This window comes from Myripristis murdjan, chromosome 20, assembly GCF_902150065.1.
Source record: "Myripristis murdjan chromosome 20, fMyrMur1.1, whole genome shotgun sequence".
Taxonomy (NCBI): domain Eukaryota; kingdom Metazoa; phylum Chordata; class Actinopteri; order Holocentriformes; family Holocentridae; genus Myripristis; species Myripristis murdjan.
Window position 1 is genome coordinate 18,119,592 of NC_043999.1, and position 53,404 is coordinate 18,172,995.

General features: G+C 42.1%; 2 protein-coding genes across 4 annotated transcripts; one reads left to right on the plus strand and one right to left on the minus strand.

The window, feature by feature from the left end:
• The first annotated feature begins 1,870 nt into the window (after nucleotides 1-1,870).
• ankrd33ba (ankyrin repeat domain 33ba) lies at nucleotides 1,871-22,026 on the plus strand. Of its 3 annotated transcripts, XM_030079249.1 has the most exons (8): nucleotides 1,871-2,144; nucleotides 2,256-2,793; nucleotides 15,274-15,403; nucleotides 16,588-16,728; nucleotides 18,020-18,161; nucleotides 18,292-18,297; nucleotides 19,218-19,416; nucleotides 20,356-22,026. In XM_030079249.1, exons 2-8 carry the CDS (start codon nucleotides 2,356-2,358, stop codon nucleotides 20,896-20,898), a joined length of 1,599 nt encoding a protein of 532 aa, XP_029935109.1. In that variant the 5' UTR covers nucleotides 1,871-2,144; nucleotides 2,256-2,355; the 3' UTR covers nucleotides 20,899-22,026. The 3 variants fall into 3 exon arrangements, with proteins under 3 accessions (XP_029935109.1, XP_029935108.1, XP_029935110.1); XM_030079248.1 differs by having other exon boundaries at nucleotides 1,871-2,793; XM_030079250.1 differs by lacking the exon at nucleotides 18,292-18,297 and having other exon boundaries at nucleotides 1,871-2,793.
• A 4,581-nt stretch (nucleotides 22,027-26,607) lies between these two features.
• Nucleotides 26,608-42,557, minus strand: dap (death-associated protein). The gene is made up of 4 exons (XM_030079253.1): nucleotides 42,342-42,557; nucleotides 40,672-40,771; nucleotides 32,961-33,003; nucleotides 26,608-27,879 (listed from the first exon to the last, which is right to left on the minus strand). Exons 1-4 carry the CDS (start codon nucleotides 42,394-42,396, stop codon nucleotides 27,760-27,762), a joined length of 318 nt encoding a protein of 105 aa, XP_029935113.1. The 5' UTR covers nucleotides 42,397-42,557; the 3' UTR covers nucleotides 26,608-27,759.
• Nucleotides 42,558-53,404: the final 10,847 nt, after the last annotated feature.

Consider the following 53,404-nt stretch of genomic DNA (forward strand, 5'->3'; position numbering starts at 1 on the left):
GCCATTTGATATTATTAATTAATGAAAGCAACAGGGTCATCTCAGTAAGACGGGCTCTGTCCTATTCATGCAAGGAGCTGCACATTGTAGTTCACAAGTATTGAAGACTGCCAGAGAAAGTGTTACAAAAAATGAACTAAAGCCCCCAGAGGCCATATATTTTGCCCTATTTCAGAATAGACAGACATGGGCCATCCGGCTACAGCCAACCACCATCCTTTCCTCTCCCACTTTACAACCTGAGAGCAGTACAATGTTATTCTTACTATTTTACAGGCTGTGGATAGTGGGGACAGCCAAATATGTGAAAGCCACTATAAATATATTCAAGTCAGGGTGATAAAAATCTAGAAAAATAAATGTTTTGGATGTGAATATACAGGCATATGACAAGTGTGCTCCATGCCAGCATGTTTTATCTATATCGCCCTGCCTTGCTACACGCATTTATTGTCATCATACAGATGGGGACCTCACTCACATGTGAATCAGAGAGCAAGTCACCAAATGCTACACTTGTGAGGGCCCTCTCTTGGCTTGGTGGACATGGGCACATAATTGTAGCATTAATAGCTTGATATCTCAGTCTGCATCATATGCCCACCTCTTAAAACAGACACACACAAAACCACCACATCTCTCTCTTTCCACGGTTCACTGTCAAATAATGAGGGAGAATCTATGTTTATTATGACCATAGGCCACTGGCTGTTTTCCAAGACAGTGAGGAGGAGAGATACTGAGACGGAGAGAGAATTTGTGCTGGCTGAGCAGCGTTACTCTGGGTGAACAGCACATACTGAGGCCATGTGTAAAAAGAATGATTTCATAAACCTCTTGCACTTAACACATTGGTGGAAAATCTCACATCTCTGCCACCACAATCATTTCAATTATGCTAATCGCTTAATTTACACCTAATCTGCCTTATTAGCCTGCAAGTTAGGATGCCTCTATGGATTTGCTGTGAAATGATGCCCTATAAATATTCAAATCAAATGGCTGACTCACCATAGGCCATCACTTTACTGCTGAATTTCCCAGTGTGAGTTTTCATGAGTCAGATATAAGCAGCAAAGTCATGCACATAGGGGAATTTTAAAAAGAGAGGAGGAGGGGAACTTGGTTTTGTTTTGAATATTGCATAACCACATTTCCTATCAAAAACACATAGGTCTTGGCAGAGATTAAACACTATAATATCCCTAAAATATTCCTATAGGGACATATGGTGTGCCTGTAGTACTCTGTAGTGACTTTATAGAATACTTTATGGTATGGCACAGTATTCTAGTAAAATGTATTATACGACTGCATTAGGTATTTTGGACAAGGGTGTGATAAGTATTTGGGTCTGGCAATGGCATTTGTTACCAGCCAAAGGCTTTTCCCATCTGACAATCTGATTCCCGTTCTCCTTATAGGAAAAAAGTAATATACTGTATAGTAAGCGGATCCTTGAATGAATCTTTGAAAGACAGGTTATAATAAAAAATAGGGCTATAATATTTATGTAAATCGCTTTTTGGAATATTAAATGGACATTAGGCTATATTAGCATAGTAGGTGATATAATGCCATTAACTGTGATAAAATCACAATAAAAATGGTACTGAGGCAATAAAAGTGGCATTTAGAGTCTCAGGCATAATTCGCTATAGGAATATTGTAGGAATACTATAATGATTTTTCATTAGGGTCGTGCCCAACATTGCCAGAGAGTAGAATTAATCTCTTATGAGAGAGAGAGAGAGAGAGAGAGAGAGAGAGAGAGAGAGAGAGAGAGAGAGAGAGAGAGAGGAGTCCCATCTAATCGGATTAGGCGACTAGGCAGTTTAACAAACTGCTGTCTCTCCGCCTTGCATGGGACGGCCGTGCGTGGGTGTGTGTGTGTGTGTGTGTGCGGACCGCACTTTTCCTTTCCACTGTAGCTTCACTTTATTATCAAGAACCCTAGAGGCATTTCGATCAATCTGTGCTAAAGTGGGATTACGGGAATTGTAACCCGCGTTTCGTTTTCACTTTGGCGTTACAACGAAAGAGAAAATTTCACTCTACAGCCTCACTTCACGGGACGTTTTTAGCTCGGATGGGCTTGACTCACCAACTTTCAACTGATGGGTGATGCTGGCGCCGGTCGCACAGTTCGTATATGCCGATTATAACTTCTCAAATACAGGCTCAGTTGGGAGATATGATAGGGATTTATTTAGGCTCCCGGTTTTAACTGTCCTTTTTTATTTGGCGCGATTCAGCGGTGGTCCTGGCCACACAGCCCGCGGAGTCCCATGCCCACGTCCCCCGTCCCAGGTTCCTCTCTCCCCCCGAGGACAGTGCCCTAGGCCCGGGGGTTAGATGGTGCTGATCACGGACGACAGGGATGGAGGAGGCTCCTCGTTGGTCCGAGTCAAGATCCAGCAGCAGAAAGCCGGGGGTAGCATCGGCCAGGTCCACCCGGTTATAACAGAGCAGCCGCCGTCCACCTCTGACGACGACTACCTGGGCTCCTGCGAGGACGAGGATGATGATGATGAGGAGGAGGACGAGGATGATGATGAGTTCGAGGAAGTTGATTTCGAGGATTTGGATGATACGCGGAGCATCGCGTCCGACGACTCCTTCTACCCGCCGGATGATGTGTTCGCGGACTCGGAGCGCAGCCTGTCCCCGGACAGCCCGGAGCCCCTGTCCTTTTTCCAGGCGTGCTGCACCAACAACGCGACCATCGTCCGGATCATGATACGGCAGGGGGTGAGAGCGGAGGACGTCGAGGAGGCCGACAGGAATAACAGGGTATGTATATATGGGCGAGACTGAGACTAACTTCAGAGTAGCACACACTCTGATAAAAGTTTTCCACCAAGTTTACTTTTCACTGTGCGCAGCCTTGACTTGAGAGCTGGACTAATGCATTTGCATTTCAGAAAACGACGGTGGTAGAAAAGAATACAAATGTGCAAGAAATAGGTTTAAATACATACTAAATTTGCCTTAGCACTATAGCATTTTAACAGTAGTCATAATAGTTGCTAACAGATGAGTAGCCTACTGGAATGACAGGTGATTCCCGCTCACCGTATGACTAACTATTATTATTGTAGGGACTATTTACATGATAAAAGTCCCAAAAAAGTCCCAAGAGCAAGTGATCCCAAATGGTGGATCACTTGGTCCACCCCACCCCGGGTCCTTTTTCTCTCTCTCTCTCTCTGTCTGTATCTCTCTCTCTCTCTTTCTCTCTCTCTCTCTCACACACACACACACACACACACACAGAGAGAGAGAGAGAGAGAGAGAGAGAAAGAGAGAGAGAGAGAGAGAGAGAGAGAGAGAGAGAGAGTACAAAAACACACTTAATGAAAGCATTGTAATGTCCTTCTGTGTTAGGACTGGTCAAACCAGTCTTAAGAAAATGTAATTCATGGAAGTAACAGTATTGGTACAAATTGCAAATATAGTTGTTGTACGCATCTATGGAGCTGATATTACACTTTTATTAATAGCCTATCTGGACCAGTCGTGGTCATCCAGAATGATGGAGATTCCCACATTACTTTATATTTTCCTAAATGTGACAGTCTTTCTATAGGAAAGGATAAAGTTCTTCAGGATATTGAACAGGATATTGCACCAAGTGTGTCCTGTTTTAACAAGCACTCACGCGGTTGTATTAAAACCGGTTTGATCATGTCAACAAGTTGTTGAAAAGCGAGTGGCTATGTCACCATGTGTAATGTAAACATACTGGTGTATCAGCTGACATGAGGCTGAGTAAATATGAAGATTGCTTATCTTTAAGTGGCCTTGATCAGGGACATTTTGTTTACAGAGGGTCTCAGATATTGAATAAGCAGTCTTTCAACGACTGGGGAGCCTCCATTAGTATCCTGCCACTCTTTGCCAGAGAATGCAGCTCAGATTGAGTAGGTATTGAAGTGAATGAGCCTGAGCTCATTGTGGTGGCTTAATGCTTTCCAGGCTTTGGGCTGATCTCTGTTTAATACCTTTATGTCATGGAAGACATTGTGATTTACAGCGTTTGAATGCATGGCTCACCTCGGTGAGAGTCAAAGCCGCTACAACAATGTTTCTACAACTGTCTTAATTGCACCAATTATACCTCTTCATTCTAACATTATGGTTCAGGTAGAAGAAGGAGGTTGCTCGGAGGTGTATCACTTTTGAAGACAGTGGGTTTTTTCTTCAGTTTACAAGTTTAATAAAGTATTCTAAGTTTGACTGTGATGCAAATGGGCTTGAAAATGGTTCACTTTAAACTCCCTTCCCATGTGATTTAATCCAAGAAACACTTAATTCAGTATAGTTTTATAATAATCTCCAATTTTGTGTTGAATCCTTTTTCACGTTTCACTCCCCATCTTGTACACATACATCTATGTTTATGCATGTGTTTGTATGTGTGTGTGTGTGTGTGTGTGAGTGAGTAGCCAGACGTCAGTTTATGAGTCTAGAGAGAGCAACCTCGAGCGCTTAATTACGTTGTGAAAAACACTGAAGTCTCTTACAGTCAGCAAAACACACGGTCCCCTGAGTATATTTGTGTGTGTGTGCGCGCATGCATTTTCCTACTGTTGAATGAATTTGGCTATGAGAGTCAGTGGGTAAACATGTTAACCGCTGTGCTTAAGATGATGGTACAGTATTAGTGTATAAGTATACAGCCGAGAGCAGTTTGAACAGTTGGTTGATGACTGACGAGTATTTTGAAAACAGAAATTCCAGATACGGCAGCACTTATCAGGATAGGTAGTGAATTTGTATTAGAGCATTGTCCTGATATCAGCAGCCGTATGTAATTCATTAGAAATAAGAAAGGGAACCACTTTGATCTTTGCTTTGATACAAAGAAAAAACTAATTATATTTCAGTCCTTTATGTCCATGACCTCAAACTATTAGTCTAAATGGGTTTTGTTCAGTAAAAGTTATTTATCAAATCAGTCACTGGCCAATAGCAAGAGCTCTGATCTGAATTTCTATTGGCATTGCATTCCCAAGTGTTTCCACAGTATCTACCCTTGCGGATCATTTCTCCCCTGCCAAAGAAGTGCAGCCCAGGGCGAAGAGCTGCATCCATAATAATTGAAAGCTAGACCTCATTCATTTGGACATTTAGCTAATAGTAATTGAATAAGCTGGCAATGAACAACACTAAGCTAAGCTGGCGCCATCTCTCTATTAACGTGGATCACGGTGTCTCAGTCCATTTGTGGAAGGTTCATGTTTTTTTTTTTTTTACCTCTAGTCTCATATCTTCACCAGTGAAATTAGAAGCTCCTTTGGAACAGTTGAGGGTTAGGTGTCTTGATCAAAGGCATCTTTATTATAGTTGTTTGGGGAAAGGGCGCTTCTCTAACCACAAAACTGCCCCTCTCTCTCCCTCTTTCTCAGAAAAGTATCTGTTATCAGTGATGAAGTAATGGGAAGGAAGAGGAGAAATTACATCACCGGCATGCCAGAACTCCTACCGAATACCTAACCCTCTTCTCTTCTCTTCCCTTCTCTTCTCTTCTCTTCTCTTCTCTTCTCTTGGACATTTATTAGCAGCACACCTATTCTGAGTGTGCATGTGTGAGTGTTTGTCTTTTATTAAGTTTTCGTGTGAGCATGACATGAAAGAGAATGACACACACACACACACTGTCCCAAACAGAGTAAGGGTAAAGGTGCCTGAGGACAGTGGGATTAAATAGTGTACCACAAAACACATGCCCCTGTCTGTGTGGGGGGTGTAAGTGAGTGGCTTAGTGAGCTTACCAAGACAGAGGAGAATAGGTTTGCTGAGTTGCGTGTTTGCCAGTCAACACTTTACAAGCAGGATGTGTGCTTGTGCATAGTGCATTCACCATCCACATTTATGCTGTGTGACCCCGGGGAAGGATGTGATGCTGTGTGTGCATGCACCCCGAGAGAGATTAGATGAGAGAGAGCACACAGATTGGAAACACGTGTTCATATGAATCTGTTACACTCATCAGCGTGTGCGTGTGTGTGAGTTCAACATCCTGACACAGATGTCAACATCCTCATGTAAACATACAGCTTGACAATGTGGATGGATTCGGTCATATGTACACCACTGCCCCTTCCTGTCATGTACAGTTTATAGGGAGAAGTTAAATGCTGTAACCTCATCATGACCCAGGAGAGCAAGAGGATTAGAGGTTGGGGCTAAATTTATACTCAGTGTATAGAAATGTAGGTTTAACAGAGTTTCACCCTCTTCATCCAAATTGATCTAAAGCACTGGAAATGAACCCTTCATTTGAATCAGCTGCTCTACGATTTCTATAAATCAGGGGGGAAAAAACTATCACAGTACATACTCAACATCCTGTGTGTGGGTCAAACAAGTGAGTGCTGTGATAAATTGTGAAAACAAACAGCAGCTGTCTCTAAGTCTCCACAAGACTCTGTTTTATGATTTATAGTCAACGCTTCATCACATCACATCAGTGTGGCCCAGGAACAGGTTGCATTAGAGAAAGTTAGGTAAACATCAGTGATCCCTCATATAGATATAATATCTGCGTCAGAGTTCAGACTAAGGTGCAGACACGCAGAGGAAAAGAAGCCAGTCAGCCTGAAGCAACAGTTGTAACACAAATGCTGTTTGATATATAACAGGAAATACAGAAGAACAAAGATTTCAGATGGAAAATGGGTGTTTATCAGTGCAGAACAAACGGTTAAAAACAACCTGATGACCCTGCTGATGAGCAGGAAACTAGAAGCAGTTGTGTTCAAAGCCCACATTTTCAAATGACAAATTCCTGTGACTCAAGGTTGATTTTGTGGGCTTCTGGGCAGGCTTATCTCACAAAATGTATTTTTTTAGGCATAAAGATTAGTGGCTTAAGGTGAAGCTGATAACTTTTGCCATTACTGTAATTTGTCCATCGTGATTTACAGTCCTCTTTTGAATCTTCATGTAGCCTAAATCTACCTTTCAGTATCAACACAACCTTTGAAAAATATTAACTGTGGTCAGATCAAAATTATCTTAATTTCTAAGTGCATTATGTGTTGAAACTTCACTGGAATAGACCTTTAAAGTGATCTATCCCATTTCTAGTCCAATGCAAAAATCAATAGATCTAAAGCACTAGTGACTTGTCACTTTTGACGGTTGCTTTCTTATTAATCTCTACACTAGCTTAAGTGGATTTTGATCAGTTTTGAAGCTGTTCAAAAAGACTACGCACTATAGCATAAGTGCTGTTTACCACTGATGTGGAAAGGGGGATTCACAACCTTAGTAATGTTAACCTACTGACCATGATCACTCTTTTTAACATAGTGAAATTAGTGCACTGGAGACTAAACGTATACCATAAGCCACCACAAGACTAACAACAAAGATCATCTCTGCTAATAACGCTGATGCAACGCCAACACATTATTTGTTAGTAAAATATTTTTTATAGATTCATTAACACACTATAGGCAGATTATGTATTATTAATCTTCAGTATATTTAAAAAGCAGCGTCATCTGCTTACATGATCTAAAAACCCTGTTCCTTTTTATCATAGGTAAAAAAAAAAAAAAAAAAAAAAAGATCTGTGATTGGTACAAAGAGCCACAAAATGTTGTGCTCACAACTGATCACACAAGGAGCCAGGACAGGCTTCACAGTGTTCATATAAACAGAGTTAATGTCCTGTAGCCTCAGAAGCAAAGGGTGACACCGAGCATGTTTCAGCTAAACACAGATAAAATGCTTCATTTAGCAAGAAACCACCATGGGGGCTATGTACAAAACCGTACATCCAGTTTTCTCAACATATGACAACATCATATTTGTAAGTGACATCACTGTGACAATCTATGTGTTCTCATTGTTGACACTGTGACAGCTGGCGTAATGGAGTTTGAGAAACTGCTGACATCACTATATGTTGTAAAATCATCAAAGTGGGAACATCGATCAGTTCATCTCCACCCCTGTAAGTTTGACTTTTTGGAAATGCATTTGCCACAGTTTTTGATGTTATCTTTTATACTAATACTGGTATCGTCAGGAACCTCTGACTTTACCCTGTTTGGGAGGGTGTGTGTGTGTGTATACCACTGTCTAAGTGAAGTGGATATGCTGTCTGTCATGCTCACATGAAAACTCAATATAACACAGATGCACACACACACACACACACACACACACACAGAATCCAATCAACTCAAATGAGGCCATCCTGTTCCTAACTCTGTTACCTCATCCCTCTCTTTCTCTCTCTCTCTCTCTCTCTCTCTCTCTCTCTCTCTCACCCTCTATCTCTCTCTCACACACTCTGTCTTTCTCTCACTCTCTCTCTCTCTCAGAGCAGAATGACAAGGTGGGCTCAGGCCACTGATCGAGACAAATACAATATGTTGCAGCAACACCAGCTGAGGCAGCAGGCAACCAAGTCGACCCACAGACTGTCAGACAGACAGAATGACTGGCCAACAGACAGATGGACCTCTAGACTGAGAGGCATGTTAAACTGACTGAGAGAGGCAGACATTTAGCAAGGCAGATGGTAGCAAGGATGCTGCTGCTGCTGCTAGAAAGTACAGAGAGGTGGAAAAATCAAACAGACAGTCATACAGATCTGATTTGATACAGCCATGCGAATATAGAACTGCAGACAGACAGACAGGCCTATAGGCCAGCAGGAAGGCTATTGACAGAAACATAGCTTAGTGTGTGTATTAGAAACACAGCCTGGAGTGTGTTTGCGTGTGTGTATGCATGCTTGTCCTTGAATAAAGAGGCATACTGTACAATGTAAACAAATGAGACATTCTGTGCTTTGCTCATACGGGATGCAGTGATACAAGGTTTCTGCATGACTCTGATCTGAGCATCACATCCCAAGCGTGTTTCTACAAATTGTTAAATAGGACAATAATTGTTTAACAGGACATGCATTTTCAGTAGATCTGGTAAATCGTCGAGTTAGAAATGGAGTTGTAGAATCTTGAGGGGAACCAGCGTTGTGGTCAGTCTAAGGTGGAAACACAGCACTGGACATTATTGGGAAATCCAACCCACAACGATGACCTGGGTGCTTGTTATTTGATTATGTTGTGGGCCGAGGTATTCCATATTAGATGCTTTTTATCAGCCTGCACTCAGCCACCATCAATAAGGGCCACAATGGATATAGAGTTTCATTGTGTTATTCTTGAATGTCTTTTAGCAGTTTTTTTTTTCCATTTCTTTCAGACTCAGACATCTTATCTTATTCTTTATGATAGTCAAGTAAATATTACTCACTTTGATGGAGAAACTCTTTAAGAATTCTCCTGGCATTTTGATAATGTGCTTTGAAAATGCACATTAGATGTTCATCTAGGCTAGGATTGAATGCTGGAATTCAGTGGTGCGATGGATCATTTCAGGTTTAGCCAAAAAGATGATCAGTGGCATCTGAGATAGTTGCCATGTGACACATGAATTAGTGAACAAACATTGTAATGCCCCCTTTAGCTGGTTAGTGTAATTTTGAAAATGTGAAAACACAATTGTGAGGTGCATCATCCCCCCAAGTTTTTGGCAAAATTGGACAAGTAAGCAAACACTCTAGCATCGCTCAGGGGCCAATCAATGTAATTAAAAAAAAAAAAAAAAAAAAAGCCAGATTGGGGCAATGAGATACTTCATTTCCCAACATTTCATAAAAATCCTATCAGTGGCTCCTAAAATATTGCGTTTTACATACAGACATGAATAGGCAGACGGGATGGGCCAGCAGCCTCACCCTCCTGACAGATAGGCCCAGCTCAAGTTCGAGTTTATCCATTTCTCTATCAATGAAATATGATTTACCAACTTTGTCAGCAGCAGTGGGATGAGGAAGATCACGGGCTGCAATCAGCTCAGTGGACCTGCATCACAGAGTAACTGGGACAAAGCTAATGAAATGACTTTAAGATCAGTTGCATCCATTATTATACCTGATATCGAGACTGAAAATTGAGCATTGATGTTGCGGGCTCCCTCTCTTGTGCTCCAAGTCCCAGCATTTCCATTGCACTTTGTGTAATGTCTACTGTTCTCTTTTCATTTTCAAATAAAATCAACCAGTTCATCATCATGGTTTCTAACTTTGAGATGCTTGAAAATAGTGATGTGGCAGTACAGCTAACTTGTTCATGATGCATTACTGTAGGGTAGCGATTGTTAATTCTCACGGTTCCACATAGTTTTGCACTGACAATTGACAAATATGTACATGTTAGCATGGCTGCCATCATTTAAGGCCAACAATATTGTGCTGTACATGTTTAGAGCAAATGTGTAGAATTTAGGAAAAGGGGAATAGCAGCCGGCCTTCAGCCCAACAACGACAACTACCTGAGTGACAGACTGTGCCTCTCATTTGGCCAGAACTTTAATCACACTCAAGAGCATCAAATAAAAGAACATTAAAAAAGGTGGACAGATCAATAACTGTCATTTTATTTCTCATTCAGCGACTGGATCTATCACTTCACCTCTATCTTTGCACACACACACATACACACACACACACACACACCCTCTCTCTCTCCCTCTCTCAGGGGGTGACTGATAAGGCTTAGCCTTTCTATTTCAGGCTCTGGATATCCCCTAGATTACTTAGTGTGTGTGTGTGTGTGTGTGTGTGTGTGTGTGTGTGTGTGTGTGTGTGTGTGTGTGTGTGTGTGTGTGTGTGTGTGTGCGTGTGCGTGTGTGCATGTTTGCGTGTTTAGGGCCAAATAATAAGCCGACCAGATGTCAGGTGTGTGTGTGTGTGTGTGTATTTATACAGCAAATGAATATGCATCAGAACCCACTGACCTTCAGCTGAACCAAAGTCAAACTGGTAAGAGCCTCATCGTACAAGCAATTTAGGAATCCTATAAATTCAACTCAATAATTTCAATCATTTTTAGGAATTCTGTAATTTCAATTAGGGACCAGTTGACCATATGAGATTTTCACACTTACTGTACAACACCTTTCAGAAAAAAATGTGTAAATAAAATTTAAACATTTGTATCTCTTGGATTTAAGCTTATATCAAGTGAGTGTGTTTCCACATGCACAGTATAAAGAGGCATTATTAGATCAGGCCATCTGCACTGAAAAATAACCTGACACACCACAGGGCAGTTTGGGTTGGGGTCAAACACAGTACATCCCACATGCTTTGCGTGCTATTCAGGATGTATTATGAAAGAGAATGCAGAGAGACGAAAAATGCACTTCCATGAAAGGCAAATTTGAAATCTGCTTTCTTCAACTTGTGGGGTGAAAACCTCAGAGCATTTTGTGAGGGCAGCTGAAATCCACTGTAACAGGACAGAACAGATTACGGTCAGGGAGGACATATGTCTATGTCTGTCAGCATAAAATAATTAAAGCTTTAAAACTGCCCTGGTCTGCATCTTCATTTGGCCTACATACAAAACACATAATCCCCCCGAAAACTGTTGGTGAGGTCGTGTGTGTGTGTGTGTCTCTGTTGTTTACAGACTCTGTTCTGTTCTGTAACTCTCTCTCTCTCTCTCTCTCTCTCTCTCTCTCTCTCTCTCTCTCTCTCTCTCTCTCTCTCTCGCTCTCTCTCTCTCTCTCTCTCTCTCTCTCTCTCTCTCTCTCCCTCTCTCTCTCTCTCACACACACACACACACACACACACATTGACTTCATCCCTGGAAGTAGCTCTCTTGATTGTTTTAGTGTTGTTGCACTGCCAGGAACTCCTGTTATTTTTATCCTTTTAGCCTTGGACTCAGTCGATAGGTGGCTAATATTCTGTTGTATACAACTGCCTTTTTGGCCATTCTTTGTGTCTATGCACATGCATGCCACGGGGTGCGTGTGTGTTGCTGCTTTTTCCCCCGATTTTGGGCATTTAGCTGTTGCTCCCAGCACCAATTAATTAATTTGATTACCAACATCACCAGCAGTGATGGAGTGAGGAGTTCAAGGATCAGAGCCACAGCGCCCAGATAATAGATGTGAAAAAATATCTCTGTGTATGATAGAGAGAGGAGAGTGTGGGAGAACAGATAGAAAAGTTTGTGCTTGCATGTGTGTGTATGTAAAGTTGTTCACAGAGAAAATAGGACATTGTCTGACGAGGGAGATTGCTCCAGACATGCTGCAGGGCATGTTGCTAAAGTACATCACAGTAAGGCTGGAAGGTTGCCAGCAGCTTGTGTGCGTGCATGTGTGTTAGAAAGAGTGTGTGCATGTGTGTGTGTGTGTGTGCATGTGCCCAACCAGACAGAGATATGTGGACCACTGCCAAGGTTAGTGAACTTATTCCAACGGATCCACAGGTCATGCCCCAGACCCTTCTCCGCCTCCTCCCCTTAAACCTCTCACGCCTGACAACATCAATATGACAACATGTTCCTCTGCTTGGCAAACTGACGTGTTTTTAGCCACAGCCTAAACCCAGGTGTGTTTATCTGGCAGGGGAAGCCACCATTTCCTGTAAATGATGTAGGGCCTTGACTCTCAGACACCCAGACCAACCAAAAGGGTCCTCTCTACAGTTGAGACAGTTCATTCAGTTTGATAAAATTAGCACAAATAAAAGCTTTAGCTGGGACTGATAAGACCATCTTATGTTTTGTTTAACCTTAGCAAGTGATCTTGTAAACATCTAGACAAATTGAGTCCAATAATACAATACAAGGTGCATGATGCAAAATGACCAAGTTTTGATTGAAGTGAGGATCCTTTAGACCCAACTGACAAAAAATGTGGCATAAGCACAAAATCTTTTCTTTTTGTGTCACTCCAACGATGAGAGCAGCACAGATTCAGCCATCAAATTATTCCATGTTTTTTGTCAGAGAATCAACCCTCAGTAATTTAGCATACTGCATCTTTAACTTGCTTTAGGTTCAGTGTCGGTGGAGGGCTAGTGTTTCAACAGAGGGCGCCTTGACCATTTGTAAACTCACTGAGGTTCACATTTTAGCATTAGCTGATGCAGAGGCAGTTTCAGTTCTGCTGAAATTCAACAAATCTAATTTACGTGTTATGCAAATTTCCAGCTTTCCATCTCGCTTCTTAGCTGATGCTGGCGTAGCAGTGATCCTAGTTAAAACCAACAACAACATCCAGCTGCTGTGCAGTGCAAATGTTTCGCTTCCTGTCAGGAATTGCGTGGCTGAAACTTGCTTAGTGAGATGCGGACGTTTTTCATCAGGTTCTGCAACTTGTGTGTTCATGAATGATGATATTGTTTATAACTGTGAGCATTCATGCATGGATGCAACCTTCTCCTTGCATGCACACTGTCAGTATATATTAAATGTGTGTGCATGCCTGTGTGTGTGTTTGTGTGGGAGGTAGATAATGGAGGTGGTTGGCACAAACTTTGTAAACTTCTTAAAACCTTGAGGCATCCTCTCTGCTACTTTAGTCATTATTTTATTTATTCATTCCAGTGAAGCAGAACGACTGACAACAGACCAAGTTTTAGAAGAATAATATACTGGAGTAACACAATGTGCGCTGAGGCCAAGACTATAAAAAACTCATTGTGCTTGAAGGAGCACAGTGTCAAACAGAAGAGTTTATGAGCTCTGTTATGAAGAGAACATATCATGTCAGAGAGGCAGGCTCACAAATTACAACAGCTCACAGAGAATCAAATATGGAACAAACTGTACCCACTTATGTTAACACCATCACTGTGTTAACTAACTTAATTCACCTAACTTAATTCCTTGTGGTAAAAATCTGGCTCATAGCTAAAGAAAAAAAAACACACACACACAAATGTTAAGTACCTTATGGCTTATTCACTTGATTTCATAGGTATCCTAACTGTGACACCCTCACAAAACTGTTTTAATGTGATTGTCCAAACAATGTCCACTTAACTAATGAAATGACATGAAATACCACTTTATTGTCTACCGTGGTGGCCACACCAGGACAGAGTGGACATACACTGACATGAACATGTAGTGTAATAAAAACAAACAAACAGACAGACAAACAAACAAACAAAAAACAAAAAACAGTTGAATGCACGTAAAAAAGGGAAGAAGCAAGAGTTCAGGAGCACTGAAGAGTTAAAGAGCTGTCGAGCATATCAAAAATGAGCTCTTTAGAATGGAATGTGTAAAAGAAATAGCTTTACATTTTTTAATATATGGTTCATATAAAAATAATAATAATAATAAAAAAGTTTTTCAAGTGACAAAAGTCTATATTTGTATGCCACAGTGAGTTTAGGGCTGTATGCCTTTTCCAGGCTATTTGGGCCAAAATAGAATGATAAGAATGATAGAGTGGGTTAAAATAGATCTCTAAGTAACGGTTTTTAAATTTGTCAGCTTGTGATTAGTGTTTGGAGAATGAGTCTGGATTTACATATTTTCTGACTTTTTTAATGTATGACTATGAGCTATTGATGATCTCAGTTAGAATACAGCAGCCTTTGTGCATCCACGTGTTATTGTTTTGCAGACTGTCAAAAAGGAGGAAACGATAAAGGGCAAGACTGTCCAAGATTCCCATGTATATTTTTTTCTGAGAGAGAAATCTGAAAAAAATTCAGAAGCAGGCTCCATTTGTAAAATGTCGTTTGGGAGCTTGTAGTTCCCCTCACAGCTCCCTCCCTCCCTCTGCCTCTCCTTTCCCTCCTTTCTCACCTTCCTCCCCCCACAGCTTTCTCCTCTCTTCTCTCTGCAGTGGTAAACTTGTTTGTTTTGGCTGATAAAGTGCGTGCCTTCCGGAAAGTACCCAACTTTTACAGGAGTTTCCAGGCGCACACTTCTAAAAACCCCTCACAACACAAGCACACATACACCGGCATTCACAGAGGAAAAGCGCTGCACGTACCTACACTCATAAAAAGGGCACCCATGCTCACACAGACACACCCGGGCGCACAAAGACATAATCCAAAGCCCTGAACATCAGAGGTGGAGATGACTTATTTTTCCACCCAGTTCAAGACGGTTCAGTTCTCTGTGAAAACACAACAGATGTCATATTTATTCGCTGATATTAGTTTTGGAAGATTCACAAAGGACCCCTGGCCTTGTGGGATTCTAGTGACACTGCCCCTGATCGCATTTCTCTTCATGATAGTTCCCATCTGTCAGCACTTTAAATGTGCAGCCCTGCTTCACCTCCATCAGCAAGTGCTTTTCCCAGCATTTCTTTATTTATTTTTTTGCTGACACTTAACTCAGGACCCCCTTCTCTTCTTTTTTTATCCATCTCTGCTCTCTCTCTTTCTCTCTCTCTCTCTCTCTCTCTCTCTCTCAGACAGGGCTGTTGGTGGCATGTTACCAAGGTTTCGTAGACGTCGTCATAGCGCTGTCCCAGTGTCCGTATCTGGATGTCAATTGGCAGGACAGCGAGGGTAACACCGCCCTCATCACTGCTGCGCAGGCAGGTAGGGCACACGCACGCCTGCACACACACACACACACTCATGCACACACACACACTCATGCACACACAACACACACACACACATGCAAGTTGATTCACAGTGTGAATGCAGGCATGCAGGGATACAAATCGTCTCACACGCGCAGCTTGGCCCTCATATCAACACAGATGAACACATACCCCATTCATGCATGCGATTAAAAAACATATGCTGGTGCACATGCATGCAGCTGTGCACACTTCGGGGAAAAAGCCGGTATTGTCTGTGTAAAGGCAAATGGAGAACCTTCAGTACTGCATCTCTGCTCTCAGATTTCACTTTTCCCTCTCTTTATCTCTGTCCATCCCTTCTCTGTGTGTGTTCTTTCACTCTTTGCCCCCTTTCTTCCTTTCTTCATATCTTTGCTCATTTTTAGGTGTACTCACTCTTATGAACCACAGTTGCATTAGTTCAATCACATATTTGAGTGTGAAACAATGCAGATTGATCGGGTGGCACACCATCCGCATGAATTCATATTCCTACAGCAGATATGAAGAACAAACACAAACACTATTGTCAACCTTTTTTATCTACAAAATTCAAAAGCAGCTGAGAGTTGAATGAATAAAATTGGAATTTATTATAAATAATCTGGGCCAGGACTGAGATTTCTTGGTTGAAGTGATGAGCATGTAGTTCCAACTAAGGTTATTATCGTTAATTAAAACTAAACTAAAAACTAAAATTAGGTGTGAGAAAAACATTTTAGTTAACTGAAATAAAAAATAAAAGCTATACTGTAGAAAAAAATGAAAACTAAAATAAACTGAAACAATATTGTGCATTTACAAAACTAACTAAAACTCAATGAAAACATACAGAAAATGTATTCAGTTTTTGGCTTTGTGAGTTTGGCCCAATTTATTGACACATGAGTGGGCGTTGATGCTGATGTTTGTTGATTTATTATAATAAATGTATTTATTTAGATTTATTTTAATTTTAAAAATAACTAAAACTGATACTGAAACTAATAAAAATGAAACTGAAATGACAAAACCCACTGTGGAAACTAAACTGAATTCGAAAAAAAAAAAAGAAAAAGAAAAAAAAAGAAAAAAGAAAAATACAAGTTCCAACATGATTATAATTATGATTGCAGGCTGTGCACTCTGAACATACCACTTTTTCTCTTCTCCAAGGCCACATAACGATCACCAACTATCTGCTCAATTACTACTCGGCGCTGGACGTAGAGAAGAGGAACTGCCACGGCTTCACCGCCCTGATGAAGGCAGCCATGCAGGGCCGCATAGAGTGTGTGCGCTCGCTCATGATGGCAGGTGAGGCAAGCAAGTAGAAGACACTTTGATGAAATACACTAAAGAGGTAAATCCAGGCGCTTACTTTCTTGATCTCCCCCATTAAATCTGTACAAAGACACAAAGGAGGAAATGAAGAACTAGAGGAGCAGAGGAGTTAGAGAGCTGAGGTGATTCCACAAAAGGGGCTGGAAATCAATATCAGATAGATTCACCTAATATTTTCTATATTTAGTGAAAGTGTCCACATCACTGGCACAAATACTCTGGCTTTTTTCAGAGACTTAGGACTGCCGTTGTGATGAAACCAAGAGGCTCTGGTCCTGATTCAGCTTCAGAGTCTAAGATCAAAGTCTAATTCTGAGCTCTACAAATCACTAGTGTTGTTTAATTGATGCTACTTTCAATCTCGGCCAAGGAAGTCATGTTTTCACTTGGTATTTAGACCAAAAGCACTCCAGACCAAAGCACCACATCTTTCTTCCTCTTCCACACCTACATTTCTCATCTGAAAACTTTGGATCCTGTCATCTATAAATGTCAGTGTTACTCCGTGTTCCAGAATGAATGATACTCCAGGTATTTACATCGCAAGCATTTCCGGATTTAACACTATAACAGCGCTGTCATATTTAACACATTTCCAACCTGCAAAAAGTGGTGCTGCTTCTTTGAGAGATTCGCTAATATGCCAATTTCCTGCGGTGGAGCAGTGAGTTGATAGGTAGCTGTTGTTCTGTTGTAGTGTGTGCTGCGTAGGGAATGAGTGATATCACATATCAGGAACATAGCAGCAGATTTTCATGATAAGCCTTGGGCCAAAGAACAGCTGAATATTATGAAACCAGGAACAGACGGGATTCCAAATCCTTAGAGTAATGTTTGCAGTGTCAAGACCTCAGTTCAACTAATAAACTAATTGAAGTAATAGGAATGATGTGTTTAGAGTTAACAGTAAGTCGGAAAATTGCTCAGTGTTGGTGCAGGTTGTTTTTTTTTGTGGTGGTTTTGCCCTTAAATAAGTCTACTTGCTGTTCCTGCCTGACTGATATTATTATTTTTTTGCTGCATTTGGTGATGATGGAGAAAATATATGAATACTTGATGTTCTGCCTGATGTCCTGAGCTCACTGAGATGAATTCCTAGCAACCATTCTAGCAACCTTTGTTGACTTTGAATCTTTTTCCCTTTTTGAGTAACTCCTCATTCCCTTGTTTTCCACATCCTTATCTTTTGTCTGGTTCCCTGTCTCTACTTGACTTTTGCTGTGCCCTTTTAATTACATCTTGTGCATCTATCTTTCTCCAAAAGGAGCTGATCTAAATGCGAGGGACTTCGGGCGTCACCTGACCCCAAGGGAGTGGGCCTTATTTACAGGCCGTTATGAAACTGCCTGGATGATGTCCCGCCTCATGTCCCGGCCTTGCCCCCATCAGATCTGTGATGCATACAGGTAAAAAAAAAAACACAGCTTAGTCACACATGCTGAATTTCCCATGATGGAATCAGTTGTTTGGGCGAGGCCTATCAGTCGATCTCCTCCTTTTTGTTTTCTTTCCTTCCTGCAATGCACAACATCTCAGAAACAGGTCAGACAAAACTTTTGTTTACTTCAGACGGCTTGAGCAAGGAAATGTTTTGCTGCATACGCTGCATATGGCTGCTTCAACTGTCAAGTGGCCATGGATTTATCTGTGTGGGAGAAGGGAGCAATGGAAAGAAGCTGAAAGAAGAGACTCTCAAGGGACTAGTTTTGTCTCAAGTTGGGACATCAAACATATTTTAGTCTTATCTACTAATAGTCTTGTATCTCATCTTCAAACACTCAACCAGAATGTTTCTCTGGGTTACTTGACATCTTGGATGTCCCACAGGGTCCTAGTCGGCAAATGTTGCCCCCCACCCAGAATTCATGGTCAGTTATATACTGAGTTAGTACTCAAAATGGTCTGAAATTAAGACCCACAAATACATAGTTAAACTGTTTGGTAAGTAGATCTGAGGCTGAATGCTTAATAGAATTTTATTGTTATCCCTAAATGAAAGCAATATGACATGTGAACCCTTAAAGTGGTTTAATTCTTATTAAAAATGTTTGCTGAGTCTGCACTAACTGTCATTACTCTGTACATCTGAGTACATGGTCCTCTATACAAGTTTACAAAAATAATTTACTTTGGCTGTTAAAATATCTCAAGTTACATCAGTTGAATTTCATATTTACTTCTGCCTGTGTCATCTGAGCTGAAAAAGTTTTCAACCTTAATCGTAAAGCTGCAATGTACACACCCTGAGTGCATAACACAGAATTACAGCCATGCCTTGAGCAGCACAACAACATGGCATTAAAGCATAAACATAGCCTGTCAGGGCATTATAAATATTGCATGACTGTGAAATGTAAAACCCTCCGCTTGTATTAATGTTGAAAATAAAACAAAAAGATAACCACAACATTCAAAGTCATCCATGCAGTGCATTTATACCCGACCTGACGTTGCTCTTGCAGTCTCGAGTGGCCTCAGCTGGCGTCCCTGGTGGCCAAAGCGCAGGAGCCGCGCGGCTGCCTGAAGCGTGTGTCGGACACCGTGCGGAACGTCTTTAACATCGCAAATGTCACCAACCCCGAGGATGACGGTGCTATCGACCACATGGTTTCTGTGACAACCGCCCTGGGGAGCCCCTTTATTGCTATGGCATGTCGTACGGTGAGATTGGACAGGACAATTCTTGTGTTGTTTTTTATTTATTTATTTATTTATTAGGTTGGTGTCAATCTTCTCCCTTCATGATCTTATTGCTGGTGGTGTCTGCAGGATCCCAGCAACAGAGCACATATCAGAGCTACTTTCCATTCCACCAAAAGAAGCCATTTATTGATTGATTTTTGTACATTAATTTGCTTTTGTTTGTTTTTTTCAAAGTTTTGGTGTGATCTTTATTTCATTGTGCCCGTGTTGAGCGTTTTTATGTCCATACACACATTATTACATTATGCCCTGGCTTGCCGACAGTCACCTGACTCCCACAGGAAGAAATGGAAGTCTCTGCCAGGAAATAATCCCTGAAAGACATGTCACCTTACAGATTTTATTGTATCATCAGTGTCTGCTTACTTGGCATTTTGCATAACAGGGACAGTGGCTTGGAATGACATGAGACGTCTGTATTACATGAAAATGATTAAATGTAAAATAAATAAATAAATGAATGAATAAATAACGATCACAAAATGACTAGAGGTAACTAGAGGTAAGACATTGACAGTAGAGAAGTGGTTTTAAATGACACTGATCTGCTTTAATTCATCATGTTCATGTCATTTTAGTCCATTTAAATCACTTCTTTACTTCTCTGATAATAGTCCAGTACTAGAGATCTGGTACAAAGTGTGAGGGCACGGTGTGCTTTGATTGTTGTAGTCGTAGAAGTGATATTCCTGCATAATACTAATAATGGCAATACTGATTGCTATTTCTTTTATTAAACAAGGTATTCACGCAAAAGAATCATTACTGCAAACAAAAGTCAGACTCAGACTATTTAATTTATTGTTACGACTAAAACTATTAATAATATTAGTAAACTATTACTAAACTTCCAGAGCTAATAGTAATAATAATGTTATCGTGTGCTGATGCTTTCAGGTGTGTCCAGAGAGCCCTCCATGTGTGGGTAAACGGCGCTACGCTGTTCCCGAGATCATTCGTCAGCAGCTTGCCAAGGAGCTCAGCTCCAAGACCGCTGACAGGGCCGAAAACAACCACAAACTCTTCCAGAGCTCTCGAGTGGAGCCGGTGACCAAGGGCTCAGAGGAGCACAGGATGAGCCTGCAGCAGCAGAACTTGCTTTCCCAGCCAGGAGGCTCCAGCCTGAGCCTGGTGGCCTACAGCAGCGCCGTGGAGCTGCGGAGAACCAGCCTGCTACCCATCCACTATGTGATGAGAAGGACCAGCGTCAGGCCAGGGCTGGCCATCCCAAAGGTGAGGGTGTCCAAGGCCCCCGCGCCCACCTATCAGCCGGAGAAGGTGCGAAGGAAGAGCAGCGCTAAAGACGGAGGGAACCTGCTACAGATCCCAAAGTGGCGGTACAAGGAGCTGAAAGAGGAACGGAGGAAAGCTGAGGAGGCTGAGAGGAGGAGGCTGGAGGCTGCAACCAAGAGACACCTCGCTTCTGGGAGGAAAAAATAACATCACATTGTGGGACATAGTATCAGGAAGTGGTGTAACAGGGGCAGGAAGACACAGAGGGAAGTGGGCGTATGCTGGGCCAGTCATGAAGCTGGATAGATCAGGCACTAATGGAGCCAGAGTGAGCCTAGAAATATCAGAACTGTTACTGAAATGGAAAGAAGACGATAGGCTGCTTTTGCCTGGCTCAGTTTGCATCCAGTTGAATCAATGTGAATGTTAAGAGGAGGGATGTAGAATGGCCTCTTCATAATGACAAAGAGGAGCTGCGACATCAGAGAAAGATAGCAGGTGGTGCTCAGCGTCTGTCCTGATCATGGACAGTGCACGATGGGGGGATTCAATACTTGAAATGTTTCTAGCTAACTTATTTTTCATATTTATTGCTTTTTAATGGAGGCAAGATGGCCAATTCTCTATTTTGTTACGCTCTGGGTGCTCAGTACCAGCAGTATTTTCCTAGTGTGTTAAGACTGTATGGGACCACAAAACACTTCAACCCACATGATTTCATCTATTACCCACAACAGAAATGTATTCATCTTCCTGCCTAAAAGCGGGGAGTAATTTATCAAAGATATTATGGAATAAAGTCTTTAAAATGTTCCATTGAGAAAATGAATGGGCACGTCATATTGACTGAGAAACCTAAACAATAAGCTTTGTATAATATCTAATGTCATTTGACAGAGCAATATTTTCTTTTCTTAGATGCTAATTTTGTTTTGCTTTTTGATGACAAAACCCATGAATTTAATGAATGTATTTTGCATTATATTTTATATTAGATATTTTAATGCTTTTTGGGGACAAATGTTTTATTTTTTATCCAATAAGGACTTTTTTTTGACATACTGATATATAAACAACTATGTTTTCTAGTCTTACTATTGAGACCAATACTAAAATGTAAAACACTGCTGGTGATGTTACACTTAAAGTTGTACTTTTTTGGGAAGAAAGTAATGTTTACATTAGAAATCCATGTTAACACTGGTTTTATGAATGATAGGATATCATGCAGTGAGTGATAAGACATTAAGGTTTATGAGACTTTGCACGCCGTACGGGTACATGGAGAATACAGGTTATGGGTGATGTGAAAGAAATAAATAGATCTTAAGTTACCACCTGACTTTGACTTTGGATTTGCTTGCAAATGAACCACATACTGATCCTCTTTTCTTTACCATTACAATTTCCAATAACCCTAGTAGTGTGGAAGTAAACCAAAGTTAATAAGTAAATGATTGGATTTCTTTCCCCTTTCTCATTCCATTTGAAGGCAAATGTTGCCAACTGGATTTCCATTAATCATGTTTCATTCACTAACAATGGAAGGGAAAAATTAACTTCATATTAATGTGAGTTTGGAGAAAACCAGGGTGACGCTCGGTCAACATGACAGTAAAACTATACCACAGAAGTGAAGAGCTAATCCCAAACATATGGACCCTCTGATAAAAACAGACAGCCCATTATAAAGCAAGAGGTCAGTTCCCCATTTTAACATTAGAACAGTGAAAATAATGGGGCGAGAAATAGCCGTGAGGTTAAACACACAGAGCCACGGGGAGAGCAGTGATATAACATTGTCGGGATTTTTGAGAGCACAATTTCACGGTCCTAACCCCTCTTGGCAATTGCGGCTTAAGTGCCATCCAAGAGTGTGTGTCTAATATACATGGTGATGAGTTGCTATGGGGTTACAAAGGGCACTGCTCAGCCAAATCATTTCTTCAAATAAACTTCATTGACTTCAGAGTGGCATTCTGCTTACACGCTGCCCAGGGGAAGTAATTTGAACCCCGGCAAAAGATGAGCAAACTGCACATTTCCTTAACTCTGCACCTAACACGCCCTGAGCCAGCGCAGGATTAACTATTACTGTGTCTGTCTGTTGAGCTGGCTTTATGTTTGGTAATGTAGTCAGGATCAACAATATCTGGGGCGTGTGCAATGTGCTCTGTGGCATTCTGGGATGGTTGACCATGAATAAAAGCTCGACTCATTTGCAATTGGCGTCTGTTTTGTCAGTCAGCGTGGCACAAATATGCAAGGCAGCCATTTTCAATGGAACAGCATTTTTCTCACTCAAGGTTTCTTCATCTTCGCTGCATTCTGGGCAGAAGCTCTATTGGACCGCATTAACTTGACGTGCCTTGAGATACAATGCACACTAATTGTACTTGTGACAGACGATTAATTCTGCTCTGGAGTACCTTGAGGCAGGTAGGATTGTGTTTTGACAATTATGCTGCCATCATATATCCAAAATCAGCTCAAACAAGAGCATGGAGAGAGAGAGAGAGAGAGAGAGAGAGAGAGAGAGAGAGAGAGAGAGAGGACCTATTTGCCCTGAATGCATCAGATGATATTTAGGTCATCGTGGTGGCTGAAACAGCTGCTGGCTCAGATTGTAACATGAGATTATAAAGCGCTACAGGGCTTGGTCAGCGATCCCCCCCGCCCTCCATCCCAGCCTAAATCCCCCACGCAAAAACCTGGAGGAAACTGTCCCCCGAACCAGTAACGCTGTGGCAGCTGTTATGTCACTTGTCACTGTCTGGTGCGTCAGGTTAGGATTTAGATAGTGTGCTGGTTGCAGACTGGTGCTGAATGAGTGCTCGAGTCAAACCCGTAAACTTCAGGGGAAATCCTTGGTTGTCGCCCTCTGCTGGTTGGTTTTGGCACCACACTCCAAGAGCATAGTGGAGTTTTTGTTTTCTGTCAAGTGTGCGCTTGTGAAGCCTTTTGAGATCGGGCTCTAAATAAACTTGCAGTGGTATGCAGGAGGGGACCGACCCTAAGCAAAACTGTTCTCCCTGATGTGCTCTTAATCATTTCTTTGTCTAAAAAAGCACTAGCATGAAACCACTAAGTTTTATTTCTGCATTCAGTGTAAGTCCACTGCAGATATATGTAAGGAATGCGTCCACAGCCACATACATCTCCTACATGAATATGCCAAACGAATAAGCTCTGAGCTGGTTGAAGACGAGGCACTTCAATAAGATATTCATGATAAAATGACACTCCCATTATACGCTGTTCTTCTGTAGTTAATATTGCAATAACTGCTTGGAAACACAATAACCTGCCAAATTCCACTAAAATGTACTTCTAATGTACACTGACTATGATGAATAAGAAGGCAGTGATACTACACCCCTTTTATGTTGTATTATGCAGGATTTTATCATATTACCAGGTTTCATTACATTATAAAGGAACCTAGGGAGATATTTTTTACCTTGACAAGTTATTACTTCATCCATCAGTCTATATTTTCCATTTCCTAGCCAATATGTGCCAGTAAATGAAAACAAATGACAGCAGAGATGTGATGTGAAGTGCAGAGGTGTACGGCTGTATGTACTGTACAATGGTTGCTCAAAACAGCATTTAATTCTCTTATTTTGCTCTGTTTTGCACTTTTTATGACTGATACTCAACTACAAACATTACGCACGTGAACAAGTCCAAGACAAACCTGTGACTTATGAACTAAGCTGCAGCTGGTTGGCAATTAACTTTCTCCATATTTTCTGATAGGCCTCTATCAAAAAAACTAAAATTAATTGCTCTCATTGCTCAAGCAATGAATACCACCAACGCCATTTTAATTTATATTTTCATATTCTTTTGAAATGAAACTATGAGGAAATCAAGGATAAAGTAGGTCCTACTTAATGGATTCCACTTTTGAAAAGCTGAAACGTATGAATTAATGATCACCTCTCACACAATTAACTCGGCATCACAATTTCTTGAATGTTTGAACTAAAAATGAACTGAAAGCAGCCGTGGCCTCACAGATAACAAGTGAAGGGAACTTTGCAGTGAGCAGCACTCTTACACAACTCTTCTCCCAAGACTCCTGATAACAGAAAAGTTGATAAAAAAAAAAAAAAAAAAAAAAAGCATGGCATGATACTTTTTAGTTAGCATTTCAAACAGCCACACAACAAAGGATAAGTTAGTTTCACATAAATGCTGACAATACTTTGTTGGATATTTTCAGGAGCTGCAAGGACAATATCGTATGTATTTCTGGAAGTCACACTTTGAAAAAAAAGTAGCAAGATGCAAGAGTAAGGACTTTGGTTTTGACAAACTTAGAGCCAGCGTGTCATTCTAACTTTGTCATCTCAGCCCATGCCCGGCTGCCTTATCGGATATGACTGTGACCAAATACAGCAAGGTCCTGACCTAAGTGACTGAAGTATTTTTCCTCCCACTGTCCACTGTTTGCTGAGCAAACTGCAGCATGTGAAGGCAGATAATGGTGGGTTTTCAGCCAGGACGATCACTGAAATGACCGGTCTCAACTAGATGAAGCTGGTTCAAACGTTCCTGAGGACCGCAAGACCAGCAGCTGTTTTTTTTTCCAGCCAGGCATCCCCTGCACAACTCACAGCAGCAGGGCAGTGTTAATAAAAACCAAACCAGAGTGACTGCTTGACGCTGTTGCAAGAAAAGATAGATTTAAAAAAAGGATGTTTCAATGCACACTTTGCATTACTAGACAGCTTGTTTGGCCAGTTGACACAGGGTTGCACTGGCCTTTGTGCAAGCCCGTCACATATAAAGGGGCAGAGAGCAATTTAAGGTGCAGTGCTCAAGGACTCAAAATCGTTAGGGCTTTGTTGGTCAGCCAATCAACCTAAGAAAATGGGAACAAAAATATTGAGATAATAATATGTTCACTGCTTGAGAGGTAACATTTGATGAAGACAATGCAGTGATAGAACTGGAAAATGTGGGGAACAGGGCCAATTATTATACATAAACCCTGTGATAATAAAGCCATTAAGTGGTTGCATTAATTCAAAGTTCATCTGCACTATCTTGAGAGATGTTTAGGCTGGGGGTTTGCAGCTGGAAGTGGACCCTTTGGCACTATTCAGACCTGACACATCACAGTAACCTTTTGTTTACTTGCCATTGGCTAGTGGTGTGGTGAAATGTCATCCTCACCCATATTCATAGCGTTTCACAGCATCAGTCTCAACTAGCTTACATTGTTTATTGTAGAATTAACAGTCATGTGTCCAGGTGTCCAGAACTAAGCAATATAATCTGTTTCTCAGAAGCATCTCTTTCACTTTTCTTTTTGCAAGCGGTCTAGTAAGGCGAGGCAGAGGATGAAACAACAGACAATGTCAGTGCCACACTGAGAGCACAGCACTCTTCAGACTCCAAGGACGCTGAGTTTTAACAGGGAGTTTCAGCTTGCTGATAGAGGCTCGCGCCAAACTGAGGCTGCAGCTGCTGGTTTATTGGGCTAACATAAACTGACACAACACCTGGTTGCAGATGCTTGTGCAAAGATGGATTACATGCGCTAACACCTGGCGCAGTCTGTGTATGTGTGTGTGTGTGGGGATATATGGAGGGGGGTCGCAGAGGGCAAAGCGGTGGACAGCTCTGGGAGAGACGGTTCTGTTTCATTTCAAAACACCACCTGAGCCTTTGCCTCTCACCCCGTGGAGCAGAGTAGGGATTCAAAATGTACCACTCATATACTGTGAGTGATTCACAGGGCATGCTGCATCAAGAAGAGCTCGTGTTAACTTTTCTTAAATATTCCACTCTATATCACATCATCACTTATCCCCTAAGTGAAAGAACTTGGTGAAATTGCCCTGATACAGGCATTTTTACCCAGTTGGTCCTGAATTCATCCAAATAAAAACAAATCAAAACCAAGGCTTCACGATAAATCTTTATTTAGTATGACAACCACACCTAATACCTAAGTCCACTCACTGACTAAAGATTTGTACAATTGAACAATTTACTCAAGAAAAAGAACTGAGCAAAGCAAAAATAAAACTCTTCTTTTAAACATAATTAAATAAGAATAGGAAATTACTCCTTCTTGGCAAGATAATTTTTCTCTCTTTCTTGGGAACCTGAACATTAGTGTTGCAATTAAGGACCCTTCACTGTAAGGGGGTGGGTGATTAAGGAAAGAGGGCGACGTGTGTGTATGTGCATGGGTGTGTGTTTGTGTTAGAGTGGGTGTACACTTGTGGTGGAAATCTCTGTCAGTAAAGTAGGGGACAGGGTCAAATGGAATGCTTGTCGTCTAGTCAGAGTCAACCTGGTAAACTCAGCACTTGGGTAATGGGTTGGTTCTTGCTGTTGTGTAAATTGCTAGTTTTGGTTTCTCTGGTCCACACTGTTCCCGAGTGATTTGGCAACAGTCTCGGCAACGCACTCACATCACGCAGATTGCAGCCTGACAGCAAGAGAGAAGAAGAAGCTGCTATCTGTGTCCTCATTGGGTTTTGGTGATGCTAAAACATCCTCATGATTGATTGATTAGCTCTTTTGGTCGGTGAGGATAGTCATGGGTAGAAGGCTGGAGCCTGGGTTCTTCACTTTCAGGTGACTGGTTGGTTGCTGTGATTGGCTGGTTGCAGGGATCCGATTTGGTCAGCACACTGATGGGGTCAACTTCCCCCCAACAGACTCAGATCTCAGATCAATTTCTCCATGAATTTTTAATCCTGTATTGGTAGCTATTTTAGAAGTCCCTCTGACAGTCGGTGCTAACTTAAGACAACAACACAGAACCTTCAAAATGATTCTCCTCAACTCTTTGGGGTGCAGCACCACCGCAGCAAGAACGTACAGAGCGGGACTTCTATAATGGTCACAGTGGCATTGTGATTTCAACACCATGCTGCTGATAAATTCTTTGTACATGTAATGGAACTGGTTAAGAACAAAATACTCTGATTATCTGTAGGAGATCTGTGCCTGGAGGGGGAAACATCTTCGTCCTCTGTGCTCCATTGGAAAGGCCGGCTGGTGGAGTTTGTGTCGCCGCTGAAGCCGAGTGTGGTGGGCTCACTTGCGTGGCTGGTGGATGTGCTGGTTGATATGCTGGGTGGGGGGCAGCTTGGGGACAGAGGGCTGAGGTTTCTGGTGGGCCACCTGGGCAGCTGCAGGGGTGAAGTCCTTATCACCCTGAACAGAACATGGCCAGAGACAACAGATAATGAACAGAAAACCAATCTGAAGGGATTTTGTCGCTGTAACTACAACAGAGCAAAACAGGCAAGGATCTTATGATCTCTTCTTTTCATTTGGACAAAAAGGCAAGGACCTTGAGCCTAGAATCTGAGGCCGGCTTTGAGCCTCCGTACCAGTACTAAAGATTTCATTTTGATACCACTGTGACATCTAATGTAACTGTGCATTCACGACATAAGAAAGCCAGTTGCTACAAGTCATTCATTCATTTTCTATGATACATGCAAGCAGAGAAAAAGTGGCTGGAGGTGAAGCTTAGTATTGCCTATTAACATTGTTGCATGTCTTGCCTATTGCAGATTTAGCACAGCAAAAGTTCAGCTCAAGCCAACTATCAAATGGTTCTGATGTAACAATTAGCAGTAATATTGGTGTAGCAAAAACTGTGATTCTGCAGTCTTCAGTTCACCAAATGGCACCATGGCTGGTGAACTTCACATGCTGGGAAACACGGTTCTTGCAAGTCTTTTTTGTTTTCTTTTGAGCACGAGGTGAAATTACAGTGAACACATTTGTTTGATTAATAATAACAACATCAGGCCTGATTGGTTTGTTGGCTGTTGCCCTCTTTGTTGTCCTTGCTTGTAACTTTGATGTATTTGTGTTTTATGCTGCCTTCATAACCAGATCTCAGAGTATTTTAAACTCAATGACTTTACCTGGTTATATAAAGGTTATTATAAATCACTGACTTTTCTACTACTTCTCTACTGGCCATATACAAAGGCATTCTGCTGCTAAGTTGCACAATCTTTACAAAACCTTGGCAAATGCCCCATTCAACCTTTTGTGTTGAAATGTTTTATGTTTCTATTAAAATGAATTGCTTTGATTTCTAAGTCAATTCATTTTTCCAGCTAAACAGTGACCTAAAAACCGAGTTACAAAATGAACTGTGAAAATATTGAACCGCTACACTGTTAAATAGTAGTATACTGATGTGGATACATCAATACACTGCATAAAATGCTCATCGTAACAATCACCAAGGCCACACAGATGTACATATTTATATACACAGGTATATATATCTGGACTTAGGCACAAATTATCTGAGCAATATAACAAAGAACACACCTGAGCAGTAAACACAAAAGACGTGTTTCATTTATAGAGCTTTTTTTGAGGCCTTTGGCTTTCTGCATGTGTGTGTGTTTTATACGTAATTTCATGTTTTAACCCCATTATGAAGAGTGTGTGTGCATGTGTACAGTATGTGCACTGTATGCTCCAGTTTTAAATCCGTGGCCTGTGATAAATAATCACAATAACAATCAGGAAATCCCCAAAGTGGGTAAAGAGTACAGTATGGAGCAGTCATCTGTCCCTGTTCATCTGCTCTGCAACCTCAATCTCTTATTCAAAGAAAATCGCCTGCAAACAGATTTTTTTTTTTTTTTTTTTTTTAAATCGGCTCCAAGCAGGAATCTGATCATTCACAGAAGTGCAACATTTGAGTCATCTGCTTATTTACAATCATGACTTGTTTCTCTTGCTACCTGTCTGTCTTCCTCTTTCAACATTTTCCTCTTTCCTTTCTTTCCTCCCTCTTCTTTACTTTTCCCCTCAAGATTTTTTTCCTCTGACCCTTTCCTTAATTCCTTTCTTTATGTCAGACTGTTTTCTTGTCCATTTCCTATAATTAACCAGGTTTTGTCGGGTAAAAAAAATATGTTTTCTCTCCAATCCTTCTTGTCTTCTTCAGCCTCATCTTCCTCTCCCGGTGATCACGTGTAAACTCAATCTCATACACCACGTATTGGACGCCTGTGTTTGGGGTTATGGGGTCAGATCATATTGCAGTATGCATGATTGCAGATTAATGGTGATTTAATTTGTTCAACTAAAATATTTTCATTTTAATATCCTGTACAATGTAATGTTTTCTGTAAACACCGCTGTGTGTGGATGTTACTGCCCCATGCTAAATGTAATAAGGAAACGCCTGGTCCTTTTAACATTTTGATTTCTTTGGATGTCCAGATGGAAAACATGATGAATCTAATCAACACTGTACACACACACACACACACACACACACACACACACACACACAACCCTCGCTGAACTTCAAACGCCCACCCTATCCTTCCATGACCCTAATCCGCTTGCCATATTCGTGTTGTTTTGATATTATGCATGTCTGTGCACTAGTTACAATGTGTGTGTGTGTGTGTCTGTACATATCTGGGTATAAAACACCTAGAGAGGGAGAAAGAGTGTGTGTGTGTGTGTGTGTGTGTGTATGTGTGTGCATGCCTTCCTTTCATTTGAGGCCAATTCTCCTGCTATCTGTGTGGATTGTGGATAGATTTTGACCTCTAGTGGCACTTTTCTCTCTTCTGAAGCTCAAAGCGTCTCTCCTCCATCCCTGTGTGACTGATGTGGAGGTTTGGGAAGGAATGCAACATATTACTGCATTCCTGCAATACGCTGTGAATAGAAGTCACTGTGAGTGGAGCAGCACTTTCTTACCTCCTGTTCTTTTATTTCATTTTATTTTAGCATTTTAGTCCGCTGAAAGAAATTGAATATACTGCATTCTATACATTAAAAAAGAAAGACTTTAAAAAAATTCTGCCAGTGGCATGCAAATATTTAATTTCCTTTATCAAGTGCAATTTACTTTACCTGACTTGATACTACTGTTTCAAGATAATGAAACCTGATGCTAGAAAATTCCAGAAATGAATAAACTTAACATGGAAACTGAGTCTGAGAGTTAAGCAAATTTAAACTGGAAAGTGGGTTTATCGAACCAAATGGGCAGAATTACTTCGCTGTTGCAAGAAAAATCCTGTTTTAAAAATGTAAATATGACTAAATGACTTGTTAAACAGACTTTTTTTATTATTATTATTATTTTTATAATGTTTTACCTTTGGGATTTGTTTTGCTAAGAGCTGGTTATGAACTGAGTTATAGAAATCATCAAAACAATTAACAATTAGCAATATCTTCCTCTGATGCCCTGTTGGGGCTCATTTAGCTGAGGAACAATGGTCTTCATTTTTTTAGTCGGGGGATTCAGAGCGGATTTTAAAACGTGGAATGCATCTTTTTTTTTTTGTTTTCCCTTCTTACAGAGACAGAGAAAACCTGCGAGCGGTCAGAAAACGGCAGTGACTCGGGAGATGACGTTCTGGTGAGATGTGGCACGAGCCCAGCGGGGATGGGTGAGATCTTAACCCCTAAACTAACAGTGGAGTCCAGGATGGAAGAAGTTAATTAGCTGGACTGTGACTCTGCATCAAAGTCTTTGAGCTGGCTGAGCTTTAGATCCTCTCTCAGATAAAAAAAAAAAAAAAAAAAAATCTCTACCCAACAAAAATCATCTAAGAAAACCCATTCTCACATTTAAACCGTCTGACTGGCTCTGTCTTTTGTTAAAAAATAAAAAATAAATAAATAAAAACACCTGCCAACCATAACAACACCCCACACATGGACACTCACAGACTCTCTCACTCACACACACACACACACACATACACACGTAAGTGTTTCACTTAGGTCCTAAAAGGTTTTTCTGAGGCTTTGTGCAGTGCTAGCCTGTGGGTTTGATGGCAGTGATAGGGAGGAAATGGGAAGGCTGTAGCAGGATAGGGGGATAAATGGGATGCCTGCCACCATGTTGATATCGCCCCAATCTCCCTCAAACAATCTGCCTGGCTTGACACACACACGCACCCACACACACACACACGGACACACACAGGGTGACCCTCTCAAGGACACTTTTCCACTCATACACACACACACAAACACAATCCAAGACGTACATTCAAGCCAAATTAAACGAACCATGCTGTTCATATGTTTCATATGTCAAGGTTGTTGAAATCACTTCTGGAATTATTACAAACACACATTAACAAATGCCAACACAGTCAATGTGCAATACTGGTATGAACCATGCAATACCTGCATGTGAAACTTTTGTGTGTGGAGTGTGTTTTTTAACTTTCTTTTAGAAGCTGCTAAATTATTTATTTCATCATTTATAGATAGTTTTTTTTAATTGCACATCAAGGATTGCATTTCAATTTTGTTGTACAATGACAATAAAGACATACTCTATATTCTTCTATTCTACATACAAATAGTGTGTCTGTATTTCTGAATTTACAGCTCTTTCTCCCATTGATTTTCTAGGGTCCCATCATTTAGAACTAAATAAATGTGCTTGATTGTTGCATGATTTACTAAAGTATAAAGTTACTGTCCGCTGAATAAACAATGCAGCTGTGCGCGTGCTACAGCTGTCCAACAGCTCACGCTCCAAAGCTAAAAACATGACAGGTTCTCGTCAAATTGCTCTTTTTGAGTGTTTCTGTGACACTGTCTAGTAGCAGCGCAGAACACATTTGTCATACGAGACAGACAGCTGAGAAAACCGGCGTGAAACCTTCATTTGTCTAGGCGCCGGCTTTCTCTTGGTAGTTCGCGTGGTAACCTCCACGTCTGTTTCTCTCACTTTTGTAGAAAAAAGGTTACGTGGAAAGTGATGGGGGACAAAAACAACCTTAAAGTGAGATGTAAGTGATGAGACTGAGTTGTAAATGTGGTTTAAAGTGTAACTCAAAGCTCGCTTGAGGTTGGCTGGTATTCACACAAACTCTGGGAAACAGGGCCATTTGGTCTGTTGTTGGGCATTTAACATCTTCAGCTTTATTTTTCAGAGTGGACATTGCTTGTTTTGACACCCAGTCATTTTTAAAAGCTCCTCTCCTACTGTTTTCAATCTGTTTCATCTCCATTTTCGCTCCTTCGGGCTCTCTCTCTCTCCCTCTCCATTTTCTTCCCCTCCTCTGTCTGTTCTGCCTTTTCTCTCTTCTCTCGCTTCTCTCTCCTAAACTATTTCAGCGCTGAGCCTCCACCTTTCCCTGTAGAGCTCACGTCCCAGATACCGCCACCCTGCACTGCTCACTTCAACACTACCGGTGGCCTTGGTGTGTGTGTGTGTGTGTGTGTGTGTGTGTGTGTGTGTGTGTGTGTGTTTGCGCAAATCTTACCTTTGTGACCACTCCGGATACTATCACGGTGGGCTTTGGTGGGCTGAAGAGAGAGAGAGAGAGAGAGAGAGAGAGAGATCAGTTTTGTGTGTGTGTGTGTGTGTGTGTGTATGCGTGCGCGCAAACGTGTTGCATTCGTGTGCACTCACAAATAACTTAATCAACGCCATAGGAAAACTTCACATATGGCCATGGCAAAAACTCCAAAAAGGGACATTGTGCAAAAAAATACCGACATCTCAAGCTGTCAGAACACACACCACGCACAGTCTTACTCTCTCCGGAAAAAAAAAAACACACACACACACACACACACACACACACACACACACACACACACACACACAGTGAATGGACCTGCCAGCAGCTTAAATAGCTCCCATTCATCGTGGCCAAACAGTGACGCTCACGGTTTCTGGACGAGGAGAGGAGGAGAGAGAGTGAGAGAGAGAGGGAGGGAGGGAGGAGGAGAAGAGGGAAAAAAAGGGGGAGAAAGTAGCCAGAGAGGGCAGAGGAGAGATGAAAGGAAGTATGGAGAGGAGGGGAAGCAAGATGTGAGGGAAGTGGAGAATATGGGGGCGAGGGGTCGGGGGCATAAGTCAGGGCAGGGAGAAGAGGAGGGACATGTGGAAGTGAGAACGCATGGGACAATGTCTATACTGTTAGCAGACAAAGAGAAGCAAAGGGATGGAGAGAGAGAGAGAGAGAGAGAGAGAGAGAGAGAGAGCGTACAGGACCTGAGGAAAGTATCGACCTTGACATGACAAACGAGCGCCGTCTAATTTTACGTCGTCGTCACCCCAGGCAAAAGAGGCGGCCACCTTCAAAAGTCTGCTCAAAGACACCGAGCGAAACACGGCCGAGCTATAGTCCGCCTCGTTTATGGGACGGGGAAACGTCAAAACACCTCCGACATCCACTGCCCAACTGACACATCCCCGGTCCGAGTCCCAGCGCTCGGGATTACGTAACAGCCGAAACATCTGCTGCTGACTTTTTGCATATTTTATGGCCCGTGCACATCCTTTTTAATCGCGCTCAATTAAAAGTTATGGATTCTTTACACATTTGGCTAACCTCCACCGCTGCAATCAACACCTTGGCACAGAATGACCTACTTATTTTAATGAGGATATTTCCACCCTTCTGTTGAATTATTACCGGGTGGGCTTGAGATTCACTGATTTTTTCTTCACCTAACACTTGTCAGCATGATGAGAAAGAGGCGCTGTAATTGAAAAAACAGCACATTAGCATTGCCAGTGTTCCTCTTTTACACTAATGGCTGCTGTTTTGAGGTAACTCGCTAGCTCTCTGGCTAACATTACACCTGGCTCACCTGCTGGTTTTAAAGTGCGATGCGACACAATCTAACAGTTTTTCCGGCTTGGTGAACAACAAATACAGCATCACGAATGCACAGCGATGAAAAAATGTTGAGGCAAAAACCTGAAAAGACAAAGCAGTCCTTCTTCTCAAGCTGTGCTAACAGACAAATAATTACTTCTGCATCGTCTTTTTTTTCCCCCCTACATTTTCACACACCAGTTGCAGTCAGCTTCATTTTCACCTTGAGCACAACAGCTGCCGGGCCATGGGAGACGGCAGCTATTTCAGCTTCACACACTACAGTTAACTGAAACAAAAAAAAAAGGCGGGTAATGAGCTGTGTTAGCGGGGAGTTAGCTTGTTAGCTTTCGGCTAGCACCGCAAAACGTGGAACAATTAAAGCTCTAACAAGCTGCTTCTGCGAAGAGACGAGTGCAGAAACTTCTGTGTAATATCTCAGTGAAGAAAACTTTACCGGAATTTTGTTTTTATATTTTTTTTCTTTACTTTTCTTGCTGAGGTTTTCATGCTGCATTGTCACATGTCTGTCTATTGTCTGTCCATATCGGAGGATAAACTCTGAAATTCTGGAGGCTGACTGCAAAACAGTGGAGACCTAAAGCAGGGAGGAGGGAGAAAAAGCCTCTCTGGGTTTTAAGTAGAGCATCAGAATGGCAAACTTATTAGGATTTTTTTTTATAGACTCATTACCCGATATGAGAAGAGGGGAAAATCAGACGGACAGGGGCAGACAGATAAGACAGCGTCTAGACGGGATTGAGAGGTGTAATCCTCGCAGACAGACACACAGCCAGCTAGTCAGGCATCTGACTCCCTCACAAGTGGAAGAGACCCTGTTAAGTCTGGCAGAAACTAAGACAAAAAAAAAAAAAAAAAAAAACAGGCTGTTCACCTCAGGCCAACTTCACAAAACCTGAAGGAGAAAAAAAAACCATCTAACTTTATTCTTACGAGAAAGAAAAAAAAAAAAAAAACTACATATATTCTCCAAAAAAGTTTATACATATTTTCTTAACTTTCTTATGTTTCTTCCCCCCTAAAAGTTGTTGATGGATTTATATGTGATGCAACGGGTTTGTAACCTAATGTATCAATCCAAGTTTTCCACTGCCTCATACACAGCATTAATATTGACAAACTTCCTTCTTCCAGTTGATGAAAAATTCAATTCAGTCTCCTCGCCTCGATGCTAGTAAGCCTAAAGTTTATTAATAGTTAATTCTGGCCCTATTTTGAGAAAGTTCCAGATGGAATAATCAAACATATTTGTAAGAAATGAGACTGTGATTAAGAAAATATTGAGAAACTGCACTTAAGAGAAGCACTCAGGAATGTAACTCTTAATAAACACTTGTGAAAGTGGCCCCTGGCTGGCAGGCAGATATACAGAAATATAGTTACATGGACAGACTGACAGGGCTGGCATGCCTTAGTCAGGTCTGATCAACAGAGTGACAGAAGACAGACACTCAGCTGAAGACTTCTTAATCATCGATTAGCAAGACTGCCTTGCTCGAGACCACGGGAACCTCATCTCAAAGAGAGAGATGCACCGCCATTCAGATTGCACTACGGACACTGATTCTTTTGATGATATACCAGGTCATGACTGTGCTCTCTGTGCTCAACACATGCACATATCTTTACTTCCACAGTGACATGCTGCTGTCCTCTGCAATTAGCTGGAGCGATGGGGGGAGATACAGAGAGAAAGACAAAGGAGCAAAGGATCTCTGCTGGGGTTTGGTTTGATGTCAGCAGTGGGAGGAGGGCGGCAGCGAGCAAAGGCAGAATACGCCTGCAGGGGGCAGTAGAGACCTGTATGGCGCCCTCGAGAGGAGCAGCCAAGTGTCAAGCAAGGAGAGGGGTTAGGAGAGACGAGAGGGAGGGAGACAGATTGCACAGTGGAACTAAATGAAAGAGTGAAATAAGATATGTATAAATCAATTTGTACATAGACACTTGCATGTACGGCAGGCCTGTGTCCAGCAGAGGCTGTCTTTAAAACCGCATCCCACCTCCGCCACCACTACCCCACCCATCTCTCTCCGCTTCAGCAGAGCAGGAAGTTTGTTGCCGTGGGCGAGTTGGTGGTTGCCATAGAAACAGATGCCTGTTGCCTGTCTTCCCTCCTCCTCCTTCCTCCCCTCTCTCTCTCTCTCTCTCTCTCTCCTCTCAACTTTCTGCGAGGAGCTGTCAGCGTTCACCTGTGGATGGCTTGTCTATCTGCTGCATGGCTTCCTGGGTTTTTGTGTGTGCAGTGATTTAGTCAAGCGTGTACGCAAGACACCCAGCTCCCTTTCTCAGCCTTTGGTGCAGATCCACCGCTCCTGCCTGATTGCCACTGAGACATACAGGAAAGGTGAAGTGACAGTATACCCGGCCTGTCACTTAGCTGATGATCTTCACAAGCCATGCATTCACTCTGCAGGCAGCCTTAGAAAAGAAAAGAAGAAAAAAAAAAAAAAAAGCGCCTTTCTTCCTCAGTGTCGGCGATGAAAGGTGGCTGCAGTGACATTTTAGAGCCAATAATTTGCTGCAATACCAAGAAGATACAGTGGCACAACATGACCTAGGGATAAGAAGTTTACATTTGTGGTCTGAACATCTCTACTATATGCTCGGCAAACTAATATTTAGTAAATGGAAATTCATTTCACCCTGGCACCTGTCCATGTCCATGGCAGCTACTGGAATTACGGCTGGGATTTCAGAACATTACCCCGTCAATATTTCGAGAAAGGTTAGTGATAGTCCTGCTATCTAAAAGCACCATCAATTCCCAGCACATTTCCATGTGTGTGTAATGATGCTGGGTAAGGTGAGGGCAGGCACAAAACACATATCGGGAGATGCATACAGAGAAAATGGTAGAGGCTGTCTTTACTGTGCCAAAAAAATATTCTCTACATAGTATCAGGCAAGAGCTCTTATAATTACATTACAGACTTTTTCCACAGCAGCCATTCTGACAATAGCAGGCTAAGTGCAGGTGTTACTAATGACATTAATTAAGGTTCCTCGACTTGGAGGTGTAGCAGGGCCTTTTCTTTGAGCCCGTATGCACAATACCAGACCCTGACTGTTTATTCGGTATCTTTCTGATCCGAAAAGACACATTGAGTTTTTTTTCAAATCCAACTTGTCAGCCGAGTCAGCTGTGATTGGCATTCATGTACAGTTGTCCCTCGCTTTTTTTTAGTGAAATTTTGCATGCTTTTTTTTTTTTTTTTTTTTTTTTTTTTTTACAGCGCATTGTGTTCTGCGTCCTGATTGGCTAAGGGACTGTAGACCATTGTCAATCTATCTCCTCCGTGCCGTGTCTCCTGTACAGTACAGAATGCGTTCATTCTATAATACTGGACTTATTTTTCTACGAAGGTTTGAACTTTGAGAGTGTTTAAACAAGAGAGAAAAGTGAGAAAATGTTAATGCCTGTCTGACAAAGAGTATAAAGTGTGTAGTGGGGGGGTTTTACAGCCTTAAAACATCTATAATAATTGTAAAAAAAAATAAAGCTGACTACTTCACAGATTTCGCCTATTGCGGGTTATTTTTAGAACGTAACTCCCGCAATAAACGAGGGACCACTGTATACGCAACAGTGTTTTGTCTTACATGGCACGGCAATCCTCAGCTCATAGCTACCCTATCGAAACATTCCTACAGTTTTTTCTAGGGGTTGGAAGATTTTGCGTAGTGCAATATTTCGGAATTGCGATACAGAAAAAATCCAGAATGGAGGGCCTGTGCGCAAGGGCCTTATTTGGTTCCTTCTCCTAAATGGATGCCAATCTTCATCGCTCCCTCAGTTTTGCTCCATTTATCACTCCTGCCTTTCCAGCTCTCCTCACAGTGTCTTGTCTTCTGGTCATTTACATTTTTCCAGTGGAAAAGACTAGGCTGATTTAGCTTACCTTACCTTTACAGTAGATTTGTCCGTAGGATACAGCTTACAAACACATGCACCTGACAGCCAGTGAGCAGCCAGCCTCTCTAAGGTCAAGCAGGCTGCCTTGTTTTCCATTGCTTATGCCTTCGCTTCTTGCCTGTATCTCACCTCTAGCCATCCGTCTCCCTCTTCCATTACTTCTTCTCTCACCTATTAATACTCAGTCCTGTCTCACCCCCTTCATCTCACCCTCAGCACCCCCCCTCTTTTCCCCAAACACCATCATAATCCTTCTCTCTCCTCCTAGCCATAATCCTGACCACCTCTCCCTCTCTTTGCCCCATCTGTCCATCTTGGCTAGATTGGGTACGGCAGGTGTTCCCCTGACTACAATGCTTCACTGGCTGCTACTAATGTGAAATTTACCCAGCAGCCACCTGCTAGGCGTCCATCACCGTGACACAGAGAGAGAAAGACAGAGTGTGAGTGTGTGTGCGTGAGAGAGAGAGAGAGAGAGAGAGAGAGACTTTTACTGACTGTATTCACTGATGGAGTGCAGTTACTTGGCCTCTCTTTTTGGCTGCACTGACAGGTGTATTTAGTTAAAGATAAACGTTTCGAAGGTGGAAGTTACCCGGCCAGGCCAAGAGGACTTTATCAGGGTAAGGGCTGCATCAGGATGTTTTTCCCTCACAAATTAAAATGCACTGTTTGTTTAATTTATTTTCATAACCCATCAGATACTGTAATTTCTCACGCTCGACTGTAAGCTCGGTAAGGAATTTTTTAATAGGGGAGAAATTAAATGACATAAATACTAAGGCTGCTAAAAAAATGTACGGCCCTGTAGTGGATCAAGGCACTTGGGGGAGATGAGTCACATACTGTATTTCCAACCTCAGAATCCACTATTGCATTTACACAGGAGACATTCAGCCGGCACTTTTATCCAGTGCAACAGCGGAACAATCATACGTTTCTCTGCAAGGCAGCAATGCCAGTAATAAATACGGGATCACAATGCAACCTAAGAAAGGGCAGGAGGATTTTTTTCTTGTCAGTCAAGCACAAATAAAGTCTCACATGGGCCTAAATATATATTCAGCTTGAACTATCTTCACTGCATAACACCTCTGGCTTTAGCATTCAGGGAACAGTCGAGGAGATATTTCATTACCTACTGACAGAGTGACTGTATATCCAAGAAAGCCATGTTACAAAATGAGGAAGTGCATATTCAAAGAGGCTGGAATGAAAACCACGCCCCTGGCTGCTGTCCAATCTGAGTGAAATGGGCAACCGCCTTCAGTAGTGCTCTTACAGTCTGAAGTGGTCTCTCGAATTGGCCTTTTACCCTAGAGAAGGAAACCAAGCTTGAAGTTGTTGTTTTTTATATTCCTGTTAACTACTTGGCCTCTGTTTCGAATTGTGTTTTCACTGCTGTGTCTACAGAAGCCACTCATGTTGAGATCCAAAGACAAAAACTACTCGTCGCCACAGACACGCTTGATACTATTCTGGCTCGGAATAACAATAAAACAGTGTGCCTATATGAAAAAGACAAGTGTGGAGGAGGAGGATCATGTGATATATAATTTAGTGTATGTATGAGTGTGTGTGTGTGTGTGTGCGCAAATGCACAAGATTTCTTGACAGTTGGCGATGTTCTTGAAACCCTGCTAGTTGTTGCACACTGCCTGCCAGTTTTCATTTGTCACCTCTCATTAACACACACATGCACATACACACACAGAGACACAATGATATGTGGCGCAAATATGCCACCTGTACCGATGCAGACACTGCTGAAGGGTCCTCATGAATATAGAGTAGAAATATGCGGTGGAGGAATCAGACACACATACAGTGAAAATGAACGACTTGCACCAAGCCCGCCGAAACATTTAGTGACCTCAATCCAAACAGTGCATTCAAACGATGAAAAAAAAAAAACAAGCCGAAAATAACACTAGGAAAGCAGAACGACTATTGTCCCTGTGAAATAGAGCCGGCACGGTGTCAAACACGCAAAACAAGGCTGCTTATAGCAAACAATAGCGACTGCTGAATGGGCTGTTAAAGTTAATGCTGTAATTATGTAGTAATTATGTTGTTTACTGAATTAGCTGGCAACAGTACACAACAAGTCCTCCACTAAACTCAAATCAGCCAACAGTATAACCTTCTCCAAAACTGAAACCGGAGACATTGCTCGGCTGACAATTTGCAGCGTGTCATTGAGCGCGTGCGTGTGGGTGTGTGTGTGGGTGTGTGTTTATGACCAAATTACAAAGCACCGTAGGCTGTTACCCACTGCAGAGACTGTCTCTCAATCTGAATCTGTGTGGGTGTACATGTGTCTGTGGAAATCAGCGAGCACAAACTGTTGCACTGTAGAGACCACTGAGCAAGGTTTACTCCCACCTGTGTGCGTGTGTGTGTGTGTGTGCGTGACTGTGAGTGTGTTACCTGCTGCTCACGTACTCCTCGCTGTCCTTGTCATCTTTCTGCGGTGGTTCTGGGGCAGTGGACTGGTGCTTCTGCACTATCCTCATGCCGCCTGCCTTCACTGGAACACACACACACACACACACACACACACACACACACACACACACACACACACACACACACACACACACACACACACACACACACACACAGGGAGAGAGAGAGAGAAGTGAACAAACAAGCACCAATATGCACGCTGATGCTTGATTCAATAGCTCATAAATAATTAATATCTCTTACAATAAAGTCTTTAAAGAGCTGGAAACACAATTTGAACTCCCTTCAGGGCAACTTGACACTGACAGATTTATATCTTATGGTCAATTTGTTTCAACTGAACAGGACTTAGCAGGTTCTGCCTCTACACACTGTGGGCCTGTAAAGGCCTATGAGACTGTAAAAGAGATTATAGGCTCTAAATAAACCTGAACTTGACTTCCCATGCCAAAGAGATTTTCATCTCAACAAGACTTTACATAGAGGTTATTGTTATTAAAACTACACAAGTTCTCCTGTGCTGAGAAACAGCATAATGCATGATAGGCTGCATGCTGCTGTGTACAAGTATGCTCAGTCATAACCCAAACTATCACTGAAATATATCCTCATCTACCACAAGCCTGCACTCCCAGCAAAAACTATAATTGCTTTTGCTGATGTAAACTTCCCAGGCCACTGACTGGGAGGTTCAGACTGCGACAGAAGTGTAGTGGAGCGTATACACAGTACACCCAGCTCTTTTTCTGGAAATTTAACAGTATGCCCACCAATCAGACTCATATCAGCTGAAATACTCAAGACAGTACACCCACTTCCACTTCTTGGTCATGTACCTTCCATCTTAGTATTACTACCACTACAGTCCTGGGCTGCAACATTAAGGAGATCTCAGACTTGTATTTGCTGACTGGAGATTGAAACAGTTATAATAACACACGTGGCAGGCAAAGGCCCAGCTGCTGAAGTGTCGTTGAGCAATGGATAACGGGAGTTTCTCCACACTGATCCAGTAAGTGTCACATTTTCCACTGGGCTGTACTGTGAGTGTGTAATAGGCCGAAACACAGCCGTCCTCCCACGGATCACAGGTTGGGTGCGGGGCCATTCCTTATCTTGCTGTGCTATCACAGCAGCAGTGGCCCAGTGCCCTGCCACCCTGGCTCTGTCCACGTACACCTTATCTGCCTTCCTCCCTGCAACACACACACACACAGCACACATCCCACACACTGCAGCTTTTGACCTCCACGTCATCTCTGACCGCCACTTTGCCCACCATTGTACACATGAGCATATACACTGTTACTACTTGAGCCTTTTGACTCCAGGGTGGCAAATCGCTACAGAGTTACCACTTCAATGATTATGCAACATCTCACGTCATTCAGGAAGTAAGGGAATATGGAAATTAGAAATCTGACAGATTGCACTCAGCCCCATGTCCTATCATAAAGACACGTTCCCAAATCATTGCCACCTGCGAAACCAATGAGTGCAAAATCACGGGCTGCAGACGTCTTATCAAACATCACGATGAATGACTTGTGATAGAGCAGAGACAAAGGCCGTTGCGTTTATAGGAAGCAGGGCTTGAAGAGCAGCGAACAGCTAACGCCAGGGATCCTTACCTGCAGGCAGATGTCCGGCTTTAGTCTCGACTTTGTCTCTCGGCGGGGAGGACATGGCTGCCGTGTGTGTGCCAGCTAGCGCCACGAGCAATCACAGCGTCCTCGGACAAATTCCCGTTTTCTGGCTCAAATTGTAGCCTACACTTAAGTAAGGATCGTCAACGTGGCTTCTTCCTGAGCATTGTTTGGCTACGATGCGTGATGACGTCGGCGAAAAGAGAGGCGGAACGTGAGGCGCGTTCTGATGTCAGCTCCTCGCGGAACTAGAAGAGAAATCAGCAACAACAATTTACAAATAATAATAATAATAATAATAATAATAATAATAATAATAACAACAATGATAATAATAATAATAATACAGCTTTCACCACACGCTATGGCGGTTTAAAATCAAATTTAGGGTCAAAAGTAAGGATTGTACAATAATTACATATAATGGGCTGAAGATTTAATAATAAATAAATACTAATTATGACGTATGAAAAGCAAACAATTTAAAAGAACTTTTAGAAAATATTGTTAAATCGAATGATGATATAGCTTTAAAGCAGTCTGTGATTTGCTGTATTTTTTTGTTTGTTTGTTTGTTTGTTTGTTTGTTTGTTTTTTGTTTTGTTTTTTTTGTTCCTAAACTTTGTTTATTTTCTCATTGCATTACTGATTCTTTGTGCTTTATTTTTTACACTGAAGAAACTAACTGTTATATCATTGGGACTGGGGAAAAAAATACTCTTTAAAAATATAGAGCACATGGCGAGTAAATCACTGCCAATGACAAATGAGTAATATGGGGGCCAGTTTATGACATTCAGTTATCAGCTGATCAATAGATAAATCAGCTGGCAAGCCAAAAATCAATTAATGAGTCAAGGAATGTGAAAAGTGATGGATAAACGATAAGTGACTCAATCATTTGACAATCAAAAATGAATGAATGAATACAAAAGAAATTAATTAATCAAATAAAACAATAAAAAAAAAAAAAAAACAACAACATAAAGATTGGTAATTTCAACATGTTACAGCTAAGTGATTATTATATTGTCTGATTTGCTCCATTGCTTTTCAGCTGATTTAGAATGACATATATCACAGAGGAAGGTCTGCTCATGAAGAAATGTGTGTCCTGGTACTATAGATGGTGAGATGCGACTGTCAGCAAAGCCTAAAGAAAAAGAGACATTTTGAACAGATCTCACTGAGCTCAGCAGGTAATATTATGTCTTTATTATTATGTAAAACATGAGTACTATCACTCTGTGTCTAGTAGGAGACAGTTTTTTTTTGTCCCAGAGGGGCAGTTGGCAATAAGAACAACATAGGGTGAGAAAACACAAAATAAAAAACCCACATACATAAAAACCACATACAAATACAGGGTTAAAAGCAGAACACATGAGGTGCATTAGTGCAAAAGGACAGGAGAAACAGGCATGGCTGGAGATGTGCTGATGTTTGGGCAGTGAGATGGCAAAGGGCATGAAAAAGAATTTACATCTGTCAGGTTTGGCTGATGGTTGTCTGACGCCAGAGGCAGAGGGCAGGAACTTAAAATGTAAGTGCCGTCAGATATAACTGAGTCTGCTTTCTGCATTCTGTTATGTAATACTGCTCAACAATATGAATATGAGTAAAAGTAGCAAGGGCAGTGCAAAGACAGAGCAGCAAAACAGGCAGACAGAGACTAAAAAAGCCTGCCAGCTGTGATATAGGCTAAGTGTGAGTGCACGGTGACCTCGGTGACTCCGCATCTTCTGTTTCCAGCACCATAAGCCCTGCTTGGTTCATTAATTGGTTGACATGACAGCGTGTTTGGGCAGAGCTGAGAAGTGCAGGCAAAGAATAGAGGTGTTAAAGCAACAGCGACGACAGAGGGAAAAAAGTACAATTACGTCAAACATCTGCCTCTGCTTCTATTCATATACAGGAGATGAAGAGCACATGAGGTGCACTGCAGCAGAGCCATATGGCAAATGTAGTTACAGATTCATGTGTGTGTGTGTGTGTGTGTGTGTGTGTGTGTGTGTGTGTGTGTGTATGTATGTATGTGTGTGGGTTACTTAATATCTGTTTCTACATTTCATTTTGTATAAACATTAAATACTTTAAATAATGTAACCTCTGAAAGCAGAGACTAGGACAACAATAACTGGCATTCAAATTTAAAGGCAGTCTTGATGCATTGTGTGTGTGTGTGTGTGTGTGTGTGTGTGTGGTGCCTGTGATGAGCGCAGGCTACTTGTCATCTCTATAATGGCTTAATTGCAGAGTGAAGAGGCAGCTGCGCTTTATGTTCAGACCACACACACACACACACACACACACACACACAGTTGAGAAATAGGCTTTGGCAGTGGCGAGGTGGTCCCAGCATCACATTTATCCTGTAAGTGCAGAAATCTATCAGTGCAGTGAATGTCCTTGGGGAGCGTGTTGACAGCCAATCAAAAGGCCAGGAGTTCAGTCCTAGGTCATGATGCAGTCTGCTCATAATCTAATTATAATGTTGTGTAGCTGATAACTCTTATTTGACCGGACAAGTTGTTTAAAGAGTTATTCTTATTGACAACAGCAGCCTGGGGGAGTCGTTTTGGGTGGGAGAGAGGATGTTGCACATTCATAAGTGGCATACACAGAACTGAGAGTGCTTTCATACGTGTGGTATGCTCACATCTCGGACCTCGGAGGACCTGGATAGCCTCTGGTATAACTTTGCCACAATAAAAAATGACTTAAAATCCAATCTGCCTGATTAATGATATTCAAAGTTCAAGGAAAATGAGTCTTACATTCAAACTGCAATTTGTCAGATAAAGTATTAAAAGTAGTGCACCTGCTGTTAGATTGTGTTTTTAATGGCGAGAGAGTAATGGCTCTCTTCTCTGATGGATCTCTGCTATTTTGACATCTGACCCCTCCTTTCTCACTTGTTTGATTACAGGCAGCAGTAGAAAAACGCTGCATTTGAAAAGCTGCTTGAAAGAATTATGCATCCATATTTATCCAAAGATATTTTCCTTAGATTCGCAGAATAATATTTCAAAGAAAATTAATGATTTTGACCTGGACATGGCATATCCAGGATTTTGTGTAAATCCACGTGCAGCCCTCTGCATATGCATATGTATATGTGCGTGTGTGTGTGTGTGTGCATATGTGGCCACTAGATGGGAGAATACAGCCTTGCTACATCAGAGACTTGTCTCCGGTTGTCTATGTGGGAGCGAAAGTCCTGCAGGATTCATTGACGCTGTCTGTCCAACAAGGTGCGGCCTGTGATGTCCCAGAGAACCTGAACTGGCAGCACCACTGATAGTATGTTTGTCTCTGATGGAACAACTGCAACCCAAAAGACAAAACACAGATTTCAACACTGATCACTGACACTCATCACTTTCCCTCCCTCCCACGCTTGGTTTTCTGTCTCCTCCTGCTACCCTGTCTTTCTGTTCTTCTCTCTTAGCTCACTCTGATTTACCCACACACATACCTGCTGAGAGAGAGAGAGAGAGAGAGAGAGAGAGAGAGAGAGAGAGAGAGAGAGGGAGAGAGTGTTCATTACTCACAGTGAAAATACATGGCACACATTCAAACTGCCATAGGTGAAATCCTCTTCAGAAGTCAGTGATCTCAACACCTGCCCATGGCTGATATGACTCTGTGTGTGAGTGTGTGTGTGTGCGTGCACACGCTTTGTCTGGGCCTTTGAGAGGAGTGCTCTCACTGACGGCTTACAGAGAGACAGAATGAGGACGTCACAGGTGAATGAATTCGCTCAAACTGACAGCTGCACACACATGCACACACACACACACCATACATACACACTTTCTCTTTTTGTCTCTCTCACACACACATTCATGCCTCTATATCTGACGCATACACATTCTCCCCATTTCTCTCTCTCTCTCCCTCACTCCCTCACTCCCTCACACACACACACACACACACACACACACACACACACACTGACGTAGCTCTGTGGGAGCCAGCTGGGTCCTCTGCTGCAGCACGATCACACATGAATAACCAAAGCTTCTCTTGCTGCCTCTGCTCTGCAGCACTGACTATTCAATACCTGACAGTACACCTTATGGTGTGTGTGTGTGTGTGTGTGTGTGTGTGTGTGTGTGTGTGTGCCCGCTCGCTTATGTGTCTGTGCCCATGTGTGTGCGTAAAAAAACGTGTGCCCACAAACACATACCATAGTCGAAAGTGGGAGACGAGTAAAAGAAAGAAGAGAGAAGAGAGCAGTGAAGAGAGAAGAGAAAAAGCCAACGTGCAGAGCAGCAGAGAAAGAAAAGAGCAGGCAGATTGATTTCTCAGAGGAAGACCCCCAGTAGAGTGCAGCCCTCTACCAAGGTCACAGCTGGAAGTTACAAGCCCACCCCTTTTGAGCACTTTGATACATGCCAAACATCATCTCTGGGTGTCTCGGTTACATGGATGCAGGCAAAAACAACATCCTTGGGGTTTGGAAGCTGTGGCCCTGCCCACTGTTAGTCAAAAGTTAGTCACTTTTTCACCAGCTCATTACCAGCTTCCCGGCTAATTATTATCCAAATCCATCCAGCACTTTTAGAGTTACCCTGCTGACAAACGGGGGGACAGAACAATAACCCTGCACCTGGTAGGACTTCACTGTCTTGCTCAAGAGCACTGAGGCGGAGAAGATACTTGCCTGCATGGACACTAATTGGTTGAGGGGCAGCCCCTGTACCTTTTGTACCACCCTGCTGTGAGGGGTGACACTTGCTCAGTTCCTTAGGTTACTCACTGCATGTTTCTGCATGTCACTGATGTGCTCGGTTCTGCATGAGCGGTGTCCTGCTGAGGCCTTCCTCTGTGACTTTGATTGCTCTGGGAGATTCAGTGTTAATCAATAAAGTAACACGACTTCTCTCCCTACCTTTCCACTTCCATGGAGTCAGGTTCAGCCATGGCTCGGGAGCTGTGCACAAAGCCATACATATGCTGCATGGAAGAGCTGCCTTCCGTCTGAGGTATAGTTTAGGATTTGAGGTCTTAGAAGAATTTTTTTTTTTCTGGAGGTTTGCTTGTGAACTCTTGGAAGATTATCCCATAAGGTCTAAGAGAGATTTATCTTAAGCTCAGAAACTGTGCTAACTATCCAACTTTTCCTGACACTAGTGTGTGAAGTATAGAGTATGCATGTCAAAATGGAGTTTGTAGTCTGCAATGCAGGCAGCCGAGCACTCTAAAATCTCTGGTGAAATGCAGATGTGTGGGGAGTTATGTGGGTGTATTTCACACAGGGATATGCAGAAGAGCAAATTCTACCTTGCATGAGTTGATCTGTTAAATTATTCTCCCGTATTGTCTTTCATTATCAGGATCATCAATATAAAAAAATAAACAAATTGAAAATCAACATCACATACAGCCTTAAATCAAACGCATGACTTCTTCATTCACTTGTATGTCTGTACAGTTGCAGGTTGCTTCAAAGCTGTGATGTGCCGTGCAGTATTTAATTCATGCTGAGTTTTTCGCAACAGTGATCCATCCATACTGATTTGCTGGTGTTGTCTTCAGGCCTATTAATCACTCTCATTTCACTGTTTCTGCCCAGCGCAAGATTTCCTGGCAAGGATCAAATTGAAACATCCTGGCACTTCCCGCAGGTGTAAATGAACAACTATAACACCTATGTCAAACAGTAGCGAAATGTTTCACTGTAGGGAGGCTCCCTGCCACACACTTCTTCTGCTGTGTGCCGCGTGAAGACAGCAGAAATCACAACAGCAGGAGAAAAGAGAGGGGAAATGTTGAAGCCCACGGTACATGGAGCTTGAGCCAAATAAGCGGAGATTTGCGGACTGTTCTCATGAACAAACACACCTACACGTCTGCAAATCCCATTCTTCTCTCTCTCCTCTCCTTCGTTTCTTCAATCAGCTCTCGGTTTAGTCCTCTGTACCTTTGCCTTCTTCATTTCCTCATGATTGCCCTCCCTCCCTTTACCTCTTAGAGAGGCTTTCCAGTCATTTGTACGCACAGATTGCTGTAGATCAGTTTGTATTTGACAGTCATGTGTTCTGTTTTACTGAAGCAGCATCCAGATTGTGCTTTGTTTTCTGAATTGCACCACTTATCATATTTTTTGCTGCTAAACTGCTGCTGCTACTGCAATTGCTACCACAACTGCTACTATTAACTCTGCTACTGTAACACTGCTGCCATTGGTATTACTGCAGCTGCTGCTACTACTACAACCAAAGTGATATATTACTTATTATTCCTCTTTAAGGCCATGTGATTATTACTTTTTATTAAAAATCATAGATACAACCACAAAATAATGTCTGTGATCTATCTTTATGAGGCAAAGCAATCTCTTAGCTCTCTCATTATGATGTTAGTGTCTCACTGTGCCCCCCCCCCCCCCCCACCCCCCACCCCCTCGCAATTGTGACTTACCTTAGAATGTTGAGCTTTTTTCCCTCACAATTGTGACTTAATAACAGAGATTTTCTTCTCCTGACAAATCTGACCTCATAACCCAGAATTCTGTCCTTCGTCCCTGACAATTGTGAATTAATAAATCAGAATTTTGAGTTTTTCTGTCATAATTGTGACTTAATTTGGGATTATGAGTTTTGTCTTGCAATTTTGGCTTTATAACTGAGAATTCTGGCTCTCCTCACAATTGTTCACAAGTATGACCTTGTTTATAGTCTCTATGCATTCCTTTGGAAGGGTCTTATGGCCAGTGGTGCAGTCACCTAGTTAGCCTGTGCAAGCTGACACAGCCTGTGCAAACATTACTGAAGGAATCACAAAATATTAAAATAAGTCTTGACACCTGAGAAACTTGACAATATGCCCACCGATCAACCTGGCAGCCACTGAAATATACACCAGAAATATATACCTGAAATATATACCAGTGTTCTCACAACCTTTATCACGTAGGCTAATATCACCACGAAGGGCTAGTAATGCACATTACTTACCACAGTAACTGTAATAACATTACATTAACTTACTGTACTGTAATAATGTAACATAACTCATTACCCCCTACACAGACCACAATTAGTAGCTACTACTGCCACTGCTACTTCTACCGCTGCTCCCACTACTCTATCACAATTAGGAGCTACTACGAATACACTTCTAAACTTCTAAACTACACTTTTAAACTAATATTTTGTCTATTTCCATTCTTTCAAGTATTCTCTCTCTCTTCTCCATTGTCCTCTCCCTGCCTCTCTCTTCCATCCTTTCCTGCATCCCTCTCCCCACACCTCCTTCTTCCACTTCCGGCTCCACCTTGTCCCCCCACTTCCCGTTCTGATGAGAGTATTAATTCCTCAAGGTCTATCTGTGGCACACAGTGGCACTGAGGATCCTCACTTCTCCTTAAACACAAATTGATTTCATGCTCCGATCCTTGGAGTATAAATCACAGGCCCTCCATCTGCTCCCCCACTACGTCTCTGTCTCCTTCTTTTCCCCGTACGTCTCTCTCTCTGTCTTCCCTCCCCCTTCACCTTTTCCCTCATTCTCTGCTGACACGCATGTGTGCACACATGCATGCATAGAAACACACACGCACACACCTCTGAGTCTTGCCTGTGGCGTGCCATGGCTGAATGGGCAGGAGAGGTACAAGAGTCAGAGAGAGAGAGATAGCTGGGCAAGTACGGAGGAGAGGGAGGGAAACGGTGAAGGCCGGAGGCAGCTGTGGGTGAACAGGGCAGTTTCTAGAAAAGCTCCACGTAGGAAAATTGAGGAGCTATTTTCATGCCACATTAAGTTACACTAGCCTTCCACTGTGGGATGATGCTCAGACAGAGGAGCCTTGCCTCTATTGTGAAAGCTAATAATCAACGCGATGGAGTTATTACCCAACACTACATTTCACAGGCCTAACCTAGACAGCATCAAGGAAAGGCAAAGGAGGGAGGGAAGGAGGGGGAGACATGAAGTCCAATGGTTTGTAACAAATACTACCTCCAGCTCAATCCATTCATTTAATGTGCTTCAAGTTCAGTTGAATCTCAGAGCGGATATCTGGATGAATGGGATCAAAGCAGCGAGAGCGAAGTAAAAAAGGAGCAAAACGATGGGAAAAATAGAAAATGGGAATTTCCATTACATGCTTCTTTGATGTCTGTCCACTGTCATTCATGTGACAATAGAGGCTGGTGGATGTATGAACCCCTGCATTGGCGTTACATCTCTTTATTATTAATAAAACCACGTCCCAGCGCTGTCACTCTGGGGCAACATCATAGTAAAATATTAAGCGCCCTGTCACGCTTATATGTGCATATCACTGCTGCGCTGTAAGTACATTTACCATAGGGAATCTGAAAGAGGTCATTATCAGAGGAATAGTGAACGTGGCTGATATCGCAGGCATTATCATGTAACATGTTTCCACACGCCTGTCATTCAAGACCCCAGTGTGTGTGTGTTGTGTGTGAACAGATGATGGCATCAAGATGTTAACAGTGCTGACAACAGAGACAACAGTGGTAAATTATCTGTGCTAACTCATGCTGAATTTATTGCCACCTGAGGTGTGAGGTGTCTGCGCTACGTGTTTAATACAAACAATACCTACACTACTTTGTGCATTACATCTCTGAAGGCAATCATGAAAGTATACTGAGTCACAGGCTCCACGGTGTTCAGGTCCATTCCTAATGTAGGCAGCCACCTCGGGCAATCCTGTCAACCCTGGAACATTCAGGCCAAAATATTAATGCTTTATAAAATTCTAAACATGTATGGGATCATTGAAAAAGTTAAAAAGTAGAGGGTATATACACATTCAATGTGTCTTCAGTGGAGAAGGGAATTTCGGGAAGAGGTGTGTTTTTGTGTGTTTATTGCATTTTTTTGTTGATTAAATTGGGGAACCAACTCAACAGTCCTCTGTTTTGAGGTAATGGGATTATCAAATAACATGGGATATAACACAGACAGCATAAAACAGTGAGAAAAGGTGGTCAGGAAATTAACAGCCAGGGATGCTACTGAAAAAACCCACTGCCTCCTTTAAAGGAACAGTTCACCCAAAATAGCTAATAAGATATTTTCCCACTTACCTCTATAGTGCAATCTCTACCCAGACAGTTTCTGTGTGATTTGGCGAGGTTTCCAACTTGTTAGTATGCCCACTTTAGGGTGGCATCTGCTGATGTCCTGCTCCACATGTATTCTCTGGCCACCAAGCATCATTTCTACCCAGCAGTCAATCCGGCTGTATTTGATGTGACACGTGAACAACTTAAGCAATTATCAGTTGGTATTAATATTTCCATTTTTTGCTTTTCCCACTCCTTTTCAGCATTGCTTTTCAAAATCTGGGTCAGGAAGCTAAGGAGGGTTGTGGGAAGATGAAAATGGGTCTGGAATTATGTTATTAATAGCAATATTAGATTCCAAAACCACCCAATGTCCTTGTAACAGGAGATAACGCAAGCTAACCCACACTGCAGTTTAGCTCAGTTTTCTTTTGTGTGTATTTGGCAAACGTGTGTTTCAGGAAAAAAACAGAGCGGGCATTTCCTGGTTGAGGAAAGCGCAGGACCCTCCTGCCTCAAAACCGTACCTGTCAAAAAGATCAACAGTCTTGGAGACCATGGTATTTGATTGCAAAGAGTCTTTTTATTTGTCCTTGTGTTCAAGTACGGTCCTTCCTCAGCAGAGTCATCTAAGAAGCATGGACACACAATAACACACAACTCGCACCAGAGCCTGAGCATCTTCAGGTGGGATTTTTCTTTGTCTCGACTGGGGGGGCCCGATCAGCAGTTTCCGCATGTTTAGGTCAAGTGAACAAGTCCTATTGTACACCATGTAATCATTTTTTCTCTTCAAACAGCATTTTAGTGACACTGACATCTGCACATAAAAATTATATATTTTTTTTTATATATATATATATATCTATATTCATATATATATAGATTTGTCATTCTATATCCACAATTCATTCTAGTGATTTTTACCTTGGTTTTTCATGTTGGAAAATCGGACAAACTGTCGGTAGGAATGCCTCAATCGGACATTGATTTATACAGGAACACACACGTACATACACGCAATGCACGCACGCACGCGCGCGCACACACACACACACACGCACACACACACACACACACATAACTACACACATGCATGCATAGGTACGCTCGCTCAAGCTTACACAGATGCACACAGGCCACACACTGTCGTACTTTTGCACATGTACGCACACACTCCCACACACATTCACACTCCACATTCAGACACGCCATCACACAACCGCAGCCAACACAGAGAGGCAGGTCTGTACATTTATGGGAAGGGGGGTTTGTTGCCCTTCCCCATGATCTCCAGCGGTTGAGTACATCTTCACCTGATCAAAACACAAAAAATTAAAAGTTACAAACAGGAGAGGGAGTCACTCAGTTATTGTCTGTAAACTTCAACAGAATGTCCCTTTAAGAGTCGTGTAGGGCTGGTCCTCGAGGTGTCAAAGTTTGGCACAATGTCAAGTCTCTCTCTTTCTCTCGACTGTACAGTGAGTTGTACAATAATCATGGTGGCTGCTGTAGGACAGACTTGTTTTTTATGCACAAGTGATGAGGACAAACCACTGAAACTTGCTATGGTCAAACACATCGGATCCCCAAAAGGAAAATACAGAGGTCAACCCTTACCACAGACAGAGAGTGTGCTTCAAACATATACATGTATTCTTTAGGCAGTGAAAAAGCACTTTGTCGATGAGAACTCGGGAGCAACGCTGCTCAGACGTGGCCCGTCTTGAACCGCTCTTGAAGTTGGAGTGTGTCCATAAAGAAATTCACTTGATGGAGAGAAAAAAAAGACAAATACTGCAGGACTTTCTCTCCAGCTGTGAAAAAGGGCTAAACAAAGACATAACATCTCAGCAATGTCTGTCCTTTATGCTTCTCGCTGTTGTTGTTGTTGTTTCAGTTGTGTTTGTTGTTGCTTTTGCTGTTTTCAGTCAGTTCTCAGTTGTGGAAAAGGAATTGTCCAGATCTTCAGAAGTGGCCCCATCAAAAAATGTGTAA

Bases quoted from the DNA above. Each gene is read 5' to 3' on its own strand.
- ankrd33ba (XM_030079248.1), top strand. From the start codon at position 2,356: ATGGTGCTGATCACGGACGACAGGGATGGAGGAGGCTCCTCGTTGGTC. The intron at 2,794-15,273 runs GTATGTATATAT...TCTCTCTCTCAG, and splicing joins AGGCCGACAGGAATAACAGG to ACAGGGCTGTTGGTGGCATG. The intron at 19,417-20,355 runs GTGAGATTGGAC...TGATGCTTTCAG, and splicing joins TTGCTATGGCATGTCGTACG to GTGTGTCCAGAGAGCCCTCC.
- dap (XM_030079253.1), bottom strand. From the start codon at position 42,396: ATGTCCTCCCCGCCGAGAGACAAAGTCGAGACTAAAGCCGGACATCTG. The intron at 33,004-40,671 runs GTAACACACTCA...CTCTCTCTTCAG, and splicing joins GAGGAGTACGTGAGCAGCAG to CCCACCAAAGCCCACCGTGA. The intron at 27,880-32,960 runs GTAAGATTTGCG...TGTTCTGTTCAG, and splicing joins TATCCGGAGTGGTCACAAAG to GGTGATAAGGACTTCACCCC.